At 31.6% G+C, this 72,089-nt stretch overlaps 1 protein-coding gene across 1 annotated transcript; it reads right to left on the bottom strand.

The window, feature by feature from the left end:
• Positions 1-21,871: 21,871 nt before the first annotated feature.
• Positions 21,872-71,398, bottom strand: LOC124354279 (slit homolog 2 protein-like). The gene is made up of 9 exons (XM_046804615.1): positions 71,341-71,398; positions 68,979-69,147; positions 53,456-53,644; positions 36,297-36,485; positions 30,479-30,667; positions 28,686-28,859; positions 26,085-26,164; positions 25,553-25,661; positions 21,872-22,183 (listed from the first exon to the last, which is right to left on the bottom strand). The coding sequence occupies exons 2-9, from the start codon at positions 69,067-69,069 to the stop codon at positions 21,951-21,953; spliced, it is 1,254 nt and encodes a 417-aa protein (XP_046660571.1). The 5' UTR covers positions 69,070-69,147; positions 71,341-71,398; the 3' UTR covers positions 21,872-21,950.
• Positions 71,399-72,089: the final 691 nt, after the last annotated feature.

Below are 72,089 nucleotides of genomic sequence, written 5' to 3'. Positions count from 1 at the left end.
ATCCATAAAATCAATGTGGGTGTAATTCCTAACTACATTCAGGTACAGGCAATCGACATAAACTGTGATTCTAAACCAAAGGCAGGATTCCAAGACATAGGTGTTGAGTATTGAATCAAATCTAATTCAATAACTCAATCAGTATAGTAATAATAATTCAAGTTTACAATTGTAAATCGATGTATAATTTTAATTATTGATAGTTTTCAAAGTTGACAGTGACAGATTTTCACTAATATAACTTATAGTTGTCAAAATGTAGGCCCCAGTCATCCTAGTTTCTTCTATACACAAGAGAGTTTTGAGGTAGAAATAACAAATGTTTTTCGCCGTGTGCATTATTACTATTATTTGTGAATCATAAATATTTGGTAGCGTGAGTGTTTCCATGCGGTCTACACCTATACACCTTTGTCCAGAATACACCTGAAATGTGCAGCTTTTCTCACAGGTAGTTTATTGCTGAAGGCAGAGGAAGCAAGATAAATGATAACGCTTCCCTGTGCATCACCGTACCAGTTATGTGCAACTAGAAAGCTTTAATTTTTTCACTCAACTCTTAAACTGTGTCAAAACAATATGTATAAGAAAACTTTTTTTTAATTAGCATATCCTTTTGGTTAATATTGCACTTATTTCAATTTTAGAGTAACTTGCATTGACTAAGCTAAAAAGCGTAATTATTAATTAGAAAAACGATATCCAGTTTGTTTTGTAAATACTACAACCATTATTTGCACATTTGTTCAATTCCTTGTGCGCTACAAAAGTTTTGTTTTTAAATGAAAACCGGATCATTGAAGCAATTTTTTGATAATTTTTTTTCTGTTTTGTTTAGTTAAGAATTGGTTTGATTTGCAGTTAGCACAGTTGAAAAAGTAAGTTGTAAGTTAGCAAAGTAATCAAATAGTTCTGATGAGTGATCTGAAAGAGTATATATACCTGTATATATACTTGCAGTATATATTACATTACATTTCTGCTATTTTCTTAGTCCAAGAGACCTTGCTTATGCTGCTGAGGTTCCCATTTTGCCCACTGATTTGTGTCTCATTCTGTGGTTAATACTGAAAGTGAATAATTAGTTAGGTTTAATTAAGGTTTGTTTAATTCTTTCACTTTTAAAATGTTGGAATGGTATACGACAGGGATAAAACTTCCTCTTTAATGTATACTAAGGTCCAAGATCCTATCATATGAATTATTTTTTATTTCCTACATATTCTTATCGTTAGTTTGACCTTCATTACCGCGAACACGATGTCCTTTGCCTCTGTCAGCTTTCTTACCCTTTCTTATTACTTCTGTAAACTTGTAAAATATTTGTGTGTTGAAGCATTTGTGTGTTTGAACTTATTGTGAGCAATTAATGGTGAAGTTACCATCTTTACCGGTCTTGGCTTACACTTACTTATCATGGAAGACTTTCATTCAACTTTTACTTCATTATTTTTCGGAGGCATTCTGATACCACTAAAGGAATATACTTAGATAGAGATGTTTAGTACTGACCAGTATATTTCATAGAAGTTGTACATTAATCATTACTACGTATCCTAGTATACAAATTGAAACATCATTTTAGTTCCGTGAAGGCTTTTATTTGTTTCCGCGGTTTAACAGTTAAGGAAAAAGCAATTTTTGAATCAAACAGACTCAACTTCGTATTAAACCAAGTACCAAATTATGAACTTCACAGGCGAGCTTGACTTGAGAGGTGTGTCTAAGACAAATATTATGTTTGAGTGCCTTTACGGTTGTTAATATGCTCTATTTTCTCGTATACTTAATAACATTATCTTCAGTACTGCTTGATTCCAGGAACAAACCGGGTTTACTTTTAGTTTCGTGTGTAATCTGTAAATTACTGTTATACATTGTATATTTACAGCAGATAAATGAAAACAGATGCAAGCTAATTACTCTCTTTAATTACTTTTTAAAGATAAAGTTTTATTTAAATTTATTTACATGTCACAATTTATTTAGAAAATTTAAATACTAAATGTAATGTAAAAATAAAATTTGTAAGTTGTGTTGAAATATAAATTTCTAATTATTTTTTAAAAGTATTTTTTATTTCATTCTTGTACAATTTTTTGGACTTTTTTAGCGTAAAATTGGAAATCATCCGGTGCAGTATCCTCCACGTTACATTCGATGCTAAGTGAGTATGAAAAAATAACAGTGATAGAACAGGTAACAAGGGTAATTCTAAGCATGAAATATCAAAGAGATGAAACAAGGGGTTTTAATGATGTGTAACATTGTCAACATTTTGAAAGTTTTTAAATAAAGTATTTGTCTCCCCTACATACGAGGGATATTTAGGAAGGTTTCTTGATAATACGAGATAATTCTCCTCCTTCTGGAATTATGAGTGAAGGGATTCACTCGGTGATAAAATTTATTTAAAGGAATGGGGATGCAAATTGCTGATGTTCGTGTACAAGCCTTAGTTGCCAACACAATTTATTATCATCCTATCTTACCCCTTTTTTATGGGACAAACGTCTCGGGCGGCTGCACACGTTTTGACCAATAAAAATGAAGAATTTATATAAAGCGTATCTACTGTGAGTGTCACAGATAAAATTATTTCATAGATCACTAAAATAAAACTGTATATGAGAAGTATACATTACATGTAATTAATGGATCTCTGTGTGTAAAGCAGCTTTAGCTTTGCTTTTATTAATTTTTCCTGATATCTACATTGCAGGTGAGTTTCAATCATATTTTGTGTAACACACTGCGAAAAGTCAAACTGTCCATACTAGACCACCGTAACTGTAGCATTGATACACTTACAGAAACTTTAAGTTCAAAGAAAAACATTGCACTAAAAAGAATTAGAGTTTGAAATTAAATTATCATATTTTTAAACAAATTTATATTGAAACTGTCATAGAAAACTAGCAATCCTTGAAAGTTATTACTTTCCATTACTACTAGTAAAAACTCATTATTATAATTATAAAATCAATATAAATTTTATAAAATTTCATATTCTACACTGACTTTTAAAGAACACGCAAAGCTAGCATAGAAATATCCGGCTGTGATGGCGGCCATATTGATTTTAACATCATTAGTATTATGCCTCAAACACTAACTATATGCCCTTATTGTAATAACGTCATTATAGGAGATGTCACATTTAAAGGTCTATTTAAAAGACATCTATCCACTTTTTATTTATTAAAAAAATTTCCTTATTAGTTCTTCGATTACCATCACAGCTTGGATCACCCCAGCCAACCTTCTCCTTCACGTCATTGATTGTTTTAATATATATAGTGAATTTAATTTGAATTTTAAAAGAGTTTTATTTTTTAAATCATTAAAATTCCTTTCAGCATTTTGCATTCCTAGTTGACTTTCTTCGACAAACATGATTATGTTTTCATACAAGTAATATTCTAATTGGATTAATATCTCAAAGAAAAATGGAGATTAATACCATAAGTAATGGTTTTAAACGAGACAAGTCGTTTTAAATACACAGCAAGAGCAAATAAATAACAAAAAATATTACTGCTCATTCTCGCTAGTCGTAAGTCGGTGCAAATTAATCCATGTACGACAACAATAAACTTATTACGTAATATTTAAGGACTGTTCTTTTTAAATCTTTGATAAAATCTTCCTCCTTTTCCTTAGAGCAAAGCGGCTATGTTAAGCAGAGCGCTGTGTCCGCAAACAAAAGGTTTTTGTTTGCAGGAAGCCATCGACGAAACTGTGAGCCAAACTTTGACCGTTAATTACCCCCGCCGACGCCCCCCCCTCATACCATCTCTCACTCTATCCCGCCGATATCCTCTCCACCATCTAACGTGTTACAACTATACGCATTGTATCCTCACTGCGTCTGCGGTTCGTATCCGCAATACATTCTATCCAGTAATTGTAATATGTTTATTTATTTTATGTAGATTTAATTTACTGTGGTAGAATTATAATAATTATTTATTCTTAAATTGTATACTACTTATATTCCAGTACAATTACATGCGTTTTAAGGACTGAATTTTGACTGAATTAATATTGTTTTTAAGGACGTCTTTATAGTTATACATTGTTAATATATCCTCACTACTTACACTCTTATATCTTCGGATTTATGTGGCTAAAACACAAATTTAAGCCTAAATCCTCGTAAAATAGTCACAGTACAACAGATCAAGCTGTATTAGTGATAGGAACAATATATGTTAAATATCATGCGGACATAAAGACAGGCCGAAATAAATATGTTCCTACCTTTATAATATATTAATGAACAATGCAAACTTGTTTCTCTTATAACAAGATATAGAGTGGGAACTTCACTACCCATACCAACCACCACAATTTATTTAGATTATGAAGCATAAAGCTTAACAAATATAAAACTACGTGATACTTCAATATGCTTACGATAAAATATGAAATGGTATGTTAGTGTACCTTTCCAGATAATAATATAAATATTTTAAAATGTTATATTATTATATGCGGTACTTCCAAGGAGTATGAGATGTTATGTATAAGATTCATTCCTCATTATTATAAAAATATTAAAATTAACATAAATAATGTTTACATAATGCTTTAATACGTGTAATTAATGGACTAATAGCTGATGAAGCCAACAACTAAGAATCTTATCTTAATCACTTGTTTAAATAGTTTTGGTAACTTACAAGGTAATGGATATATTGATGAAACAATTTTTATGTATGTAATTTTAGATTATTTTTTTTAGTTACAAATCTAGAATGATACTAATAAATTGGACTTTGTCTTTCCTCAAATGTTTGAGATTTGAAAGTATGACTTGTTTATCAACCTAAGGTATGAAACAAACTTCTAGAGGTTGAGAACACAACGAGTTAATATTGTGAACTAGCAATGGTTTAATTCATAATTACTTAATATTTATGGTTCCGAACAAATAAATATACTGTGGATAACTGACAATGGTTCATCACCATGAGGTATACAGTAATATCTCAATCCAGACGAATAAAATTATTATATATGTGTGTGTGTGTGTGTGTATATATATATATATATATAAAAATATATGAATATGAAACCTTCTAAATGCAGTAAAAGTATAATCATGTATATATCGTTTAGGTATTGTGTATCAAAACTCGTGCGTGTAAAAAGTCAATATCAATCTATCGAAATTTACCTTACTTATTGGATTTTAAGGTAATTTGTTCAGCTTCATAGAAAATCTAATTAATATTATACATGTAGAGCATTCATTTTTATTGTTTTTATTACATATTCCACATTATATTTTATCTTATACGGTGTGATCAGATACCAATGAAGACGAGTGAAATATGGGAGAATGGTAAAAAATGCACGTTATCAAAAACATTTCTATCTCCAGTATTTGGACTTTATGGATCCTTAAACCGTAAATAATTCCTAAGCAAATAACTATAGTGAATAATTACATTTGAAATCTTTTTACTGCGTGTTAATACTTTTAACGACCTGCAATCGATTATTTATTGGTTCTACCATGTGGACTACAAGAGTTTTGCTGCTAGACGTACAAGTATTTTAGTATTCACCATGGACATCACTGTACGTCAGCCCCACGTCTGTCACTGACAGGTAGTTAGTTATAAGCGCCTGTTTGTCCAGTCGGCACATATAAATATTACCTCTGCTTAGCTGCTTCTACACTCTGGTAAATATGTAATGGTCTTTTAATTTTATAATTTTACAAGCCTACTTATGCGGATATTGAGTCTGTTATAAGGCAACAATGGTTGTAGATGATACCTCAACCAGCCATGAAAATATCTAGATTTAACAAATTAAGTTTGTTAAACTACCAAATACATAATCGTCTTGGATTATATATTTGGTGTGTGTTGCCTTTTATTATGTAACTTGCTTTTTTTTCCGACGGCTTGGCACATTTTTCGTAAGCTTTACCCGTGCATGAGCACTTCTGGTTCTAGTGCATTATATTTCCAACGCCGATGTACAGTTTGCCCTGTTGCCACGATCAAGAAAATCTGTCAACAATGTACATTTGTAGCCATTGTATACGTACATGTATTTTATTCTAAAGTGGTCTAACACTCAAGCTTTAAATTAAAGTTCAACCAGAAATGTATTTTAAAGACAAATATACATCTAACTTAGCGCCTTCAAACTGTCTTTGGCTATTTAATAAACGTAACTGTCTCGTAATTGCGGTGTATAATGTGCAGGCGCTTTGAAAACTTTCATCTTTTGCAGCGCCACCTAGTGGCTAGTTACATCAATGGACATAGCATATAAATAAACCTTCTGTGTGTAAAAATACATATACAAACAAATTTTCATAATGACCGGTTAAATAGTTTATGATTATATAAAGAAAATACAGATAAACATTCATTTATATACAACAATATATAAATGATATATAGACAGTTTATACAATGTATGATATATATATATATATATATATATATATATATATATATATATATATATATATATATATGATATGATATAAAATACAGACAATTCATAAGATTTGTCATCTACACTTAGAAACGTTCCAGCATCGCGCAATTTGGGGAAAATAACAGACTCAGTAATTGGTTAAGAGTTATGCTTAAATTACCAGAATTCCATCATTACAAGAAGAGTAAAATGCATTACAGCTCTAAGGAAAAGATTTAGTTCGTTCTAACTACGTCAGAGTCCTCAGAACTAGCTAATACACATTTATATTTCTGGCTTATCATTATGCATATGTCGTCTATTTACTACTCTATAAAGTCAAGACCAAAATACCTTAGTATGTTGACTAAAGTTTCAGGAAAAAGAGTTCTAGCTGCTCACACACCACAAATCCCCATCTTTCTTATTTTTCTGCTAAACAGCGTAGTTGTCATGAACCCATACGAATATGTTATTTGAGTCTTTCATTCGTCACATCTTCTACAATTGTTTTTACTTTTCGCTTATAATGCCGATCGGTAATGTAACTACTATTCTATGCAGACTTATCTGCTATCATGTAATCCTTAAGCACTAGTTCCCAGTTAGAAACAACAGCTATTGTAGAGGAATGACTTTTTATAAGCATTTTCTATGCTGTCATTCTACGTTTTGGCGTTTTCAGAGCAAGCCAAAAGATGTTCTGTTTAATCTGAATGTAGATAATGCAAAAGACAACGGAAATTTCCTTGCAGTAATGTTATTATTAAGAATAAAAAACACAATCATGCATTGTTCTAAAGTCACTGACAAAGAATTTTTATTTAAATCTGGAAATGGCATTAGAAAATACTTCGCAAGGTGTAATGTGTTTTTTAAATAAATTATCTAATATTAATAATTAGTACTTATTGCATGAAATATCATGAAATTTAGTGTTCAAATCGTCTTGGAAAATGTGTATTTCTAGAGCTTGTCTTTCTATAGTGCTCGATCAATGAGGAAACACCACATTTTCCCCACTAGTTGTAAAATATAATATTTCTATCGAATTTCAAACCATTGTTCCAGTTACGTAAAGAAACAAAGTGAGGGAGCACACGAGTGTCAATTATGTCTCATTGGGTTACAATATGTTGATCATTTCTTCGAATCAAATCAATAATTCTGAGGTAGAATACGAATTTTCTCGATATTTTATTTCTTGTGGTGAAGTAAATATATTACGAGATGTTGCGACAAATCAGTATAAATATGATCATTTTTGTAGTTGATTTTCATATAAATAAGTGTACTCTCATTCTTACCAGAGTGTACTGTACCAAATTAAATATCAGCCAGAATACCATTGCCTGAAAAACGGTGTCGAGGTTAAATGCTTCAAGGCCAATACATATTTTAGGAAAAGAAAGTGGCAGTTATCGGACTTATCTACTTACCTTACCCCGTAGCAATAAACGATGAAAAATCGTCTCAATCTATCTCTTTCCATAAATCTCAACACCTTTTCTGCCAAACCTGGAATATCTGATTATATAATTGCTTATTATTTCAAATACTAATTACAGTTATCAATTAATTGCCTGAGTAAGAATATTATCAAACAGAATCTTATATAATATATAATATAATTTTATTTTAAATTAATAATGTATGAATCGTTTATTTATGCATGCAAATAAATAATCCTTTAATAATTACTATATTGAACATGTTTAGTATTTTAACTAGTGTATCTAAGTTATTTTAGCTGTTTTATATTAAATATTTAACACGATAAAAAAAACTGCTGTAAAATTAGGTATTATTACAAACATTCCAAAATGTGATTTTTAGGTGCCATTAAAATTTTGTTGAAAGATTTGAGACGTTAGTAATAGATTGTAACTTAAACTGAAAGTTTAATAGATTTCTATATGGGTTATAAGACTAATATGTCAATATCATCATAATTATGGTAAAAAGTTTAATAAACAGTATGGTCGTTGGGAAATTATATATTTGTAGAAGTGTAAAATATCATATTATAACTCCGAATGTAATTAGCTCTATTCCATATAATTAGCAATCAAATTTTATTTAATCGATTTTAGCTTTCTTCGATAATTACAATCCATTCATAATTGTCTCGTTGGGGTTTTTTTTGTTTTGATTTTTTATATAACGGGTGCTTAAAAAAATTTATACGCACTTTAAAACTATCGTAGTTTTCCCGCTCTACAAGGCTAATGTTATATTTCTTCGCCAGGTGGCAGCATAATCGTCCCTTTATGTTATATTGTTAGTTGGAATTTGTAATATCAACATGGCGGACGTACGTTTGAGTTTTGAAGAACGTAAGCATGTTATTAAGTGGCACTGGAAGTTTGAGAATGTAAATGAAGTTCAAAGACAGTGGAGAAGGGATTATGATACAGAACCACCTTCAAGATTAACAATTACACGCATACGAGGCAAATTCGAAGTTCATGGAACAGTGTGTGATGTGCATAAAGGTCATTCAGGTCGACCTCGAACAGCTACAAGTGATGAGTCTTCAACGGCAGTCTTGGAACTGTTTCAACGCTCTCCTAACAAATCTTCAAGACAAGGGGCACGTGAAAGTGATGTACTCGTAAGTGCTAGCAGCGTGCTACGCATTCTGAAGAGAGGCAAGTATCGTGTTTACATTCCAAGGCTGGTGCAACAGCTAAGTGACGACGATCCAGATTGAATGTTACAATTTTGTGAATGGGTTCAGGAGATGGTGATACGTGAACCGGAATTTATGGGTAGCATCATTTGGTCGGATGAAGCCCAATTCAAACTTAATGGAACTGTCAATAGGCACAATTGTGTTTACTGGGCTGAAGACAATCCTCACATTACAATTTAAAAAGCTGTAAATTTGCCTGGTGTAAATGTGTGGTGCGGTTTGTCTTCAAGGGGACTCATTGGACCTTTTCGATTTGAAGGTACTGTAACTGGTATTAATTACCTAACAATGCTTGCTGATTCCATATTTCCTGCCATTCGTGCATTATACGGTAATGATAATTTTTATTTTCAACAAGATGGTGCCCCGCCGCACTATCACAGGGACGTACGAGTTTACCTGGATCAAAATTTGCCGGGCCATTGGATAGGACGCAGGGGGCCAATCAAGTTTCCAGCACGCTCTCCAGACCTTACACCACTGGATTTCTTCTTATGGGGCACAATAAAAGATGAAGTGTACAAACGTAAACCACGTAACCTAGACATTCTTTGGAATGAGATTCAAGCTGTGTGTAGAGAAATCTCATTGGACGTTTTGATACGATGTACAGAATCAGTGGTGACTCGTACTCGGAATTGTGTTGATGCTGCAGGTCACCAATTTGAACAGTATTAACATTTGTTATTTACGTTTCATTTACATTGGACTTTAAGCTTTCTAATTTCCTGAAATTTTACTTTGTAGAAGGGTTAATAAATTTTCTATGGAAGTTCAAAGTGTGTATACATTTTTTGAAGCACCCAGTAGTATATAGCACAGTCTAAATTAACTTTGTAGATAGGTGATAATGTTCGAGTCTCAATTAACTATCTACCATCTACCTATCTACCATCTGTAGTTAATGTACCATCTGTATGAACCCCCATTAGCAGTTCGGAACAGTAATATACCTCCTGCTTCGTGTTTTTTACCGGCATTAGCTTTATTTTTCTCCTATCGTTTTTTAATATTTTGTTACAACATATCAGCAAAATTTGAATATGTTAAACTTAGGATTGTTGTTTATAGAAAGCCTGATAAATTTATTGTTTCAACAAATAATTATTTTCCCGCAACTCTCTAACCTGAACGTTGACGCCTGATAAGTTGTTCTCGGTATAGTTCACTTATCAATTTTAAAATCTCTTGTGAATCAGATGTAAACCGATGTAAGAAGATTACGTTGCTGTGTAAACTGCACGGGTATTAGATAAATGTATTCGTGAATATAGGCTCCTAGTTATATCAATACACACATTACTAAACGTACAAATTTTCGAAAATATCTAGTAATAATTCAGGCGTTTTGCAGCAATACTGATATATGAGTTAACTTAAGTTAGGTAAAAATAAAACTGATTACAAATGTTGAAATTTAAAAATAAACTGTATTGAGTGTATAATATATGGAATGAGTATTTAAAAGTGAACATTCTCTACTGAATGTGTTTCATGGAAATAAGTCGATAAACGCGGCGTCCGCATGAAAAGAAATGCAATTTGTTACAGAGACCCATTTGAGTGATTTCTTTCTACGTGAGTTATTTCATTGAAAAGAAATTCAGGGGAGATAGTTGATTGATAAAGTTTGAAGTGTTTGATGGTTGGTCGAGGCGAATAGGGAATTTATTTTAACAGCAACACGTCGACCAATCCTGTTTTATATTTGGTTCTGTTTGTGTAGTTTACCTAAATGATACTTCTTAGCGCTGCTTGGGTGTCTTCATCTGGCACTGCTTTGGCAGAGTCTGTATCTAGTATGTGACAGAGGAGTTAGGCGCTGCTTGGGTGTCTTCATCTGGAACAGCTTTGGCAGATTCTGAATCATTTAGGTGATAGAGGATTTATGCGCTACTTGGGTGTTTTTTTTTTCTTTCACTGCTTCATCAGAAACTGATCAGTCGCCTATCAGAGGGATCGTTCATTGGATACGGGGAAGCTTGATCTCTTAGTGAGATTATCATAACCTTCGTTTCTATAACGACTTGGATTGTAGATATTAATATTCCAGAGTATTAATATTTAAATTATCAATGAGACATCCAAGACGATATAAAATATTTTTTTTATTAGTAAGCTCCTAGTGAATATTCAGTACAATTTATTACTAAATTGGTTAAATATTAAATATTATCTGGTTTGTCTAAAATAAAAACCACAGTTCTAAATAAAACAATGGATTTATTTTAAACTGGCAAATAAATAAGTTCAACGTTTCAGAGTTTTTATCACTCTTATTTTCCACAAAGAATTGACAAACCTTTTAGTAAATTTAAAAGTTCCTTTGGCAAGAAATAAAAAATATTAATCAAATATATCAAACTAAAAATCAGAGCTCTCTTCTAAAATAAAATAATAAAGTTTTAAAATAAAAATCAAATACCACTGGGAAATAACTAAAATAAAAATGTTCACTCTATAAGTTCACTCAAAATTCAAAATAAAAATTTAAAATTCTCTGTCCACTAGTTGAACCTTAACTTTCAAGTCTCTGCAATTCAGATTACAACTCTCTCAAAACAATTATTAATGTTCAATTAATTTCCAATTGATAATTCACAATAAAACAGTTCCAGTTAAATATTAATAAATTACTACTTTTCCAAATCTCAATTAAAGTTATTAACAAAGTTCAATTTTAATTCACTTCTCTTGCAAACATGAACCAAATGTAACTTGTATGATTCTATTATGCTCTATTGTTCCTCGAGAATAAATTATTCAGATTGCTCTGTAGTTTCTACGAATTTAATTTTTTTCCTATAAAAAAGACAACAAAATTAATTTATTACCAGATCTGGTAGACTATTTGAATAAAACGTACAATACATTTGGTGCTTACCTCAAAATCCCTCGCGGAAAAAGATGTAAGAAACACGGCGCACTGTAATTAACTTAATCACGAAAATAACCAAAAGAAGGGTGAAAATTATGAGCGGGCGCTTAAATACTTCCCTTTCCAATTAACTTTGTAGGATATCCGCGGTGTTCTCTCATTGGTTCAGCTGTATCAAACCAGGAGAACAATACTCGCAACAAGACAAGTTCTAATCAATTCAAGGCAGTCAACCTGCCTTCCTAACAATTTAAAACTACCAGTACTAACTTGCCAAAGGATTACATGTTCGTTTTTACCCTGACTTTTCACAATCTAAGCTAATATTAAATCCCAATATTTCGATCCGAAAGTTTTAATTACAAAAATAAATCAATGTAGCTTTAAAAACGCTACAGTTTCCTTCCTTGGCAATAACGATAAACGACGAGTAACCTCTTCGGCGGCGGAGTTGGCGTTATTCGGAATCTGAGCCTATCTACCTCAACCCTGGTATAACCTCAATGATCGTTCCGTGGTTATTGTGAAAGCAAATTTTTAACTAGTTAAGGATTTATTTCATCCTACCAAAAATGTCATTACAATAAATTTATACTTGTATACATGTAGGAACATCAGCGGGCGCTTTGGTAAAATAATAATGTATTATTTAATACGACCATTGCATAACTTCAGATAATAATATACTCATTCGTACTTTTAATCGAAACTTTAATTCTCTTTGAACTTTTGTAGAACTATCTTCAAAATATATTCATATACATTTACTTTTATAATTTTATATCTTATTTTAAGCTGGTTTTTCATAAATATTTCAATTCTTGGTAAAGTTAAAATTAGGAAGTACATAAGTATATCTTGCACATACTTCCGGGCTCTGAGTATAAGTAGACTTTGTAGTCTCATTAATAAAACTCTCTCAAGAATAGAGTCCTCGCTTTGGTATATACAAATTAGATCAAGCGCTGATACAAAAAGTAGAAACAAATTGTATAGCAGGAAGTACAAGAGGATACTAGTAATCAACAATACAGTAAAAGTTTGTGAACTCATCAAAGCACAGCGTTGATTGTTTGATCTCCCGCGGTGATGTTCGCTGACCTGGAAACTCTGCGTTAATTAAATGTAATTTAGTCCCTACTAACTTACTTATGTCAACTAATCCTTGTTTATAAAAATAGTATACTGTCCTTATCGGCCACGGAAATATGATCTTTTTATTGTGGTAGCTTGTCCACAGTCTACAATTGTCTTTAGATACATGTAATTACATGTTTCGAGACAAGAACTCATGATACCTCATCATGATAATTTTAAAAGTCGGTCAAAAGAATTGAATGTGGCAAATAGTTTTTAAATTTTCCTGGAAGCCGAAGCTTGTTTTACATTTTACAGTAATTTATCATCACATTTGATGAATTTGCTTGCTATGATAGATTGGTTAAGCGAGAACATTTTGTATACTTTTGGGTTATTTTTACTTTAAGTCTTCATATTGCATAACTCACATAAACTTTTGTTCCTTTACATATTTGTGAAATCGAACACAATATTGAAGTAACCAACACTGTGTGTGTACACATAAACACACATATACACAAACACAGTTGTGTGCTGGCAGCCGAGCGTTCAAGACGTGTTGTCAGTGTCTCCTCTACATAACATCGAAACCCCGCCGCGATGGGTGATTGTCCTACGTGGCCCAAATGAGTGTGCCATGTGTTCTGTATGTGGTTTACATTGTCATTTTGAATGTGCTGACATTATAGAATCAACATGGAACCGAATGTAGTAGGCAAGTGTAAGAGTTTTAACATAAAAGGTAAAATACCTAAAGACCTAATAAATCAAATACATGCCCAGTTTTTGAAGAAAAAAAACTAGAAGAACAATCGAAAAACAATTTTCAATTTATGAAATTTCAGTGGAAGATGTCTCAATTTTCTGAATCCCTGAATCTGTTCCCAGAATCTGTTATTGACGACTATGAAGTAGTGAATTCGCAGCTACCGTAAAAACTCTGGAAAAATCATACAGTAAACTTTTAACTGAAAATTAATCCCTAAAAAAATAAATCTCTGAGTTTAAGGTTCAATTGGTGCTAATTGAGCAATACAACCTGAATATAAATGTCCAAATTTATTGTGTTCCTGAACAACCCAACGAGAAATTGTGTGACATTGTGCAAACACTAGCTAAGTCAGTGGGTGTACCCATGGACTGTGAAAGGGAAATGCAAGCTATTGACATAATTCCAAGAAAACTTAAAAGGTCTAAAACTTATAATTATTCCGTTCTCAAATCCGCAAGACCCTGATCTGCTCCTAAAGACTTTCAAAAAAGCTAGAATTGAATCGACTGCATTTGTGAGGGGTATGCGGACAACTAGAGTGTACGTAAATAAACATCTCACTGCAGTCATCAAAGGTATGTTATATCATGATTAAAAGGGATAAGAATTACAAATCTTTTTGGGATATAGAGGAAAAATATTTGTTAGGAAGTCCGAACAGGATAAAAAATCGTATATCTTCTCTTGAAGATCTAATCAGCCTTGGGTAATGGAAGACTAAGTAAAGTGAATTGTTAGCACTTTCTCCGAGCCATTGAATGGAAAGCAGAAATTTCTGTAATCTCGGTAGTTTAGGGATATTTATTTTAAATATTCGTAGCTTTTGATGTAATTTAGATGCACTTGTGATTTATTTAATAGTTTGTTAAGTGTAGAAGAGGTGAAGTGTATTTTTTCAGGCTACAACTCATAAAATATACATAAAGCTATTATATTTTAGATGAGACAAACATTTACGTCTACATCTAGCCAAAGTTTATGGAGAAAGAAATAAATATAGTATGACAAAAATATATAATGGGTTTCGCAATGATATTCCAAATATTCCTAATGGCTTTCAAAGTGTAGCAAGAATGTGTTTCCATTACTAATACGAGATTGACAAAAATAAAGTAATTAGCAGTTATGTAAACAAAAATACTTGTTTGGAAATAAACAGAAAAGATCTAAGAGAGAATTGTGTTAGTGCTTAAAGGGTAGGAGAATGTTATGCCAGTTACGTGAACCATTTATTACTAGCTAGCTATTTTTGTTACGAGTTATACTGGGCTAACATAAGTACATATAATATAAACATTGTTGCAGTGAAAGTTTCATAACTGAGGGTTATGCGGGCACTCAATATTGACATGGAGACAGTCACGACGACGTGAATATTGGAGAAGTTGGCGCTGATCTATCACAAGTTTGTTACAGTTATGAACACGCAAAAGCAAACAATTTCCAGACCTTTGGCTAGATTTATTCATCATTTTCACTCTTAAAATAAAGTTTTCTCTGTATAATACATTATTTTCCAAGCTTTAGCAAAGTAAATCAGTCGATAAGCTAGCAAAATTTCATTTCTGTCTTTCTACCTGTATATCTGCACGATATTTTAGAAATAACAAAAACTACCGGTTGCCTAAAGTAAACAGATCAATCTTTCGCCACTCTTTCCAGTACTTAGGTCCTAAGTTGTACAACAAGTTACCCTTGATCTTAAAATATTATAAATTTTAAAATTTTCTGCAAAGAAGTAATAATTTGGCTTCTTTCAAAACAGGATATTGGTTACCTAACCTCAACAATGTACTAGAAGTTTCTTACCTGTGAGGATATATATATTTTGTTTTCATCAATTATTTCATAATTTTGTTGCAAGAAAAGAAAAGAGAAGAAAAAAAAATTCTTTTTTTGTTAAAAATGGTTCAAAAAGGCTGTTTTAAACATATGGTTCTACAAGTGATTGTTAAGTTTTGTTAAGTTGTTAAGTTTTTGTTAATCTTGTATTAAGTACTTTATGTATTGTCAAATTTTTCAAATGATAATAAAATACTTATAAACTGTTTTATTTTTCTAACTTTTTAGATTCCATAGATTAAGTAAAAAGTTTTTTTTTATTAAAATACGTGCTTACTAGTAACTGTTGTTTTCCACTATTTTTTGTACTGTTGTTTTCTTTGTAGGTATTCCTTCCAGGGTTTGTATCTGTTTATTTTGTTAGATTGATTGAAACAAGCAATAATTTTGATCAATTATTTTGTCATGTACAGATATCGCAGATGGCGACTTTGTGTTTTTATTTTGTTTTAAAGTGCTAGACTCATAAGTTTAAATGTTTTTGTAGGTAATGTATTTTTGTTCAAAACTGGTCACACTATTTATAAAAGTGACCAGTATATTTCCAAAACAATGAAAGAATTGTAAATGTTTGTTAAAATTGGAAATAAATCATTTATTCATTATTCATTTATTCATCATTTATTCATTATTCATTATTTATTCAATAAATTGACCGAAATTTTGTATGAAGCTTTGTGTCAATATACACTACACTGATGTTTATGGTAGTGATCATCACTCCATGGGATTGCACTGACCGTTAGCGAGTATATGCCGATGGCGTTCACCAAGAGGTCTATAACGTTAGACTTAGGGTCTATGTTAGAGATAGCGCAGTACTGAATGAACTCCCCCCCCCCCTTATTCTGCTGGACAATATCCTCACAGAGGCCAGTAGCCCATGAGGGCGGGCAAACTACGACTTAAAAGGGGAGAGGCCTCTTATGGGTAACCATTATTGCAACGAAAAATAGCAAAATAAATACATTGTTAAGCAAAGTGAGAACAATTGTACAAGTTATTGTGATATTTTTATTCATAAAGCAGAATAAAATAATAATAGAGTATTAATTCAATGCTAAAAGTCCTGTAACATGATTTTATTTAGTGCACTCTTGCGAGGAAAGTAACTTATATATAATTCACCAGAACTATTATTATTTAAACACTGCTATAAAACGTAACTTAATAAAATAAAATGTGAATGAATCATGTGGCAATATATCTCGAGAAAGGCTACATCATTTTTTCATTAAACTTTATTTCTTACAAATAATACCACATGTCTAACATGGAAACAGCTAGTACTAAAATGACAAAATACCAGGTCCTGGAACTAATGAAACCTGGACTTACTGAAGTTTAACCAGTTTAATTTAATCCTTTCGCTCACTACGCTAATGTTTGACTGATTGTATGTCCATCTGTTCACATGACATCTTGAGAATAAAATTAAGTACATTTTTGAAATTATGCACCATTGAAGCCTGTTACGCGACAAGTGGTGTGCCGTACTCCTACCTAAATGTTGGTATGAAAGATTCTTAAAGATTCTAAGAAATAAAAAAAGTAATTTTATTCCTGACCTACCAGAAACATTCTTTTAAAACACGTATTTAGAATTTCCCCATTTCCCCCTGAAAGGCCTTCTGAGTTATGCCTTCCCATAACGTAATATCTATAATATATACATGTAGTGGATTTGCCATTTCTGTTGGTTACTGAGGTCACTTGATAAAATTTATCTTGTTACACATTTTCATATAAACATCTTGCTATCGAAATAATGACATGGAATAATGTAAATACTAAAAAGTGCTGTTACGGTGCTTTTGAAATATGCCACCAATTAGTTGAATACACAGCTTTCGTTTACTCAGAAATGTTCACACGTTGGTCATTTCATATTGATGCAATCCGTACATATCTAGTTATTTATATTTTATAACTTCTTCAAGACTTCAACACTGTCTTAACACTGTTAGCTCTCCGGCCCTTACCCTCCCCACCCGTTAATAGTCTCTACTTGAAATGCAAATATTGGAATTTTACAAATAAAAAATAACTAACCTTGGACATATCAAGTAATATCTATCTGTTTATAATAGCCTCCAAATGATTCTCCTCTGATAGTCCTTAGAAACATAACAAGGAGCAGCAAACTTACTGATGTATAGTATTTTAGCTAGATGAGGTTACTACTATTTCACTTTTTATGATAGTGTTGGGAGTGGTATCTCAATTAGTATACAAATTTGAGTTATTTATAGAAGAGAGAGAAAGGATAGAGTACATTGATTGTGATCTAAACCATTCAAACTCAAGGTAAAACATTGCTGAGAAATTTGATTACATGAACTGCGTTTGAATATAGTACTACTAGATAATAATTTATTTTTCTAAATTCTTCAATGATACCTTATCAAGTAAATTTTTAATGTACGCATTTAACTGAGAAAAGGGACCTGTAAACATTTTAATAGTATTTCTAATAGACCACACATCTTATATATGGTATGGGAAGTTTAGATGCCAATTATATACTGTGTTTATCATAAAATGGAACAAAAGTACGATTTATTTTCTCTCGTTATTTGATAGAGCAAAGAGCTTATGTCAGATAATGATGGATAAAAGAGAAATTTCAGAAAGTTTAATCGGATCTCAGACGCATGAATACTCTTAATCAATAGTAAAGAAGTGTAAACAAACCAGAAGTACCATTCCTGTATCAGTCAACTAAAATAGTGATCAATTTAGGTTTATGTAAATCCCTTACGTGCCAGGATTTTTGGAGAAAATTACAACATTAAAACCAAGTTTTAAACGCACAAGACTCTTAGACAAAAAACTAAACTAAACTATTGCACACAGGATACCAAAAACGATGTTTAGATTATAAAATGTACTGGCAATAGGGAATACATAGGTGAAACAAAAAGGCCATTAAAGGTAAGGAAAAAATAACAAACAGAAAACACGAGAAAAGGGGTAACACAAAAGTAAAAAATTGCACATCGTTGTTGCTCCGACCATCGTATGAATTGGGATGAAGATAGCATAGTACATCGAGAACCTCCTTTTTACCATAGTAAATTAATTGAGTCTTCATACATTAAACCGGCAAACCAACCGATTAGTCGACATTAAGTGGAAATCAGGCCGCTCTAGTTGATAATTCTGAAAATTTAACCAACTAATAAAACCTAAAGTACAAAATAGATTACAAATTAGGAATAAACCAATAAGGAGTCACAGAATGGTTTTAAAAAGTTCATCTACAATGAACCAATGATCAAAAGGTCACTCTCCCCGCGCCGTCTAGGTTCTGCTGTGACAATCGAAATTTACTATTGGCCTCTCTTCAGTTCTATTTGGTGGTTGTTTCAGTGCAGACCAATCGTGACCTATTCTGTAGTTCGGTTTTGATAATCTGTGGTTAGTTGTTATTAAGGGCATGTTTTAAAGTTAGTGTGCATGTAATAGATACACAACATGACTGTTACGAGTCCTGGCTCATGCTTGTCAAAACGCTCTGGTATATTTTTTATTTACAATATTAAATACACTGTAAATAAAACTATTATTTTTATCAGAGATGTTCCCTTTCTAATCATCTTTGTAATTTTAAACATTAATAGTATATTTGTAGAACAAAATAACAAAATAAATAATGTGCCAAACAATTAAATGTATACTTTTAAAACATCCTGCCATACAAACAGTTACGTGCACGACCTTTATATTAAAAACTAATCCTTCGCAGATAAATTTTAAATTTGTCACTATCCAGTATAGTAAATTAAAGTTAACCTAAATAAAAAAGTAATTTGCAGGAACTTTTGGTTTGTATTTACGTGTCTAGCAGTACACCCCACACTTGATCGCCAATATTATTAACAAGTAGTGTTCGTAGGGGGAGGGGTGTTAAAACGTATTTACGAAAGATAAAAATTAAATTTATTACACACTTAACATATTGTAGCTAAAATAGATATTTTAGAAAATATAAATACAATTTTAAGTTTGTAAAACATGTTGTGGGCTCTATGATCTTGCAACTGTGCGCTCTTTTTCTTAGGAAAGTGGTCTTTATGTAATAAACACTATGGGTAGCATAATTTAAAACATATACTAGGCTACTTTTCTTGTAAAAAAGAATATACCTACGCTTGCGCCACATCTAACCTGTTAAGCAAGATTTCATCATCAGATTTCTTCAACACTTAAATATTTAAATAATATTTTCTAGTTAAACGTTTTATATACGTAATTATGCTTTCTTTCTGTTTTTCTTTCAACAATTTGTGCACCAAAAATTGGGAACACATTATTTTATTCCACGGAGAGAATAACATTTCATTTAAGTCTTGTCATATTTTTTCCTGACCTATTTTTCCGTTCTCGTCCACTATAGAGACAATTGCGATCTTATGCTACCTAGAATTTCCAAGAGAAACATATTTTTCTGATAATATACTTCACACATAAATTGAATTTTATTATTAATTTTTCCTGTGATCAATCAAGTTTTGCAAAATCTAAATCAAGCATGTTTTGTTATCTTTACCCAACATTACATATTAAAAGATTACCCCACCATTTATACCTACTTGTATACATATTCTGGTATTCACCAGTCATAATATTCATGAGTTTAATCTTAGTAAATATCATTTTTATCTTTTAATTTGGGTAAATTTAAAGAATTTTTATTTTTATAAATTAAAGAAAAATGCAAAATGCCTTCATGCTCTTTTTAAAGCCTTATTCTGTTTAAAAGCTTTGGAAAAATATTTTAGTGTTTTATGATAACTCTTGTATGTACCTTTTTTCTAAGCACAAATCCGCAATTATCAATCCGATTATGGAATAAAATAATTTATACCAATATAACGGAGCTTTTCTGTAGCTGTCAGTTTAATTTCTCTAAACACCTGACAGAACGCAACGAAAGACTTATTGCAGAGATGATCAGATGCAGATGAATTGCAATTTGAAACTGTGACCACCAAAACTAACACCTTTCCTCCTTGCACCAAAATAAACTTGTGTACCAAGTTTAAAGTTTCTAGAACCAAGGCCAGAATATGATAAAGGCTGCAGTTCTGATATGTAACGTCACAAGATCCGTCCGACCGCTCTGATTCATGAAATAGACTCATAACTGTTAATATTTTATATTTTTTGTTTCGTCATCGAAAATAATATGCTACTATACTTACTAGACAACATTGCAACTGGTGGCCCTTGAGGCCAGGAATATCCAGAGGTTGGAAGCCGGCAGAAGCTGGGAGCTAGATAAGTCATGTCAGATGTCGATATCTGTCTGAATCGAGTAGCTGTTAATGACTAAGATGCTTAAGACCTTCCTGGCCCCAGGAGCGTCCGATGTCCTGAAAATACTGTAGAAGAGACCTTCAAAAAATACCACGTGCTAGGACCTTCCAGAGATTGAGATCTATAAAGGGCCGGGAACTTGATAATGCCGAGTACTGCAAGACACCAGTACCTCGTTGAAGCCGGGAATTCCTATAGACTAGGCGCTGCACCAGATAGCTGCAATAGTTTTAATGCTGCTAGAGGACGGCTTCTAGCCAGAGTCCTGGAGCTGTTAGTTCCTGACGGATCCTAGAGTCTGAGATGTACTAAGTACCGAAAAGACCCATAGTTGAAATACTCCTAAATATTGGTAGCTGTCAGTGGTCAGAGGCTCCTAGTGCACGAGAGATTTCACTCCAGTCATGAAGCTTCAAAAAACTGGGAGCTTTCAGAAAGTTCACAGACGAATTTAATTCAAATCATTTTGAGTTTTAAGGAAGAATGTGGTTTAGTAGTGTAAGTTTGAATGGACTGGTGTTCATGAACTGTAACGAAAACCTACCTGAATCTTGTGGCCAGTGAACCTACACGTATTTACATATTTGCTATTGTATTATTGGTGTTGTTGTAAAAAATATGTATAGTGAATTTAGATATTATATAGTTGAATGTATTGTTAGTAATTAGAAAAAAATGTATGTTGAAGATGGCGCAACTTATGTTTAAAGTAGTGTTATACTGTGACGCTCTTTCTGTTATAACATTTTACTTACTTAAAAATAACTCCTTTCTCTTCTATTTTTTAATTCTGAATAAAGCTGCTCTATTTGGAATTAAAAATTAGCATATCATATACTGTTGGAACGTTTATTTCTGAATTATAACTATAGTCGCCGTTTTAATTAAATGTGTGAAAAATATATAGTAACATTCTATTCAAAATATTCGCATATCGGGTAAACCTCCTGATCGCAGCTTTTGTCATTCCACCCGTACCCGTTGCTATCCATCTCATAAAACTCCAAGCAGTGCTCGTTTCCTCCCAGGTTGTTAGGCTCTCGAATATTCCAGTCCTTGAACTCTGGCAGTTTATCTCCAGAAGACATCCAGAGCCAGTCTCCCCCTAAGTTTGTCCCGGACGTCCAGAATTCGTAATTGCGTATCCCTGGAAAAATATTAAGAATGGTGTTGGTGAAAACAACTTTAAATTTAACCGATAAAGTAACAAATAACTCAATAACCTAAATAATAAAATCATTACAACGGAGAACAGAAATAACCGACAGAATGCAACAAAGTCTTACCACCCAATTCAACTAAGTAACATAATCACATGTGTTATCATATTACTTTATAGACTCTCATATTATTGTGCTTAGGTTGTTTGCAAATGCTATAATCCTGCGATTAACTCGTTACCATCACGGTTACCCATAATACCAATGTAGAAAGTTATATTTCAAGTACGACTTTTACTTTTACCATTACTTTTGACCTCTTAACTCCAAATAATTACAATTGGTGCAAAACGATCCTATATACCAATGTTCAAGGACCTTTATTTCAAGAGTTACCTCGTAAACGGATTGACAGACATAAAGGTAGACAGACAAACGAAGGAAAAGACAACAACTCGATTTTAAGTAGGATCTATTAGGTCAGGAATAATGGTGATGATAACAATAGATAAATTGATCCTTGTTACAATGTGTCGCATTAAGTAATTATTAGTTACTAGCGCAATAACCAATGACTAATAAAGCAGTTCTTAGTTTTACATACAGTCACATACGGTGCATGACAAGTCTAGTTTTAACACATGGGTGCGATCCTGAAGTCCAGTTTTGAAGTATAAATTATATTTCAATACTTAAACATTTAATAAAGTACTGGACTCATTCAGATTCTAGATAATTTATGAGTAAGGAGTCAATGGATTTCTGCAAGATAGAAAATTCGATTCCCACCTTCAAAATTTCACATAACTTATGGATAATACTATATATAGTCTGCTGTAAATAATCTTTCAATTTTACGTTTTAAGTCTTTTAATGTTTTGTTTAAGGATATAACTTTAATGCAATAATAACATATTCCATTATTACATCTTACAGTATTTTATACAACTTCAATTTTACAAAATAAAAATTATTAAGCTTATCCCATAAATTACGCATTTGCTTAAACGGACACATTTAAAACATTTATAATTTCTATCTCATTAGTAATATAAAAGTTTCCCTTTAAATATAAAATCGTATTTTATAGTTAATTAATTTTTCTTTGATCGTACAAAATTTGAGCAAATATACATATATTTACGAAAATAAATACCTATTACCAGCAGCTGTGCATTTCTATAAATCGAATTCATTAGCCTGCTTTGATAAAGTTTATGATGTAATATGATGGTGCTTCATAATATTTTTAAGCGTTTTTTTTTTTTTTTTTTACGATAGGAAAATGCATTATGCACCGTCAGGGACAGATGTTCGCCCTGGTGTGTGGGACTCTCACCCACTAAAGACCTACCGGTCCAGGCATTGGAAACCCTCTCGGGAACGCATCTCTGCAACTACTTCAAGAGGGTGCCATCGTTCGCCCAATGGGCATTACTTCATTCTAAAATCCACCAGCATGAGCTATTCTAAGCGTTAGTAAGCTTACATCAGGTAATACTTATTACAGTGGTCTTGGTTAAAGGACAGACCCTTATATCAGATTTGTATGTCCTAATTAAGAAAATATAAGCATATGTCTTACAAACACGCTTTGTTAAAAAATATTTACTTTCCTCCTGGTTATCTACTTCTGGTCTAAGATATTTCCAGTGCCATAGTTGAGACTGCTTTATCGTGCCGATGAAGAAAATATTGTCCCGTATTGTATTGTCTTATTGTCCCGAACTGAGAAGCCTAATAGAGCCAAAAACATTACTCCCCATATAAGGGAAACATTATTACTAAGTTCATGCAACATTTCGAAATAATCGTATATAATAGAGTTTGCCTTATGGAAGACTTTTTTGTTTTGTGGTCCTACATTTATGTTAAAGAATGAATCATTGAAGCATGTTATTGTTCATTCCTCTGTTTTTCTTTTAGCCACTGTAAAAATGCAATATCACAATGTCAAGGAAGACATCAAGTTTTTATTATCCTATGTGCAAAGATTCACAGCTTTTTTTTCATTAAAGTGAGTTTTTGTAATAGTATTTACAAATACAAACTTTAAGCAAAGTATTTCCAATGCATTATATGTTTTTTATTCGCCACTAGCGCACGAGAATAAAAGTTATATCGTAACTTTCTCTCTATTATCTGAATTACAATACTGATCAAGCACTGCGTGCTTAAGATGATATGGAATTAATACGATAACACATGTTTCAACCTCTTCGACAAACTTCAAGCTGAAACTTCAAAGAAGGCTTAATAGCCACAAGAGCTGTGTAATGCCAGTTACATTTGAATAGTAAAACGTAAATATTATTATTTTTCCAAGTTGTAAAGTGTTTCGAAAAAGACTTTTCCAATCTTTTCATCATATAAAGCTTTTTTAGACTTAAGAAAATATTTTTTTAATTAGCTAAATTGGCCCAGCAGTTCTTTAGGTTAGCGCGTAGCAATACGTTTAGTGGTTCATGTGTATATATAACATGAATGATATATGGTAATGACTGTTTCATATATTTCAATAATTTTTATAAAATACCATAGTAATTCCAGAAAAACAGACCTGCAAATAAAATTATTATATTTATTAATCCAATTGGTTCATGTTGGATTAAATAAAACTGTAGGCAAAGTTAGCAAAATCTCATATTTTAATACTAGATAGGCAAAGTCAAAGATGAGTAGTTAAAATAAATATTTATTTTCATCTTTTGAAGATAAAATTTCTGCTAAACTTAAAATGAACAATCTCTGCAGCAAGTAAAGTTCATAACACAAAATAATACATAAATTAAACTAATATTTATATTGCAAGGAAAAGAATCAAGCACGATTTATTAGACATTAGAATATAAATTGGACTTAATAATGATATCAAAACTGTTCTCTCACAATTGGAATAGCATATACTGAGTGCAAAATGGTGAGGGAAAGGTGTGTTAAGAGGGGAAATTTGGGTTAGAGGGCAATGAAAATAAGTAGGACAAAAAGAGAAGAAGGAGTAAGAGACAAAGTAGGGGTAAAAAGAAAGTAAGGGAATGGGAAGACGGTGTCGGAGGGAGAGTAGCAGTAGGAATGTAGAGTTCGAAGATAAACAGAAGAAAGAGGGGAGAGTAATTGATTTTGAAAAATATATATTTGACAGAACACCAATACGTTACAATACAATGATACCAATATAGAGAAAATCCATTACCCTTTCTTTATAATACTTATCATAGACGAATAACTAAGTTTTATATTTATATTTAAGTCGTTTAGTTTATATTTATAAACTGTTTTTATTTAAAAAGCATAATTCACTTGTTTTACTTTTAATCATGTTATTTATTTGTTATTTAACGGACACCAGGTCTTACCTGTCTTTCTGATCTCTTCTTTGATCAGTGCATTTTCATCTTTAGATTCGACAGTAGCCAATCTTCCACCGTGGGATATACAGTGAGAAAATGCTGCATAAAAGTTAACCTGCACAGGCAACAAGATTTTTAGCCTTGTATTTACATTTCCACTATTTTAGATGTTAATACTTTTTGAAAACTTATTTTAGCTCAATAAATTAAAGTTAATAAATATTTGTTTTTTATTGATACATACAAATATAATACACTCCTTTCATATATTTTCCATAGCTGCCAATCACGCGGCATCAGCGAATAGTACGAATAGTTTCTACACTTTTTACACTGAATAAAATATAAAAGTTTGGAAAATACGCAAGAAAGTTAACTCCCATCACACATCTCTCATACAACACATCATGTGCAATGCAATACTGTACATTTAATGGAATATTATAAACAAGCAATTATTTTTCTTATCAGTGTTTTTCGCAGCTATTATATATGCTAAGTTCATTAAGACTATTAATATTACTAAATTGTGCTATACCTTGACGAGTCTCTCCACTCTGTAGACCTTTTTGCCCGGAGGTCTGCTGCCTATTATTAAACACCTATGAGAATAACGTGCTGCAACAAAATTCGTTTCTAAATATTTATTATGTTACTGTTAATTTATTAAAAGAATTACAATGTTAGTATAATAATATTTTACCAGTCATATACAAATGTACATCTATGATACGTGGTCTCTTAAAATTAATTTTTATACTTAGTTAAACCTGGTAATAACTATGTGTTATATTATAACTGTGTTATAACTATAATATTAAACACTACAGATCTCGCATTTTGGTTTTGCATGGATTTATTATCTTATTAAATACTTTTTTTCTAATAACCATTACCAATTTCTGTTGAAGAGTGAAAGATGAGTGTAGCGTTTTTAAAGCTACATTGATTTATTTTTTAATTAAAACGAACCCAATATAAAAATTTTGGGATCGAAATATTGGGACTTAATTTTAGATTAGATTGTGAAATGTCAGGGTAAAATCGAACATGTAATCCTTTGGCAAGTTAGCACTGGTAGTTTTAAATTGTTAGGAAGGCAGGTTGACTGCCTTGAATTGATTAGAACTTGTCTTATTGTGAGTATTGTTCTCCTGGTTTGATACAGCTGGACCAATGAGAGAGCTCCACGGATGTCCTGCAAAGGTGATTGAAAAGGGAAGTATTTAAGCGCCCGCTCATAATTTTCGCCCTTCTTTTGGTTATTTTCGTGAGTAAAGTTAATTGCAGTGCGCCGTATTTCTTAAATTTTTTTTCCGCGAGTGATTTTGAGGTAAGCACCAAATTTATTGTACGTTTTATTGAAAAAGTCATCTTGATCTGATATTAAATTAATTTTGTTGTCTTTTTTTATAGGAAAAAATTAAATTCATAGAAACTACATAGCAATCTGAATAACTTATTCTCGAAGAACAATAGAGCATAATAAAATTATACAAGTTACATTTGGTTCATGCTTGCAAGAGAAGTGAATTAAAATTGAACTTTGTTAATAACTTTAATTGAAATTTGAAAAAGTAGTAATTTATTAATATTTAACTGGAACTGTTTATTGTGAATTATTAATTGAAAATTAATTGAACTTTATAATTGTTAGAGAGAGAGTTGTAATCTGAATTGCAGAGACTTGAAAGTTAAGGTTCAAATAGTGTAAAGAGAAGTTGAAATTTTATTTTGTATTTTGAGTGAACTTAGAAGTGAACATTTTTATTTTAATTATTTCCAAGTGGTATTTCATTTTATTTTAAAACTTTATTATTTTATTTTAGAAGAGAGCTCTGATTTTTAGTTTGATAATTTGATTAATATTTTTATTTCTTGCCAAAGGAATTTTTAAATTTACAAAAAGTTTTGTCAATTCTTTGTGGAAAATAGAGTGATAAAAATTCTGAAACGTTGAACTTATTAATTTGCCAGTTTAAAAATAAATCCATTGTTTTCATTTAGAACTGTGATTTTTATTTTAGACAAACCAGATAATATTTAATAGTTAACAATTTTAGTAATACATTGTACTTAATATTCACTAGGATCTTTACTAATCAAAAAAATATTTTATATCGTCTTGGATGTATTATTGATGATTTATATATTAATACTCTGGAATATTAAGATCAACAATCCAAGTCGTTATAATGAGCTATTGACATTAACACATTCGCTGCGGCAAAAAGCATATTTAGGGTTACCGGATACTGTAACATTTTTATGTAGAAAAAACTTTCCTTGTACGGTAGAAAGGCAGGATTGAAGGTCTAAATGACGTTTCCGGCTGATTTTCCTGAAACTGTGACGTCACAATTTTCGGACCCTACTGGGGCCGGCCACATGTTGTGCTGATCCCGTAACTGTCGAAAGTTATTACGAGCACTCTGCTACTGATATCACTTACTTGTTTCATTGAAAGTCCATATACACTGAATGGCCTTGCCCCAAATAATCCTTCAAAAGGTGTAGGACAACCTACGGTAGTATATGATTTGCTCGTGTACACGAGGGATCTAAGAATAAATCCCTGATACTCTGTCAAAGTGTACAATTGTGTGATCTTCCTCTCGACAGTACCATAGCTTCATCGAGAGATAATTCTTTTTGAGGGTAGTACACATTTCTCATTTTGTCCTTGAAGTAACCAACAACAAACTGAATTTGTTCTATGGAGTTTGCAGTACCGAGGTCAAAAGCATTGTCGTTTGTTTTGCAAAAATGCAAACAACGCATAATGGACAAGATCCTGTCCCTCGACATAAAATTACTAAAACACTTGAAATTTAATAAATAAACCGTTTTCCAATAGTCTTGGATTCGATTTATTTGTATTTTGCCTGTGTGCAATAAAACGCCTAAAAATGTCTTCAGCTCGGGTAATGTCTTTCCACGCATTTATTCTTGATTTCGGTATCTAGGTTGGTTTACTGTATACACATTACACAATTGAATGCATAAACATTTGGAAATTTGCAAATATTTCCTAGGAAAACATCATCAAGTAGGAGTGTGAAAAAATCTATTGGGGAACCAACCCCCGGGACTGATGCTAACAAAGATTCGGTTCTGACGAATTCAATAGGCCTCATACCTGTTGTAATACTCCGAGTTGGAACCTCAATAACAGTAGCCTCTTCGTCACTTTCAGATGAATTGTCTGAGGAAGAGTCGTCTACAACTCTTTCTATGATATCCACAGAACCATCACTGTCGTAGTTTTGTTCATTGCTGGAGTGAAATTTAGTCTGACCAGAGGCACCTGGCACTGCAGGATCCATTTTTATAAAAAAAAAAACACAAATTATGTAGAGAAAGAATTACACAGTTGATATACACGGAAACAACACACTGAACACTCACAGATTAGAACGGACTCCTATTGAAAAAGAAATGTAACGGGATAAAACAAACGGAACCGATCACAATAAGGTGTTGGTCATAAACTAATATGCGGCAGAGATTCAATAGTTTACAACGAATGTCGGAATTACATTGAGGCTTTGTGTGTAGAGCAGCCAGGTGGCCTCATTTAGGGACGTCCGTGCTACGCGCGTGAATTTGTTGTCTTCATGTGGGGCCGGCCGCACTGAATGTGTTAACTAGCTAATTTATAATAGTACGTTTTATTACTAGTCTCGAAAGTTATGTACTGCGGGATGAGATTGTATTTAAGAAATAGCTATCGATCCCCGCAACAGAATGGTTTACACAAATATTGAAAGATACGTTGTATCATATGCAAAAAAAGCATATGAAATCGTTTAAAAAATTAACTTATATTTCAGAGTATAGTAGTTTTTTTTTTTTTTTTCATAATGAAAAGTAACACTATTTTTTATTTAACTTTGGCGTTAAAACCAACCGATTGAACATACGACTATAAAAACAAATAACGGAATCACACTGATTGTTTATACAGAGAAATAGATGCTAAAATAGCTAAAGGTTGTTTACATCGAGAAAGCAATATTTATAAAAGTGAAAATCAAAGGACTAAGCTATAAAATATGATTTTTGTAGGTCTCAGAGGTAATGTAAAGTAGCACATTACCACACATAGTGGTAAAAAACACTATAAGTTAAAAAGCTAATAACCAATGATTTGTCTAATAAAAAGTTGTTTTTGATGCCTATAATCACTACAGTATAGAGTCCATGATTTCAATAGCATATATCCGCAAATTACATATGACACAGAGTCCAAAAACTATGGTACATGGAGAACAAAACTTAAAATTTCAATTTCATCAAAAATATATACAACCTGGAACGCTTTAAGAGTGTAAACTTAATCCTACAATTTGGATATACTTTTTCCGAAATCAACAACTCCTACTTCAATTTCTCTGCTCAGCATTATTCAGATAACTCAGGATATATGATATATGCTAAGTGTAAATAAACCTTGGTAACAAATGTAGCCTATGCGTAACATGCGAACATCCAAAACAACCTTTCTGGCAATTACATTTATGAGGTTTATATAAATCTTTATGTGGAACAATATCGATTTCACATGTCTAGACAAAAGTCATTATTTTGTTTTTTTATCCAGGTTACTTAACTTGGGTAGGTAAGTACTTAATTCTGAGTATAAAAGTTACGTGTTAAACGATTCCAGAAATATACTTACTATATCATTATTATATGCTTGGTTGGTTTTTGCTACAAATTTACTCGTAACGTTATTACAGAAAGAAAAACATTAAGAAACCTGTACTATTCACAAATGTTTCACTCTTACAACAGTGGCTTTCTTTACAGTACATTTAACTACAGTATAAAACCGGAAAAATTCCCTTTGTTTAGTTTGAATTGCAATACTTGGATTGTCTAAAAGGGTTTTTTTTTTTTTTTTTTGTAAATTAATGTGATTAGAGATACCTATATCTTTACAGCCAATGATGGGGTTGCCAGAGAACCCAGGCATGCAGGTACAGTACGGTACATGATCGTGGACCTCGCAGGTAGCATTGTCGCTGCAAAGACCAGAACATGGGTCCTTACATTTTCCGTTGACACATGCCATCAGTTTGTCACAGTTATTGTTGTTAATACACTGATCAACTGACCCTGAAACAGATTAAATAACTGTTATTTACGTTATACACTGCATTCCCAGTAGGGTTCACTTCGCCGTTTTGATACCTGCCCGTAGAATCTACAGGGTGGAAAAAAAGTATGGAAACGCTTTCACTAATTTTGTATGGCTTCACTTATACAAATTAAATTTTGTACATCACCAACTTGTATTAAGAACCTAGTTTTTGAGACCAGTGGGGACATTTTATCTTTTCAGGGGGACGGCCCGTGAGGAGTCGGACGAAAATCTTAAATGTAAGCATAGGCCGAGTTTGGTATCAAATTAAAGGTCTAGTAGTAAAGAGAAACTCATTGCCGCAAACCGTACTTAAAAAGGTTGACCCTATCCAGAGTACGGACCGTTTGAATGTCATAAGTAACGTTTGATTAATTATTATTTCTCCGCAATTTCACAGTCTCAGGTAAACTGTTCTGACTGAAAATGACACTTTATGGAACACAATTATCCAAAAGAATTAAATTAAACATTATCTATGTATTACAAAAAATAAACCATACTTTTTAAATGAGGTGCTCAAAACTGCTCTCCGAGCACTCGTTGGCAATGAGCTAGTCTATTATAAAAAACCTACTGCAGTCACATTTTGAAGCATCTCGGGTGTCATTCTTCTTGCTTCTTCTAATAAACGATTTGTCAGCCCCTCAATGTTGGCTGGTTTAGTTTTATACACATTATCTTTTAAGAAGCCCCACAAAAAGAAATCTAGTGGATTAAGATCCGGTACCCCTGCGACCAATCCAACGGTTAGGAAACACTTCATCTAACGGTTTGCGCACCCGCAAATAGTAATGGGGCGGTGCTCCATCTTGCTGAAACTATACTGCATTAAAATTTGCCCCAAGAAAGAGCACGCACTGCTGGCAAAATGTTATTTGTCAACATATTGAAATAAATTTCGCCTGTTAGATTTCCATCTATCACAAACAGTCCTACAATGTTATTGTTTATTATTCCAGCCAACATATTCACTTTCTGAGGCCTTTGTGTGTGGCCTTCTATCATCCGTGTGGATTATGGTCGGCCCAATAACGGCAATTATGCCTATTAACTTGTCCATTAACAAAGAATGTAGCTTCATCTGAAAACAATATCGAACTTAAAAAATTGTGAATTTCGTCACACTTTCTCATCATTATTTCGCAAAATTTAGTCCTTCGATCAAAAATCATCCTCTGCAAGTTCTTGGTGTTAGCGTTACTTTAAAAGGGTGATACTTGTTTTTGTGTAAAAAACATTCAACACTGAGGTATGGCTCATATCAAGATCTTCTGCAGCCTCTCTGGCCGAGGTGCTGGGATTTTCAGCAAATGTTTGGAGTACATCCAAAGATTTTTGTTCATTTGTTGCCGATTTTGGGCCTGCCACTTCTTTCGCGATCTTTGACTGTTCTAGTTTCTTTCAAATCTGTTTACTGTCTTACACACTGTTTGACTTACTAATTGGGGGTCTATCAAGAAAAGTGTCACTAAACAAATGCACTGTTTCTTCATAGGGACGAACTAGATATCCATACTCCACGCATCATAAGCAGCGTGATTCTCTCAAACTCACTAAGTGACATTGCTTTTAAAACTAGTAGAATAAAATGTAAACACTTAAGTAAAAAAAATGTATAACTATCGCAGTACCTTCTAGTGAAGACTTTCAACTTTATCTTACGTGGACGAAATTATAACGTAGACTAAAAACCAAGCTGATATTACAAATACAAAACTGTGGAGTTTTGCTTTGACAGTACTGTTTGTATTGCTTAAACCAGTTTATGTTTGCCTGAGATAAAAGGGCTGGAGGGACTGGACCTTGACCTCATGTTGATAAGGAGTTACAGTGGTATTATTGAATACTCTCAGTTTTCTTGAAGACAAGACAGGAAAAACCCCTATTTACTGCTATCCAACAAATGTAGAGGTAAAAAAAATAATTTTTTGTTGGAAATTGTTTTTCAAATTTACATAACCGACATAAAACATACTACTGAAAGTAAATTAGTTACTTCACAAGACAAAATTACTAAATTTCTTTGTCATGAAATTCATACGGCCGTACTCTGGATAGGGTCAACCTTTTTAAGTGCGGTTTGCGGTAATGAGTTTCTCTTTACTAGACCTTTAATTTGATACCAAACTCGGCCTATGCTTACATTTAAGATTTTCGTCCGACTCCTCACGGGCCGTCCCCCTGAAAAGATAAAATGTCCCCACTGGTCTCAAAAACTAGGTTCTTAATACAAGTGGTGATGTACAAAATTTAATTTGTATAAGTGAAGCCATACAAAATTTAGTGAAAGCGTTTCCATACTTTTTTTCCACCCTGTATATTGAAAACAGCGCGAAAATGTGTTACTTAAATCTGCCGCTACTCCATTGATATCCGGGAGCGATACATCACTAACACGAAACGTCGAAATATTGATCGATGTGTCTATGTTATTGAGGAGGAAGTCTATTGAAGTGCATGGTTGATGATCATCGTCCACCGCCAGCACGATCAGCTAGCTACTCCAGATAAACTGCTATACCCTAAACCAATTAACGTTTAAAAATTCAAATGATCCATGTTTTAACATATGTTAATTTGGTCAATTGACATATTTACTTCATTTTTTTGGCCTTCACCTAGAAGTACGAATTAAGATGGATCTGAAATGTACATTGTTCAATTAAAAAATGCACAAGTGTTCACAGGTTTTCTTGTTTGTTTAATGGATCCCCTTTTGTGACCGAACTCTTACAGGTTTTAGTATAAAATTCTCGTTAATTTTAATATTATTTGATAGTCTATTATTGCCTTTCATCAATAACTATTCAATTCAATAATTTGTAATATTAGCCAACGAGGGTTTTTTTCCATTTAAACAATAACAATTATTAATAATCAGAAAAAAGTTATCCCACTAATATTATAAATGCAAAAGTTTGAATGTTTGGATATTTGGATGTTTAGATGTTTGGAGGTTTGTCCTTGAATCACGCTGACACTGCTATACTGCTATTTGGAACAGGTATAGCTTTTGGTCTGCATTAACATTTAGAGTGCTTTTTACCACCCACAACACACTCATTTCACCAAATAAAGTCGAATTCAAATTTAAAAATTTGTTTGTTTACATTCGAATGTTATAGACGATTCATTCTTTCCCTGTCTACAGTCCAAAAAGCAAGGTAACGCAAAACCTTAATAACGATTATTTTGGAATGTTGCATATCCTTAGTTTAACCTTAAGGATTCCCCCCTTATACCGGAAGTACATAAGAAGTAGGTAGGACTTCCCCCTAGGTCGTAATAGGCTTTTCAGTCCTAGCAAACTCAACTATGCCAACACGATTTTGACCAAAATAGATTTCCGAGAACTATATAATCGAATTTATATAGTATTTTAATCGAGGAAATATGGCAAGCTAACCTGTGACATAGTAGGTAAGTGAATCTAAACGGTCTTAAGTAGGCACTAGGTTCCTAGACCTAGCATCTCGGTCCTATGTAAGTATATATATTTTTCTTCGTCATAACAACAAGGCAAACTCTATTATGGAACTGGAAATATCTTAGACCTGAAATATATGACAAGGACTGGAAATATACGCTTTTTGACCAAAGTAAGTTAACAAGTAAACTTACGTTTTAAAATGTTTGTAGGACGCCCATTACATGACATCATAATTGCTTTTTATAAGGACTTGGGTTCTAAAAATAGCGTACAAAGCCGCGGGTAAGAGCAAGTATGTTTGGATTAAATACACTTCCCGATATAAATTTATTCAGTGTTCCACAAAGATCATTACTTGAGGCCATGTTGGTTCTTTTTTGTATGAAGTGTTATTAATTATTAATGTAAAATTAAGGGTCAAAACAATTATTATATTTATTTTTAAGGAAAAATAAATTAAAGTCAATAAAATATTGCCACATAAAGAATTATATCCTCACAACTTGATAAGATACTATTTTGACGCGCATTCGGTCACCCGGTTTGTTAGAACGGTTGAATGTATCTTTGCTTTGTAATTTTTATTATATACAAAAGTTTTTCTTACATCTGTTCTGGTATGTATATATATATATATATGTGTGTGTGTGTGTGTGTGTGTGTGTGTGTGTGTGTGTGTGTGTGTGTGTGTGTGTGTGTGTGTGTGTGTGTGTGTTCTTTCAAATATATATAATTACCGATTTAGGTTTATACTTGACCGTGCCTGATATGAGGTGAGTGGTAGAGAAGATTTCAGTCTCAATCCCTTTTCATACTGCAAACCACCGGCCGTAATTGATAGTGATCTTTTGGATGATATTTATCACATTCATAAGAAAAACTGAAGTGAAATAATCAAATTAACAACTCTTTGCCTTGCACATATTTGTAATCTAGTGTAGATTTGACCTTACCAAGGTGTTTTGACAGAATATTTGACCCAATATATCCTCACAAAACCAGTTTGAAAGTTTCTACATGTTTTTATGGGACTTGAATTGCTGAATTTATCTGGTATATATTACCTTGATAAATCCCACAAACTTCCACCAATATTTGGGCAATATCAAGGAATATTGTACGATTAATACGGGAGGATCCTAAGGGCTACAGGAGAGAGAAAGAGTATCGCACCAACATTGGCAGGTATGCAGTTCTAGCATTACAAATTGGAGTGATAGTGGGAGTAGCCCATATAACTGCAAATGTAATTTATATCTTAGATTGATATCTCATCACATAGTCTACTGAATATACAAAGTAAAGTAAAGTAAATAAGTAAGTAAGTAATATATCTTGGTATTATTTCGTCAGACATTAATGCCTACGATAAAATACCGATTCATTGTATTTAAATATATTAAATGTCAACAGTTCTAATAACAATGCTTTCCAATTTCATGTTGTCTGGTAAAATAACACAAAAATGGTTTTCTATAATGACTCAAAAATACTGTTTCTTCTATGTTTTAATAGCATCGTGTCTCTCCAAGTTTCATTTGCTTTGTAACGTATTCGTGAGAATCACTTAAATTATAGTACATATTATAAAGACCATATTATATGAAAGCTAAATTCTGAAAATTGAATATATCATGATGCAGCACCGATTAAACACATTTGCTGTTGTTAGATCGTACTGTTATAAGAGTAATTGTGGTTCAGCTAGTGCTTGTTCATCTCAGGATATTACACGATCTTCTTGTAATAATACAAGATATTCTCCCTATCTTTTTAATTAATATTCCTCTCGTATACTCTGTACAACTGATAGACATACTAATATAAATGTGATTTGGTACATACGTTGTCCTTTGTCTTATATTTATTTTGAATAAGAAAGAAACACCTGACTTGTTAGAAGTTGCATCAGAAATTATGTTGTCAGAGAAACCTATTTATACACATATCAAAAAGCGTTTAACATGTGTTTTAATTTCTAACAAGGTAGCTCTTTTTTATTTCCAATTGTTTAAGCTTGTATTTGAGTAATTATTTGCTTCCATTATACAGGCTATTTATGTAGGTTAAGCCGTCTATAAAGACTTATTTCTTAGTATTAAAGTCACACATACAATTATTAGTATTAGAAAATATTTACTTAATTAATAAATAATCTCTTCTTCAGTTACCTTGTCCTTGACAGCCAGTAAAAGGGTTGCCAGAGAAGCCAGGCTTGCAGTCACAGTGCGGTACATGGTCCCGGACCTCGCAGGTTGTATTGCCCTGGCAGGGACCAGGACATGGATCCTGACATTTTCCATCGATACATGCCAGTAGATTATCACAAGGAGTGTTATTATTACATTGATTAACGGGGACTGCAAACAGTATAAAAATAACTAGATGTTTCTTAGAGGAGACAACGGATTATCCAGCGATATATACAGGTATAATACTATATTATATAAGATATCATTTTAATTTTCAAGAATGGCTCATTTATTTATTTCATAAATTTATATTGGTTATTATATATATATATATATATATATATATATATATAAGAATATATACATTTTAGTTGAAAACTTCATGTACACGTCTAATCTTATAATGGAACAATGGTGTACTTCGTTTATTTTTTTTTAAAGTTTCATATTAAGTTATATCAGTAGATATGAATATGCCGGTTCTGGACCACTTTAGGAGCCGACCGAAAAGCAATGTCAAATACTGTTCAATGTACCATAAACAAATCTGTGAAATCAAAACAGTAAATTACGAATGTAAAATAACCGAATCTATAGCTGTTTTACTGTTCAATGTTTGCTTCTACATTTATAAGCTGTTTTAATGAAAAAATCCAGAAATCTTAATGAAAAATCTATAAACGGAAAAAATGAAATTTGCTAACAATCACTCGAGAAGTCGGGGAGAATGTGAGTAAAACCGCATTCTTTTCACGAGGTTCTTCATTTACTTTCTCCAAATGTACTATAAAATCATCAAAGATTTCAGGTCAATCGTAGTCAAATTCAATGTCCAAATAGTGAAAGATTATAGGTCAAATCTTCTCATAATAAACGCGTGTATTTAAACCTACAAACCTAATGTATTCTTTGAAAAGGAAAATAATTTTTTCAACGGTTCCAAGAGATAAGTAAAAATTTTTATTCTGTTTTCTAAATTCTGTAACAAATTGTGTTTGTTTTTTACCTCCATATTGCAATTTTGTAAGCAGATTATTCAAATGTGTTAGTTTATTTCGAAATTTCTTAGGTTTAGGTCTTTCATACAAAATTAAATTACAATCTCTACAAACTAATCTTTTATCAACAATTTCTCCTCTATTATAACACTTGTAACAGTTGGCATTATACTCTTCCATTTTTACAAAAAGAATAAATGGAAGGTATGGAACTAACTCTGCCGAGAAACAAATTTTTTAGCACAAACGTTTGTGTTTACATTTCTACAACAGAGATAAATAGAAATAATTTCATTCTATTGTACAACTATTTAGGATATTATGTGTATGATTATAAAGTTTATTACGGAAGAAATCGGGATTTTTCAGTGGCGAAAGAGTATATATTTGAAGTATTAGAAGGAATGAAAGAAAATAATATGAACATCATTAACTACTGAATTTCTCTAATATCGTTCTTAATCACATCATAGGCTAAAAATTTCTCAGAAACCACAACCACATAACAAATCGCGTTTGTAACAGCTTTTTGAAAATCCATATTGATAATTATATCGTTCTTTGAACCAGAAATATTTGTCATACTCTTTGTTGTATCAATGACATAAATAGGTCTATTCGCTAAAAATTCTTTAGGATTGTAATACATTTCCTTATTATTACAGTAAACTTTCTTAAAATCTTGATACATCTGATACATGATTCTGAAAAGACCTCCTGAAATGTTTAAATTTTGTAATTCATCTGGATAATAAGAAACCGTTCAATTTTACTCTGATATTTTTTACATCCAAACTATCAAACTTTGAAGGATTTTTTTCTTGATTATTCTGTCTACCTGTTTGAAAACCAATGATAACGAACTTGGGATTGAAGATATTTCTATAAATATTTGTAATATCGAACGAATAAGTTGTTCCGGAAATACCTTTTTGTTCAATACATTGCCAATCTAGAAAATTAAACATAATGTTTTGACTTTTTGTAATTTCATCAATCAACCTAATTTTACTCGTGGTTTTATAATCAATCATTGGAACTCTAATAAAAAAATCTGTAATTGTTATTTTTTCCATCAACAGGCATAACATTTCCAGTTGCAGTCTTCAGAATCACATCATCGTCTTCTGCTCTTATAAAACTTAGATAAAATCCTCCTTTATAGATCGGAATAGTAACATTTTCAAAAAATCCTAATCCAAAATGAGATAAATTTCCAGCTGCTTCAAAAACACCAAATTTAAAATCTGATTCAAAGCCATTAGAAGTTTGAGAAATAACATCACTTTTTGAATACGAAATAGTTCCTTTAATCGTGCTTAATTGGCCACAGTTTTCGACTTCTTCTATCAATTTATTGTGTTTTCTTACTTCAATCTTAGAAAATAAAAACGGTATAAAATTATCGATTAATCTAACATTATCAGTTCCAAGATATGCTTGACCATCTTGTTTTGTTAAAGTTCCAGAAATATAAAACTGGAAGTTAGACGAGCAAAAGTTATCTCCAAAATCAATATTAAACTCAGTTCTTTTATTCGGTTCATTCAAATGTTGTTTACTAATTGGATAGAAATTTTTAAACTCCGCCCTTTCAATATCACTAGCATATTTTCTGTAGTCCGCCATTTAATAAGAGAAAATTTAGAAATTTTAAACATCATGTATAAGAAAGATATCATTTTTCATCGATCTAATGTACGTTTTTATAAGAAAAGATATAAATTTTAGTCATTTTTAATGATCTACTTCGTCATATTCAGGATTATCTTCCTTAAATTTTGCAATTTCGGCCACATATTTCAATAAAATCTGCACAGGATAGTAACCGCTATCTATAATATTGTTCCAATCAACTGTATCTTTATTTTCATCCAAAAATTTTATACTCAAGTGTTGATAGAGACAAAGAACAGACATATGATCTTTTAATTGATAATGTATATTTTCTTGAATGAACTCTGGGGACAGATTTTGATATTTAGCAATGTTATACCAATTCAATTTGTTTACGTATAATCTCATCATATCTTCGGATAATTCATATTTTTGAGAAATATCATCCCAATGTTCTTTTTTCAAATCTCTTTCGTGTTGCATTATAAAAAGATCGAAAGCACTGTAATGTCCCGCCATCTCTATTTATTAAGAAAAAATTTCAATTTTTTATAAATTGGCTCTTTTTAGCGTTACATTCAGCACATTTTCCAGAAACTCTTTTAACTCCATTGATATTTGCATAGTATTTTATATCACTTGTTGCAGTTTTTTCTTTACATCTCACACAGTATATGAGCGCCATTTATATAAGGAAATTTTATCATGCATAAAACCCTGCGAGAATACCTATTTCAGTAAGATCTTCCTCGAACTTATTAATTTTTTCTTCTAATTTTTGAAATTTGACAGCATAAGAATCATTGTATTCAACAAATTTATGACCAATATTCTCAAAAGTTTTCGTAGCATCTAAACTAAACTTATCAAAAGACTCTTTAAATCTAGTAAGTTTTTCATTAATTTCACCAACATCGTCTACTGATCTTTTACTTCTTTCATCAAGTTTTTCATAGACTTCTGTTGTAAAATCTTTAACATGCTGTTTATGATTCTCATAATTTTGTTTTATTTCATTAAACATTTTAATAGGATCTTCTAATTGAATCATTACAACAACATCAAATGGATTAATTCCTTTACTAACACTGCTAATTCTTTTTCCTTTAAAATCTAAGGCATTTTTAACATTCGGATCATGTAAATCAACAATATCGATGTTTTCTGATAATTTTAGAGGTTTTAAAATTTGTTCTTTAACAACAACATCATGTTTGTCAATACCAGGTCGAACACCGACAATTCTTTTTTTATTAGCCAAACTAACATAATTCTTTTCAACTTTGATCGCTTCAGTAATTTTATCAGCTTTTTCGATATGAGACATTAAATTGGTAAATATTTTTTTTGCACCATCTTCAAATTCTTTTTTCAATGTTTTTATTTTATCAGCAACTTCATTTGAACTCATGAAATTTGCAAGTTTGTTATCATATTCTGCTTTAAAATCTTCAATCTCGACAGCAAACATATCTGAATCTGGAAGGTTTTGTAATAAATTTTCTAACTTGTTATCAAACTCATTTCTCAAACTATCAAAATTCAAACTATTATTTACATTTTGAATAATTTGTGTTCCAAATACGTCAAAAATATTTTTGTGAATCCATATTTATTAAGTAATAATTTGTTAACAACTTCTTTAAAATCTTTACCATCACTCAGTTCATTCAACACAAAAACACATAAATGACCACAAATTGGGGGATCTTTATAGTCTTGAATCTGAGAATCATTGTAGTAGACGCTTGATTTTTTCAAATATTTAATCAATTCTATAGGTTGTTTGTCCTCAATTCTTCCATACGAATCAAAATAACATGCATTCTTATCATTTTTATAATAACAAATCCAATGCGTTCCACTTCCCATAATCGAGTCTAAATTCACAATTCCACATTCAAATTTCTTAACTTTTTCAGGTAATGTATCTCTCATGAAGATTCCTCTAAAATGTTTAATATTTTTGCAGATTTCTTCCAATTCCCCGAATGTTAAAGGTTTAAGTTTTTTTTTCAATGTTTGATTTCACGTAATTCAAAGTTTTTTCATCTAATCCAGATCCTGTAACATCTTCCAACTCTTTATCTAACCAATTTAAAATGTTTCGAACAATAGGAATCACATCCTTTTTAACGATTGGAGCAGCTTTACGAACATAAGGAACAACATTTTTAACAACTGGAATATTTTCTCCAAAATCTAATAAATCTTTCAAAAGTCCACCATTTTTAAGTTCTTTCAACTGATTATAAGAAAATTCTATTCTGGTTCCTTTATTGTTTTTCTTATGTTTTTCGAGTTTATTGTATTGTCTATTTGTTAAAAATATCTTATCTTCGCCATTTTTTAGTTGATCTATTTTAAATTGAATACTAACGGGTATTTTCTTCTTAAAAGCGGATTTTATTTTTTCTTTCTGATTTTTGCTGAAGTTTACGTTCACCTCCATTTATATAGTTAAAATTTCAAGTTCTCTTCGATTCCCATTCCTAGTTTTCTCTTCAAAAACATTGCTCCAGCTGTTGGAAGCGCAACAAATCTTTCACCTAAACTAGCATCTTTTGATAAAAATCTATCCATTGCTTTATCTTGCAAAACTTTATCTGCTATATGTCTGGAATTTGTGTCTCTATGTTTTGCATAAAAAATATCGTGTTCCATAGCAGCTTGATCTAATTTATTTATACCAGGATCTCCTCTTTTTAGTCTTTTTTCGAGTTTTGTGCCAGGCCCCAGATACTGATAAGTTGGTACGTGTAATTCAAAAGGTAAATTGTTGATAAAATCATTCAAAAGTCCACTACCCTCAATCATAGATGAACTTATTGTCGGCAAAATTCGTTTTAAATATTTAATTCCATCAGGTTTTTCAATCATTTCGTCAAGTTTGTTCGAAATAAAATCTTTAATTGCTTTCTTTTCATTAAAAAAATTGTTATTTCCAGCCTTCTCTTGAGCATAAATATAATTAATAATTCCATCGAGTTTTGTCAAATCGTCGATATATCTGTATTCAATCTTATTATCATTGTATTTTCTCACACCTGATCCTTCGATTCTTTTTTCCCAAATTGGTTTAATTAAGTTAATATATGTTTTACCTCTACTTGACTTAGGCTTCTTAGTAGATGGATCATTATTTTTGTAAATTGAGTCAGATTCCCATAAAATTTCTGTATACTTTTTCAAATCTTCTTCAGAATATAAATTATCTTTTGGAGCGTCATAGTCTGTTAATAATCTCCATAAACCTTGAGTTCCTTCATATGTTTTCTCATTAATAATGATATCATTATGCTCAAAATTAACGGGTAAATTTCCAATCATAAAACTTTTCTTTTTTTATCCCAATACAAACCAAATTTATCATCTTTTACTCTAGGAAGGAATTTTTTACCAATTTCACCAATTATTATATCCGTTGTTCCAGGACTTATTGGTTCAACTATGGTAGAGTCTTCAATGATTCGAGGTCTAAATGGTGTTGAAGATGGTAATTTTGGCAATTCAAACTCTTCAGATTCTGGAATTGAAATATCAGCAAATTGTCGTACAACTGGAACCAAATTCATCAAATTTTGATTATCACTTAAAACATTTTCAATTTTGCCCTCAACGTTTTTTATTGCAGAAGTTACAGGTTGATTGATTTTTTGAATAAATTCTTGTTCTTTTTCATCAATTCGAATCTGTTCTTTAAATTCTTTGATTAATTTCTTTTCGATTTGATCAAGTTTTTTTTTCGCTTCTTCAGAAGTTACGTTCACCATTTAATTAGAAAAATTTTGAAACGTGAACGTGGAACGTAAAACGTGAACGTGGAACGTAAAACGTGAACGTGGAACGTAAAACGTGAACGTGGAACGTAAAAACGTGAACGTGGAACGTAAAACGTGAACGTGGAACGTAAAACGTGAACGTGGAACGTAAAAACGTGAACACGAAACGTAAAACGTGAACGTGGAACGTAAAACGTGAACACGAAACGTAAAACATGAACGTGAAACACGAACGTGAAACGTAAACACGAACGTGAAACATGAACGTGAACGTGGAACGTGAACAGATTTACCGTTTTTTCTGTTATTTTCATAATGTAAATAAAAAGTAAAGATAATGTAAAAATAATTGTAACAAATATTTTATCAAGTAGATTTGTCAGACCACTGAGCAGCATTTATATTAGAAAATTTATTCAAATATTTACCATTTTTAGGCTTCAAAGTTAGATTAATAGTTAAAAATCCATAGTCTTCTTTCCAAATTTTATCACACAATTCATTAAAGTGGTTAAAACTCATATCAGATCCCACATAATTGTTGTAAATCTTTCTCGAATAGTGATCGTCTTGCTTAAAAACACACAACATATTCAAATTATTTCTAATAACTTGTTTATCAACCTTTGAAAAGCATTGGGAAAGATAGATACAAGATATGTTTTTGTGACGAGACATTACGAAATATTCCTTAATAACGTCCTGATTTTCCAAAATACAATCATCAAAAACGATTAACGAATTGGGTTTACATTTGCTTAACGGAACTATGTCCTCAGAAGCATTATAAAAATGTGATATTTCTTTGCTTAAGTTCTTCTCAATATTTTTGAATCTTTGTTGTAATTTTTTGTATACGTCTTGTTCTAAAGATTTACTAAAAACATACAAATTGGAATAAGGAATCAACCTATTGTAGATAAAATTCAATAATAAAGTTGTTTTTCCACATCCACTTGAACCAACAATTAACAATCTGATCGGTTGATCTTTCTTATTTTCTTCAAACGTTTGAAGTTTTATCTGATCTTTTTGCTTTAAAAATTTCTCCATTTAAATAGAAGATTTTCATCTTGAAGCAACGCTTGCGAAAATGAAGCTGTTCAAGTTGACTTCAGAAAGCTCTCAATTATTTTTAAACTTGGAACATCCTATACACTTAGAGGAAGAATCAAATTATTTTATCGGTTTAAGCGGTTTTTATTCTGACAATTTTGTAATAAATATTAGTGAAAGTTCTCCTTATTGTATAGGATTTAGTGAGAAGAACATTACCAAATATTATGGCTTCAATAAAGGATATTACACTTTCGACCAAATAAAAAATTCCTTTAAAAATTATCTGAAAACATTTAAACAATCAGATAAATCTCTTACGTTTAACGAAAATTACCTCCGAATCCAAACAACCTTTAACAAAATTCAAATAAAATCACCAGTAAGAATTATTCTTTCGGGAATTATAGTAGATTTATTAGGGGTCAAACAAACAACAATCGAACCAAATCAGATCTATGTAGGCAATCCAAAATTTAGACCGTTCGATGTAATTGAAGTACATTGTAATCTCGTTGAACCTAGTTTTGAAAATCATACCGAACATCTTCACAAAGAATCGGAAATTTTGTACACTTTCTTTCCAAATGTTGCTTATGGATCAAAAATTAGTGAAAAACCGAATGAAATAGACTATATTCCAATTAGAAAAAATATGAAAAGAATTCAAAAAAACGTCTTAACTGTTCAAGACTCTGAAGGTAATTTATTGAAAAATGAGAGTAAAACTACAATTTACTTAAGATTGTTGAAGCAACGGACATGAATCATGGGGAGCTATTGAATAGCTTACCTTCAAACTTTCAAGAAAACACTGTTTTCAACCTTTACACTCAAATAATAGCTTGTTAAATTTTTTCTATCTAAATGGAGTCTGTTGTGGATCTACTCAATAATCAACTTACATTCAATAATAAAGACATTTGCACGATTGTTGACGAAAATAATGAAATTTGGTTTAAGGCTAAAGATGTTGCAGAAATATTGGAATTTAAAAATACGAGACAAGCTATCATAGATCATGTTAAAGAAAAATACAAAAAAAAGCTTTGAAAACATAGATTCTGACAAGGGTATCGAATCGCGACTCTTACAAAAATTACATCCAGACACTATTTTCATCAATGAACCAGGCATATATTCTTTAATACTGAAATCTAAAATGAAGATTGCAGAAACGTTTCAAAATTGGGTTTTAGAAGAAGTTTTAACGAGTATTAGAAAATATGGCGAGTACAAACTTGAAAACGAAAATAAGCAGTTAAAAGATGAAATAAAACAGTTACAAATTAAAGATGAAATGAAATCATTGTAAATAGAGAATCAAGAATTGTGAATGGAATTAATGAAGAGAGATATGGTATGTAAAGATTTTGATAAGAAAAAACACCATGTTTTTGTGTTAATTAAGAAGAATCACATGTGGGAATGGCCTTATTACGTTATCAGAGCTCAGAAACGAGAAATACCAAACCGATTAAAACATCTAAAAATAAATTATCCTGAATTAGAGATTTTGTTCATTGATGACGAACCAAATTCTATCAATCTGTATAACCAAATGAAAGAATCTTTGAATATTTTATACAACGGAAATCATTTTACTACAAATATGACTGAATCTCGACTGATTTATAAAATATCTAAATTACACGATGAAAATGTTACTAAATTTTATTAAACTCTCTAATTATGATATTTTGTTTGTAAATGTTTAGCGTAACTAGGCAGCCATTGAAGAATTCTTCCACATTCACAATGAGTCTCTTTCTTCTGACTTTCTCGGTGAATTCTTCTAGCACAATCCTTACAAAAAGCCTGTTTTTTATCTTTACTATAATGCCAGTTGTGAAATTCTGAAATATTCTTATTTTCTTTACAAATGTAACATTTTTTCTCTTCTAAAGTTAATTTTTCCATTTTATCGTACAATTCTTTTTTATATATTTTTTCACAAGCCTTACAATAACAGTATAATCTGTCTTTTCTATTCTTATCTTGAAAAAAATCCTCTATATTTTTTATTTCTTGACACATGGGACATTACTTTTGAGACTCCATTTATATAGAAAAAATTAAAGCTTTGACTTTCTCAATTCATATTCATAAAACTTTCCGGTTATTTCTTCATTATTTAAATCTTTTATACTATAAGTTACAGGATCTGTGTTATTAACTTGATAAATCACAAAGATTTCTCTTGACCAATTGTTCTTATATTTCTTCGAAAATGTTTGTTTTTTACTAACAATTCTTACATGATCATCGACTTTAAATTTAGTTTTCGTGTGAATTTCAGGTGGAACATACTTGAAAACGGTCTCTAAAAACTCCTTTTCTGCATCTTTATCTACGACTTTGGGCTTCATTTTGATTGTGCTGTGAACCGTATCATTGTAATTTGTGACTATTTTTTGAAGAATATCGATCCATTTAAAGTTTTTATTAATCTCAAAAATTACTTTCATTCTCTCATTTTGAGTTCTGTTATATCTCTCTACGATACTGGATTTCTCTTCGTTTTCAGTATGATAAATCTTAATGTTGTATTTCCTCAAAACTTCGTTAAATTCTTTATTTTTAAACTCTAAACCCTTATCTGTATGAAGTAAATTTGGAGGTTTATGCCTGATTTTTATCGCGTCTTTTACTATATCTTCGAAAGCTTTTGAAACATCCTTGCCGTTTTTTCTTTTGATAGCTCTTGACCAAGCATATTTTGAGAAAGTATCAATAACATTTAACATATACTTAAATCCATCATTTTGATCCGAATAATTAGACATTATAACTAAATCTGCTGCCTATAAATCGTAAATTCCTAAAGTTATAATTTTTCTCTTTTTAAAACTTTTTTCGTACTGGTGCATGAATTTCTCTAGCTTCAATCTCTATCTCATCTTTATTCTTCAATTCTTTCTTTACTTGTTTTTTCATTTGGATTCTTTATAAATTTACTCTTATTTGTCTTACATTTGGAACATTTTGCAGCAATTCTATACAACCCGTTTTGAGTTTGAACGATTTTTGAATCTATACTTTTCGTTTTTTTCTTGCATTTGTGGCAGTGAATCAAATCATCTTCCATTTACATGTCAAAGTTTCCAAGTTTATTTAACTCATCTAATATATTAGATTTTGCTTCATAGTCATTCGGTACTGTATCAATCTTATTTTCTAGGACAATTCTCTTATCATCTTTCGCTTTATAGCCATACGGTACTGTATCAATCTTATTTTCTAGGACAATTCTCTTATCATCTTTAGCGTTCAGTGCCAGTTTGTTTATGGTGATGGTATACAATTCATGTTTATAGCTTTTTATTACAGTCATCTCCCTAAATTCTTCTTTATCTTCGAACAAACATCTCTTCAAGTTTTCGATATTTATTGTTTTATTTACAACGCTTCTCTTAATTCCTTTACACCTCACTGGATTTTTGTCTAGATATTTGTACGAGTACATTTTCGACCTCAAACCACAAAATTCTTCTAAAACTTCGCTATTTAGTTCGTCTTTGAATTTTCCTATGACTTTCTTATTTTTAGTAACGAAACATTCATGATCTTTTGGATAATCGCTCGTATCAAAGTCATTCAAATTTTCTTTAATAATTTTGTAAGGATCACGTTTTAATTCTAGAAAATAACTGTCTGTATCCATGTAACACAGATTCAAATCTGGATCATAGTTCTTTAATTTGTTGTAATAAAACTCGTACATTAGCAATTTTGAGAGGTCGAGAACTGAAAATCCTATGTAGATTGGCTTGTTAAATTTTACTTTCTGTTTGTACATGTGACTCGCTATACAGTTGTCGTCAAAGATACTAAAGCATTTGAAATTTGTTTTCTTAGCTTGTTTCATTGAAAATTCTTCATTTCCTAGTCTAATATCACATCTGTTTCTCACATTTTCCATAGATTTTCCAAAAACTGAGTTGTTCATCAGCTTATAAAAGTCCTTTTCGAAGTCGCTTGTAGCTTTGGTTCTCATGTTTGTGTTAAAATCAATGTAATCTTTCATAAAAGGCTTCTGATCGAATGCGATAACTCTATTCACATGTTTTAACACCATTCCTTGTTCCAGATAGAATTTCAAATTTCTCGAATGAACAACGTATTCAGTTTTATCTAATAGAGTGGTGCACAACTTATTTTTATAATGTTCAGGAGCAAGAGGCAAATCCTTGTGATGTTCGTGTAAATTTGTTGGATATCCAAGATCGACTTCAAGAATATAGCCATAATCTTCGTCGCCGGTGAGTTCCAAAATTGTTTCTTTCCATTCTGCAGTTGTGTAAGTTTTTGGATCCATCCACTTGATATCACTAAACGGCAGTTTTTGCATTAGGCCCATACCCATAAAGGTTATTAGCATCGACGTATAACAAATAGTTTTCGGGCTTTGTCTTATCAAAATCTTTCAAATATTTGTTATTTGCTTTCACATATCGTTTAATACATTGAGAAATGCCTCCGCGCATACCTTTTTCAATCATCAAATACATATTATAATCGTTAATTAGCTGAAGCTCAATTTTCGTTAATTTTAACATTGCGTCCCATGCGAGACTGGGAGCTGTTAGATAGTGTGCCGGATCGAGTTTATAGCAATTTAGGCAAATGTTTCTGAAATTTTCGAATATATCGGCAAGCAATAAAACATCTTGGATGTTATAGAGATCAGAGTAATTTCCTAGATTTTTCTCTTTTAATTTGTTCCATACATTTAAGTAGTGTTGAAAATCTTTCTCGGATATGCTCTCATCTGTCAAGAGTGTATAGAAATCTTTAATTTTCAGCACTTCTGTGTAATCAAGTTTTTCAATACTATCGATAAATTCATAGGGAAATATTCCTTTTCCTGACAATATTTTAAAAATCTCGTCTTCATCATTTGGCCGCCTTTCTATAATTTCATTCAATATTCTTCCATCCTGTATAAAATGATTTGTATGTTTGAAGTCTTCTTTCTTTAAATTTTTCGCTAATTTTTCAATAGACGAGGCCATGAATCTAAATGTGTCTACGAAAGAGAATTTTATGAACTTTCTAGGTTTGTCACCATCAAACTCATACCCGTATCCAGAATTTACAGAGTCATTTATATATTTTTCTTCTGAGTTTGCGATCAAATCAACGTTTCCATATTTCTTAGCTAATTCTTTTATGTACAAATGTGTGTCATAGTTACTCATATTGTGACAGAAAACTGGAATGTTTTGTGGAAATTTCAAATTCAGATTGCAACATGCATGAGCTGCGCCTCGAAACTTGCCGGTTAAATGACAATGATCTCTCACTTTATTATAACTCTTATCTTTCCAACTATCAGGAGTAAAACCATACTGAACTGACCCAACATCATAAGCAGACCATTCACAGATATGACAAACGTTTGAATTTTGATATGAAATTTCTTCTTCTTCTGTCAATTTCATTGGTTTCATGTTCTTAGAATTATACTTTTTCGCTATGTATTTCGATAATTTTACTGAGTTCTTCAAACAATTTTGTTGGGACGTTTTTAAAATCTTCTTCATTTTTGGCACGATAACATATCGGTTTATACATGCGATTGGTCACATTAGACACTAAATATAGAGTAAAACCATAAGGAATGTGCTTCTGAATCTTGGTTGTAGTCGATCTTTGTGGATTGTTCTTGCATGTCGGAATTTTTTCTAATATGCTCTCAAAATCCATATAAATAACGTACGGATGGCTAAACTTCTTTTGATAATTAGTAAATGATGTTGTTTGACCTGGAAATGGCATAATTGGTTTACAAACTTCGTGTTGCTTGCAAATTTCTAAATGATCTGTTAAATCTCCAGATTTGTAGAAATGGCTTAAACATCTTCGACACAAGAACGTCTTGTGAGCATTTTTTGATAATTGAGAACTCGCTAATCTACTTAAATCTGTTATCAAAACATAATGGGATTTATCTTCTTGTTTAAAATACAATAAATCAATGTTTAATTCAGCATCATATTTTTTCAGAAATTTGTAACGGAACAACCTTAATATTTTCATCAAAACTGTAGACATTGATAGACATTTTTGGATATTTGTACTTGGAATTGTAGCTTCGTTTCTCGAATAATTGTATATCTTTTAAGGACATTGGATAGTCAAATCCAGAAAATATCTCGTCATTTACAAATTTTTCATATTGCTTTGGTCTGTCAACATGTGTCTTGGGTTTTTCAATAGCGCATCGGATAGAGTAAATAAAGCAAAAATCATCTTTATTTTTGATATTTACACAAGCTTTCTTTACCTTTATTTCTTGTGGTAAATCGATATATGATCCTGCGTTCAGCATTTCGTGTTTATTAATGCTCAAAACTAGTTGTTTACAGCTTTTAAATGTCCATCCGGAACCCCTATTTGGATGATTTGTCTGTTCTCGATGTGTTAATTTATTAAATTGCTTAGTAATAAAGTCGTTTACGTCGAAGATTTCGTCTGCTTTTATAGTAAAGTACATTGGGCAAGTTTGTCGTTCACCGTTTACTAAAGTTCGTTCGTATTCGCATTCCAAAGAGAGATATCCTTTCATATTTTTAACATTCTCTTGAAAATTTTTCTATTAAACTTTTAATTTCTGGCCTCATAATTGATAGATATTTGTAAATTGACATGGAATTGTCGTTCAAGTTTGTTAAAATGTATTGCTTGAAAAGACCGTGTATTGAGGATAAAACTTCTACATCAATGATATCTTCGGATTTTACTTTAAGAGTTTTATCAATTTCTTCGATCATTTCAGACTTAGTTTTATCGTTTGTTTCTATGGACAATTTTTCAGCGATTGATTGAATTTTTTCATCTTTAAATAGATTGAGATCTTTTTTATCTGCCTTAAAGTTTTTCTTTAATTCTCCTAATTTTTCTATATTGTACATCTTTTCATGATCTACAATTTGATTTTCTTTAGCCCAATTCCTCAAATAATTTAGTTCATTATCGTAAATTTCTTTGTTCTTCAAATGAATCTTTGAGTTGTAATGTCGATCGTAGTTATGTTTTAGGATTTCTTTCTTACAAAATGGACATGTTATTTTTTCACCCGCCATTTATTAGGAAAAAATTTGACTCTGCCAAATTTCACTATTTAGTAAAGAATCTTTTTAATTAAGAAAAATTATTAACTTTTATGCTGAAAATTGGCAATAATTTGAGATAATTCGGTAGATTTTCAGGATTTTTTCAAAAAACTCTAATGCTAGTGTGTAGGGACCTTAAAAACCCAGGGTTTTGACCCTAAAAACTGTGATTTTGACTCCACAAAATCACAGTTTAGGGTCAAAATCCCGGTTTTTTGTGTATTTTGGAAGTATAGTGTTGATTTTTCACCTTAAAAGTGTAGAAGTATTAATTTTTTTTCTATGTAAATGGCACTGTTACAAGAGTTGAATAAGGTTGGTGATTTAAAGTTCAAAGAATACAAGAAATTAATAGAATTAGAAGAAAATAAGAAATACAAAATTGTGAATTTGGAGAAAATTAAAGATAAATTCGGGTTTACAATAATTGCCGAGTTGGAAGATTGTAAAGTACACTTGCCGAACAGATTTTTGACTGTTTTGGATGAAAAAAAAGATTAAAGAATTGAACAAAAATGAAAAATTACACTTGGTTGTTACTGGAAAGAAGACTATTAAAGATAAAGACTGTGTTACAATTAACTTTGTAGAATAAAGATTTCGAAGATTTTTCGTTTATTCGTAGCAGATTTGACAACATTTGACAAAGCAGATAGAGAGCTCAAGAAAGCAGAAGCAAACAGCTATAGATTCGGTTATTTTTCATTCGTGATTTACTGTTTAATTTCCCAGATTTGTTTATGGTACATTGAACAGTATTTTACATTGCTTTTCGGTCGGCTCCTAAAGTGGTCCAGAACCGGCATATTCATATCTACTTATATCAATTAACTTTTTATTTCGAAATAATTTTTTTAAATTTATTTACATATAAAATGATCTTTTACTTTTAAAATTAGAGCTGATTTCAGTTTAAAATTTAATTAGCTACACGCGGTATTTTTGAATTTGGAGACACAAGGCTGTGAAAGCATTGGTTTTGCATTAAATGAAAGATGACTAATATTAATTTAATTTTTAAATGTGATAAAATTTATTATTTATGAATTCTGGTTTGGAATTTAAATTTATTTTGTTTTAATACCCAGTTCTAAACTACTATCCTACTATTGCACTAATTTCAAAATAATTTCCCGTGAGTTACATTGGGATTAGATTTATTTCATCTTCAGTTACCTTGCCAGTACATGCCAGTTACATGCGAGTAGATTATCACAATAATTGTTATTATTACACTGATTAACCGACACTATAACAGGATAATATTATTATCCGGTGTTTCGTAGGACAAACAACTGATTTGCAAATGATATATACTCAGTTTAATTTAATTAACATGACTATTGCAATACAATGATTACTTTATAATTTTGAAATAAAGAGATTTATTATTATTAATTTTTCTTTTACTCTATTTATTTATTAACGCGTTCTTTGCCCTTGCTTAACTAGCTATTGATATAAATAAATAAACGTTTGATTTACAATTATTATTGAGTTTATTTGTCACATGTATGATACAGGGTTTCGTGAATTATACTGCCATGGGCAGATCAAAACATTAAATCCAACATAGAAAAGGTTTTAGTACATGTTAGGTTTGACTTTATACAAACAAAATTTTGAAAGATTTGGAATCGTAAATTGGGTAAATATTACTTGAATTAAAATCCAGTTTTACTTTACCAGTGTGTTCCATTGACACTTATTCATCTTCCAATCATTCTTGTCGGTTTAGTGTGGATTTAATCCTGGCAATTATAATCCTTTAAGATCTCATAGTTCTGGTTGCCATCCATTTCCATTGAATATGAGTGGTCACCATCAAGCAAATATGTCTATGCTGTTCTTTTACAAAAATCTAGATTCACCAATTTAACACAAATAATAATATGTATGACTGTATTTAATAACTCAAATGTTGATTAACTTTGTGTATTTTTAACTGTGCATTAACAAATTTCTTGGCGAAAAAATTTTCTTCTCAGTCTCATGTTAAGTCATGATTCTAAACAATAAATTAACTTTATAACTCAAGGTGTTGTATACTTACTTTGCATAACAATCTCCTTGTTCTTGATATTACCATTTAATGTATTCTGTGGTATTTGGTCTAAATAAATTACTTTATTTTGTCTGATGATACCATTTTACAATAGTGTATATATTTCTATCTTATATGTATGATAATTTGTTTTATGTTAATTTTAATTCTAAAATAGGTTGCTAGTTTATCTTAGTTATAAAATCTATTGACTTATATATTTTTATTGTAAGTTATAAAAATTGTACGTATGGGTGTGTGTGTGTGTGTGTGTGTGTGTGTGTGTGTGTGTGTGTGTGTGTGTGTGTGTGTGTGTGTTATAAACTCTTTTAGTTAGGACTAACTATTAACTTTTCAAAATAAAACTGTAATATTATATTTGTCAGCAACTGTCTCCATTCTTTAAATTCAAAAGCATTATCCTTTTGAAAACCTAATTCTAGTTTAAAACTATACTATCGTTTGTTATAAATTGCTAATAAAAAAATAATATTGGGAGTAGATTTATTTCATCTTCAGTTACCTTTCTCTTCACAGCCAGTGACAGGGTTGCCAGAGAAGCCAGGCTTGCAGCTACAGGACGGTACATGTTCGAGTACCTCGCAGATCGTATTTCCGTAGCAGGGACCAGGACACGGATTCAGACATATTCCTTCGATACATGCCAGTTGCTTTTTACAACCATCGTTATCAGCACAAACTTCATCTGCAACTGCAACACAGAAAACAAGGATTACTTTATATTCCTTTACTAGCTGTTACCCGTGGTTTTAGCGCGCAATTTTTAAAACTGAAGTCCGTAGCGTAATTAGTTAGTAAAGCACTTACGATATAATATGATGATACTCTGTGATATGTTTTTCAAACGAAAGTAAACACACATTATGTATATATTATATCAATGTTCATGGTAAAGAGGATCATGGTAAACACATAAGACTGAGACACCTACTCCGGTCAAACAGCGTCTATTTCAGGCCGTTCATATTCACTTCCGCTTAAATGTATTTACGGTGTCAAATTTGTTTTTGCTTTATTGTCACTATCAAGAAAATATTTACATATAACGATCTCAGAAACCTAAATCGATTAAAAAGAGTTTACTTATAACTCTTCAAGTTTTTTCCGCGCATTTCTAGGTAGCCTACTCTTCTATTTATGAATTACAAATGTGTTCATGAATGGTTTTCTTAAGGAAGTTTTGCAACCTTTGAGACCAGGATCCTTTCTTTTTTTCAGATTTACCAAGTGATCGGCTATGCCTAGTATCAATAGTTATATATGTACTATAAAGACACACACATAAAATTCAAAGTTTATACCCATTTATTCAGATAAATACATGTCACAACTATATACCACCCCAAGGCACTTTGCACGGTGCATGTGGGAATCAATGGGAATATGCAGATATTGAATTCTAAATAGTGTATGGAACATTATGGGTCGCATTTTAACGATTTAAATTGTGAAAATCTTCACAAATTTATGTATACTATGTTCATTTGTTCATTGGATACCAGAAGAGGTAGTACATATAGCTCTTTATTTTTAAACTGAAGTGTGCTAAATAAAGCATCTGATTCAGATCATAGATATAAAGCACTGGAAACCTTCGCAGAGCATATAATACTTATAAACGTGCTGGGAAATGGGATAGATACTCTGTTGCTAAAATTGTATAATAAAGACGTGAGAATGGCTAAGGAAAACTCATAAAAAGAATTCTGTAAGAGTATTGTTAAGGGGCTTGACTATGCAAAACTTCAAAAGGTCCTAGCTGAAAGCTTAACAAATGTGGTGGGTGGGGGATCTTACTTAGTGAAGAGGGAACTCACACCAAAGATCCTGAGGAAATCCTTCAGTGTTTACTGTATACACTTCCCAGGATTTTTCCAGCCCAGTGAAACAATTTCACTGGTTTATTTGTATTCCGGAGCCAGGTAAATCCTCCCATGACGTTGCAAAGGCTTATAGACCCACTAGCTGTTACCCGCGGCTTCGCACGCAGTTTTTAGAACCGAAGTCCTTATAAAAAGCAATTATGGTGTAATATGATGGGAGTCCTAAAAAAACATTTTCAAACGTATGTAGGCATATATCAGGTAGGTATTATTAAGTTCTTAGTAAATAGTTATAGAGTTTAACTTAATTATTATATCGTTTTTGGCACGTGTAGGAGCATTTCTGGTTCTAAATAATTATATACATTGTGAGGTACTAAAATGTACAGTGTATTTTTTTTATTATCTTGGGTCGTCCATTCAAGATTTATTGTGGGATTAGTTTTCCCATCAACAATGATTAACGGGATCGAGATGAAACAAGTTCGCCTCATCTATCGTGCCACGACATGTTCGCCGCTGGACGGGTTGCGGCATGAACGATAAGTCGCGCATGAGCTACAACGCAAACTCGTCAGACGGACCGGCCAGCAGAGGAGCGAGAGGTCAGTCTACACAATGCTATCACGACGATAAGACGTACTGCGCACCGAGATCTTAACCTCACTTCCTGCCGACTTGTTCGTGAGATACGGACGTATCGATTTCTTCTTGCTATTGGTAATATATTACTTCAATTACTATACTATACATAATTAACCTTTCATTAATATTCTGTATCGTTTTTATATGTTGTGCCACACGAAATTTACTTATAACGTATTATTCTTGGTATTCTTTTCCTCTACTTACTTTCTTACTTAATCTATGTTCGTGAAATACGGACCTAACCTTTAAATTTAAGATTAGTGGTTCTTTACTTTACTTACTATCTTACTTAATCTATGTTCGTGCAATACGGACCTAACATTTAAATTGGTTATTGGTTATTGGTATTATTGGCTCTTTACTTTACTTACTATCTTATTTAATCTATGTTCGTGTAATACGGACCTAACCTTTAAATTGTTTATTGGTATTATTGGTTCTTTACTTTACTTACTATCTTACTTAATCTTTGTTCGTGCAATACGGACCTAACCTTTAAATTGGTTATTGGTTATTGGTATTATTGGCTCTTTACTTTACTTACTATCTTACTTAATCTATGTTCGTGTAATACGGACATAACCTTTAAATTTTGTATTAGTGGTTCTTTACTTTATTTACTATCTTACTTAATCTATGTTCGTGCGATACGGACCTAACCTTTAAATTGTTTATTGGTATTATTGGTTCTTTACTTTACTTGCTATCTTACTAATCTATGTTCGTGCAATACGGACCTAACCTTTAAATTGGTTATTGGTTATTGGTATTATTGGCTCTTTACTTTACTTTCTTACTTAATCTATGTTCGTGCAATACGGACCTAACCTTTAAATTGGTTTATTGGTTATTGGTATTATTGGCTCTTTACTTTACTTACTATCTTACTTAATCTATGTTCGTGTAATACGGACCTAACCTTTAAATTTGGTATTATTAGTTCTTTTACTTTACTCTTACTATCTTACTTACTCTATGTTCGTGCAATACGGACCTAACCTTTAAATTGGTTATTGGTTCTTTACTTTACTTACTATCTTACTTAATCTATGTTCGTGCAATACGGACCTAACCTTTAAATTGTGTATCGGTATTATTGGTTCTTTACTTTACTTTTAATCTATGTTCGTGCAATACGGACCTAACAAATAGATTATTGCTCTGGGTCTATTATTATTTCTCTTACATTTTTCTTACTTAATATTTGTAAATACGATACTGACTAAACATTATATATTGTTCTTAGTGTTGATATTACTTTTGCTCATACTATTTTACATAGCATACAGTGTGTTGCGATTTGAGGAAGCTTTGATTTAGATAGAGATCTAGGTAGTTACACTTTTGTGTTTTCTTTAATTGATGATAGTAAATATCTTATTTATCGACATCATTTTATTTCAAATTCTTAACTTGTTCAAGGCCAGTTGGGTAATGATGATTTACTAAATGCTTGAACGTTACCACCCACCTTAGGTGATAGCAATATATCTAAACCGAACTGCCATACATAATCCAAAAGAATAAAATTTAGACCCCTGGATCGAATCCCCGCTTGATTGGGCTCATCTAGGGTATGCGATACGTGTCATTCTTAAACAGTAAATGGTTGTGTTGAGAAAAGATACGTCACAACATAACGTCACAGCTGAATCTGCTTTGTAATCCCGATCAACAAAACACAAATCTCGGATCACACAGATCGCGGAAACTTACTTTGGTCAAAAAGCGTATATTTCCAGTTCCTTGTCATATATTTCAGGTCTAAGTTATTTCCAGTACCATAGTAGAGTTTGCCTTGTTGTTCTGACGAAGAAAAAAATAGATATACTTACATAGGACCGAGATGCCTAATTCGGTTAAAAAGTGCCTACTTAAGACCGTTTAAATTCACTTACCTACTATGTCACAGGTTAGCTTGCCATATTTCCTCGATTAAAATACTATATACATTTGATTATATAGTTCTCGAAAATCTATTTTGGTCAAAATCGTGTTGGCATAGTTGAGTTGCTAGGACTGAAAAGCCTATTACGACCTAGGGCGAAGTCCTACCTACTTCTTATGTACTTCCGGTATAAGGGGAAAATCCTTCAGGTTAAATTAAGGATATGCAACATTCCAAAATAATCGTTAATAAAGTTTTGCGTTACACTTTTTTTGGACTGTAGCCAGGGAAAGAATGAATCGTTAAGGTATGTTAGTATTCAATTCTCTGTTTTTCCGTAAGCCATTGTTAAAATGTAATATCATAATGTCAAGGAACCCCACCAGTCTAAAGTAACTTATGTGAAAAACATTTATAACTTTGTTCATTAAGGTTAGTTTTAAGATTAGTATTTAATGTATTAGATGATTTTAATTCGTCACTGGTGCAATCTGGAGTAAAATTTATATATTAATGTTTTATTTACTATCTTCATTACACTACTCTTCATTTCAGAAAGTTTGTCGAATAATAGCTGTCAACAGCTGTTTTTGTGCCAGTTTAATTTGAATTATGAAGCGTTATTACGTTTCGTTCTTATCATAAACATTCGAGTGATGAGTGAGCGCTCAAAGAGTAAACATCGTATCGGTGCGTGCTCCTGTTACTGTGCATTTCAAGTGTGTGTTTGAACATAACCTATAAACTAGATTCAACCCGTTACTTTTACGACTTTAGTGTATTTCCATACAGTTTAAGTGTTTATTTAGAGAGCTAATTAATCATGTCTAGCTGTGAAATTTGCGTAAAAGCTATTGCAAAACTAAAATTGCAGTGCAAACGATTGTAATCGTGAGTTTCATGCTTCGTGTCTGAAGTACAGCAAGGCTGATGTGGAGTGTGTGACCGCAGACCAGCAGGTGTGGTGGTGCACGGACTGTACGGCTACACGACGCAGAAGTATGCGGTTCGAATCTGAAGTTGCTGATAGTAAGCTTTCTGTGGAGGATATGATGAAGGTTGTATCAGAAATAAGGGAAGCACAAAAAAGTTCTGAAAAAGGTTACAATGACGCGTTTGACTGCCTGGAATCACAGTTAGTGGAAAATACAGAAGCTCTTAAATCCCAGAAATTAGACAATAATGAGAGATTAAATAAACTAATAGAAACTCTGGTGACAGAAAATAATCGGCTAAAAAAGAAGGTGAACGAGTTGGAAATGCGAGTGGAGGACATGGAGCAATACTCCAGAAATAATTGTCTGGAGATCCAAGGCATCCCTGTAACTCCTGCGGAAGATGTCCTAGGGATTGTCAAGGAAGTCGGCAAGGCTCTGGACGTGTTGATCTCGGATGCTATGGTGGGACGCTTGCCACAGCTTGGAAGGCAAACCGGAGACAACCCACCGGGAATCATTGTAAAATTTGTGCGGAGGTTTGACAGGGAGGAACTACTAAAGAAGAGGCGCGTGAAGAGGACATGTGCAAGTTCACTTTTGTTACTTTTGTTTTTTTTTTTAAGATTTAAAATGGTTATGAAGACGTATAATTTAAATTCTGTATATTAGGTAATATTGAAAATTGGCTACTAAATTATATTTCAACAATACAAGTATTAATCATTTAGGCAATATACATATATATATATATATATATATATATATAATTTCTTTTCAAAATTTGAATATTGACTAACGAGGATAAAATATTCAATTTAGTAATACTACATCAAAATACGTAGTATGAGATCAAACTTTGATTTTTTTTATTGCTGAATTAAACAGTAGGGATTTATATCCTGAAATAATTATACTGTCAGGAATTTGGATAAATGACAAAAACGAGATTAATTATTACTATATACAAAACTACATAAACTTTACAAAATTCAAGGACGATCAAAGGGCAGGCGGGGTTGCAATATTCGTAAAGTCGAATATAGAAATAATTTCCTGTGAACCAATTAACCTTCAATCAGCCGATATATTAGCATTGGATTTTAAGTTTAAATCTTTGACGATTTGTTTGCATGCCATTTACAGCTTACATAGTTTTAGTAAACAATTTTTCTTGAACGAATTAAATACTCATTTTTACAGTAATAATAATTGTAATGCAAAAAAGAATATCATTTTTATCGAAGACGCCAACTTGAATTTGCTTGAAGTTAATACTGCTGTAGATCAATATAATTCAATTCTTTCCTCAAACGGATTCGAGTGTTTTGTTAAACGAGCCAACTAGAGCAACAGCTGACTCTTCGACTTGTATAGATCATGTTTATGCAAGGCTAGCAAACACAAGACAGAACGCTACCTCACGTTGAGGTTATAGACGCCAACATAACGGATCACAGGTTAATTATTGTGAACATGCGTGTGCGTGTGGGAGCAGAGGACAGTCATGGAACAGCTGATTCTGCCAACCCCTCCCCACCGGCATACCGCTTAGCCTACGACAATCTGCTAGCGCGGCTCGATTCACTCGACTGGGCGGAGTTTTATAATGACCAAAAACCCATTGACCGCTTTTGAGACGTTTCATAATATTATTCAAAGATCAATTTCAGAAAGTAAAATCCAAACGTCCGAAAATCGTAAAATTTATTTTAAAATTAAACCATAGATGAACGACTACATTTGCAGAAAAATCATACATAAAAACAAACTGTATCAATTAGTAAGGAATCATCCAAATAATAAAAAGCTGAAATTGTATTAAAAAAAAATACAGAAATAAATTACAAATGGAAATTAGAATTATAAAAAACTATTATTACGAAAATATTTTCAGGAAATACAGTGGTAATTCCAAAGCTACATGGAAAGCTTTAAATGAGGTGACAGGACAGAAGGCTAAAAGAACTCCCATACAAACTCTAAATATAAATGGTAATTTGGTAAATGATTCTAAAGTTATTTGTAATGAGTTTAATACATTCTTTCTATCTATAGTAAATCAATTAAATATACAGAGAGTAAAACCTGCAAATTTCGACTCTTTATGCTATAGAATGAATGAATGAATAATATTTATTTCCCAAATACAAATTAATAACACGTACAATGTATCTATATTACTATAAATCCTACATCCATTATTAACATAATATATAATCATCTAAATATGGTAAAAAACGGCTGCAAAAATATTCAATAATACTATTCCATCAGGGAAAAATAGGGTCTACATGGACAAGTAGCCTGTGCGTAGACCCGAGCCATTATAGCAACGATATAGGAACGGATTTTTAGAAAAAAAAATTAATTATATGTGATAGAATATTTTGTAATTAAGAAAAAATAAATAGTAAAAACAATAAAAGAAATACAATACATTAATGTTTATAGTTTTGGAGCAATCAGCTAACGATGACAAGAAACCCACCTCTTTAAGCTAAAAATAAAGAATAAAAAAATAAATAAAAATATATCAAACCATAACAATCTAATATCTGTCGGATACAACTATTTCCTTCCAGGGGCAGCCGGACGCAACAATACATGACGCAATGACTGAGGGGTAGGTGAGGGGGGTCAAGGTCAGGTCCGCCCTGTTGTACCCGGTCACAATGAGGGCCTCGACTTCCTCGTCACTGAGACTGATAAGCAGCTCCGACACTTTCCTTTTAAAAGTCGATAATGCAGTTGTTTGAAAAAGTTCTACGCCTTCATATTTTAAGCACAAATTTCGGTAGAGTAGTTGAGAAATGTAATAACAATTAGTAGTTGAAAAAGATTTAATAAGATTGGAGGTAGTAATTCCTATGTTTCTAGAGTATCTAGTGCTGTAATTATGAGTAATTGGAATAAATATTTCGGTAAAAATTATTGAACGTGTGAATTAATACAGTTTTAATGAAAATTTGTCTGACCGTAAAAACTCTAGTCTCTTGGAATAGGGTACTGGTCGGGCAAGCAACGCTTACTCTTCCTAAAAGCAGCTTTTAATATTGATTTTTGAATTATACTAAGGTTATGAATTAAAGTTTTATTTGCTCCACCCCACGCAATAATACCAAAAGACAGAATCAACTGTACAAATGCAAAATAAGCTACTCTAATTTCGTTTACGTTCAGAATATTTGTTAACTCTTTAAAAGCAAAAATATATTTCCTTAATCTGTTTTTCAAATACTCAACATGTTCCGTCCATTTCATACGATTATCAAATATGATTCCCAGATATTTGTAGCTGCTAACACGCTGTATATTTCCACAGTTACAATTAGTGTTTGTGTAATTTCCACAAGAGTGAATGGTCAAGTCAGAGAGTACATAATCTGATTGTGTAGACAACGAAATTGGCATAAATTTAGTTTTTGAAATGTTTAGTGTTAAAATATTTTGATCGAGCCATGTTTTCACTATTGCCAAATCACTTAGAGCATTTAAGCGTACTTCATTCCAGGTCTTTCCCCGCGTTAAAATAAGAGTGTCATTGGCAAAAAGAACTAATTTACTTGTTATATTCAACTTAGATATATTATTGATATATAATAGAAATAAAATGGGCCCAAGTGTGCTTCCTTGGATCACTCCGTAATTAATGGGCATTTGATCGCTGTTGACACCACAGATCGTTGTTATCTGTCGCCTATCTGTGAGGTAGGACTGGAACCACGAAAGAGCGCCGCCCCGAACACCCACAGCCTTGAGCTTATCTAAGAGCTTATTCCTGTTTACAGAATCAAATGCCTTTTTTAGATCTAAAAAAAATTAACATTAGACGCTCTTGACTTGCTATTGCTTGATTTATTTCTCTGCAGACATCGAATAGAGCATTTGAAATGTTTTTGTCTGACCGGAATCCATACTGATTCTTCGACATAATATCATGAGTAAAGAGATATTCGACCAGCTGTTCTTTTATTATTTTTTCCAATATTTTAGACAAAACACTTAGCAGAGATATCGGTCGGAAATTACTTTTATCGGTATATTCGTCGGCTTTATGAATCGGTATAACTTTAGCTATTTTAAAAAATATTTGGGAAAGTACCAGAACTAATGCTCAAATTGATTAAGTGTAGTAAAGGTTTGCAAGAATATTTAAATTAAATTTAAGAACTTCAGCTGAAATGCCATCGCAACCGGGGCAGACCCTCCCCGCAGACCGGATACATGACGTAAGATGTGTTCCTCTGTGACAGTATGCAGTGTGAAAACAACTGTTCTGTCGGTAGTCCTCGTCAGTCACAACTGGGTCGCCGCTAGGGTTAATGTTGTTTGCTAATATTTCGCCTACATTCATATATGTGGACAATATTTTTGGATTTTAAAAACGTCTTTTTGTACATCCCTCCCTGCCAATTCTTTAATAATTCCCCAGAGAATTTTTGGATCTTTTCCTGATTGATCAATCTTTGATCTATAATAATTCCTTTTTGTTTGCTTGATCAAGTTACTGACATTTGCGCGTTGTGCTCGAAAGACTTCTCTGACAATTGGGTTAAATGGTTGTTTTTTTACCACTTTACTTAATTTATCCCGCTCACGTATTGCTCGGATTAGCTCATATGTGATCCATGGTTTCAATTTTTTTCTTCTCGTCTGTTCGTTTTTTTACTACTTTTTTAGAACTTTCTATTGAGTTTTTGATATTTTCGCATAAGATATTAGCACAACTATCGACTTCCAGACAGTTTCAGCACTGCCTCCCAGTCGGACTTGGCGAGGTTGTCAGTGAGTAGGGCATGGTCTACGTAAGTGCGAGGGGGGAGTTGAGTGTCAGTGTCCGTAGCAGTTTCTGTTATCGTAAGGGCAGTACTGTAATGGTCCGTGAAAGCCGTCTGGAAAATGGCGGCTTTCACCTTGGTCATGAAATTGTTTTGAAACAAAATACTCTTTCAACTCTATGTTTATGGGCATGGTATTTGCTGAAGACTTAAGTGCAGTAATAAAAGATTTAAAAAACAGTACTTCACCAGGAATAGATAAAATCAATTCTTTTTAAATTAAGTTAATATATCCAAAATTTGTAAACGTTTTATTGTACTTAGTAAATTTAAGTTATGAAAAAGGCATTTTTCCAGAAATTTTAGAAACAGATGTAGTGATTCCTTTACATAAGAGTGGCCCAATTACTGACTGTAATAACTACAGACCAATCTTCTTACTTTCTACTTTTGCTAAAGTGTTTGAAATGTTAATGAACAAAAAGCTAATTAAATTTCTAGAAAAAACTAATTTTTTCAGCAACAATCAATTTGGTTTTAGGAAAGGTTTAAATACTGAAGCAGCATTAAAACGCTTCATGGATAATGTGTATACAGGAATAAATTCAGGGCAGAAAGAAAGTTAGTGGTTTATTTTTAGATATGAAAAAGCGTTTGATACTGTAGATCACACAATTCTTTTACAAAAGTTATACGGATGTGGTATTCGGGGAAATATTTATTCTTGGTTTGTTAGCTATTTAACAAAGAGAAAACAATGTGTCAAAATTAATAATTCTTTTAGTGACTTTGGGTTATACAATGTGGCGTAGCTCAAGGGTCAGTTTTAGGCGCAATACTTTTTATAATCTACATAAATGATCTTTGTGATTCAAATTTAAATGGAAATATTACATCTTTTGCAGGCGATACAGCTTTATCGTATGTAAAAAATAATTGGGATGGCTGTAGAGCAAGAGATGAATTCAGACCTTAAAGCACTGCAGTGGTGGTTTTCAAAAAATAACATGTTATTAAGCCCAGAGAAAACTAAGTACATCAATTTTAATTTAAAAAGAGATCAGCAAATTTTTAGTAATTCAATTTTGTATCGATGTGTCAATTTTTGTGTAGTAACATTCAGTGCCAACAGAACTGTGCTGTAGTATCCCAGTGCGAAAATTTAAAATATTTAGGTGTCATGCTAGATAGAGAAATCAACTGGAAGACACATATTTAAATTTTAAAACGCAAACTAAACAATATTTTAAGATTTTTTTTATTTTTTACAATACATTTGCACCGAAGAAGTGTTAAGAATGCTGTACTTCTCTTTGGTCAATAGTAGGCTTGACTATGGAATATTTTGTTGGGGTGGAGCCTATGAAACAAATCTAAAGCCACTTCTAACTCAACAAAAGAAATTCATAAGGTTGATTAAACGAAAACGAAGAATGGAGAAATCTTTTCCTCTTTTTTTTTATTTAAATACTCTTCCCCTTAAATATATGTTTGTTTATAAAGTTTTAAAAATATTTTACGTCATAAGTGGCAATTTACCAGAATTAAAAAATAGTTACAGAAACAAATTAAGAAAGCAAGAACCAATACCACTTCCAAAGCCTAACTTAGCATTTTTTTCAAATAGTTATTGATTTTTGGGAACTAAAATGTTTAGTATAACTTCTTCAATTATTAGTTGTCAGTATATAAAATTATTTTCAAAAACATTAAAGAAGTGGTTATTGGGTTTTGATAAATTAGATTTTCTTCTCTGCATAGATTCCTAGTTAATTAAAGAAGGTAACAGTAAATTTTAGTTTGAATTTATTTAAGTGGATTTTCATTTGCTTTGTAACTGCAGCAGCACACTTTTAATCAATTTTTTTTAGGAGCTTATAAAAAAATCAAAGTTTTTTGTTGAAATTTTCTGAGTTAAAAAAGATTTTTGTTATAAAAGGAACCTCTCCACAGGCACTTGCCTCTAGAGGCCCTAGTTATTTTTTAAAATGTTTCTTTTAATTTATGAGTGTTTTTTAAAAATTTTATTTACAAGAATGTTAATTTTTATTTAAGTTTGCTCATTAGATTTGTACATTGTGTATACATTTGGTTATTTAGGTTACTTTATTGATTTATTACATTGTAATATTTTCAAAAATAAATCATATTCTATTCTATGTAAACAAACTAATTTTTCAATTTGAATTCAACTTTATTTGGTGAAATGAATGTGGTATGGGTGGTAAAAAGCACTCTTAAGTGTTAATTCAGACCAAAAGCAATACCTGTTCCAAATTTCAGCACAATCTGTATAGCAGTTTCAGCGTCATTCGAGGACAAACCTCCAAACCTCCAAACATCTAAACGTACAAGCATCCAAACATCCAAATATTCAAACTTTCGCATTTATAATATTAGTGGGATAAGTCTAACATCCTTCTTTGTCAAGATCATTAGATAGGCATGTAAGGGACATAGTTTCTCATCAATTGTCCCTCACATTAAAATCAACATGCTTATCAGAAAGGTACATCTTGTGAAACAGTCCTATATTGTTTGGTTCACAAGATTGAGCAAGCTATTGCACAGAAGGAGGTAGCTTAATCAGTATTCCAGGTTATAGAAGGAGCTTTGGATAGCACGAATACTCACTCAGTAGTGTCCGATTTACATCCAGGGGTACTGAGAAAACTTTTGTTAGATGGACAAAGAACATACTTAGCAGCAGAAGAGCACAGGCAACTCTGTGCGGAGTTACAAGAGAGGTCAACACGCAGCGAGGATGACCACGAGGTGGTGTACTATCACCAAGTCTGTGGAACATAGTACTCTGGACACTGGACTGAATGAACAGGATATGCATGTTCTGGGCTATGCAGACGATTTTTTCATAATCAGTAGGTATGCATAAGCATATAGTCACGTGCTTGAAAATAAAGCAGAGTAAACTGTCCATTATGAACCCAGTGAATATATATATTGTATAGAATTATAGAAGTGTTTAAATACTCAGAAAAATGAAGTTTTGCAAAAAGAAGTTGAACAAAGTAGGTAGAATATTTTTTATTTAGTTTACAATATATTGTAAGTCTTTAACTCTAACTTTATCGACGCCAGGAGATTTTTGAATTCTTATTATGTCGACTATCTTCACTATAGATTCAGAATCTGCCCTGAGGATATACAAATAACTCTTACCTTCCTGTGTATATGTCCCTGGATTTTTGTTTATGTTATAAGGACATTTATTTTTTATATTCAGCACTGCTTTCACCAAATAATCGGCAAATCTATATATATATATATATATATATATATATATATATATATATATATATATATATATATATAGGTAAAGATAAAAATAGGTATAATAACTAGACACTAATTGCAATTTTGCCAACAATTGAAATAATCTTTAAATATTATATCGTGGGTCTTCTAAACAAATACTATTAAAGGAAAAAAGCACTCTGAATCTCAACCAGTACGGATTTCAAATAGGTAAACAAACTTAAAGTGCATTAGAGTAGTTTTTAATTCAAATAAACGAATCTACTTGCCTTATTTATAGATTTTAACAAAGCCTTCTACAAAATCGAACATACAAATATGACCGAACTCACTTGAAAGTTGGGGATTAAAGAATAATATTTACGTTTGTTTGAATCGTATTTAGCAAACAGAAAATATCTCGTTAGATTAAATAATGAAATTAATGGTACCAAGAGCATTAACTTAGGAGTACCTCAAGGCAGTTTACTTGGACCGATAATGTTTTTAATGAAATATTTAAACACAAACAATTATACAATAATGTCATATGCTGATAATATAGTTCCTATAAGTGGCAACAGATATTTGGATGTAGCAACAAAGCATTTAAAAAATGAAGATTTTAAAAATGTATCCTAGTGGGCCCATGACAAAAAGTTAATTATTATTAGATCAAATATAGCAATGCTGGATTGCTGCTCCCAGAATATGTCAGTAAATAGTGAATTGATACTGAAACTGCATAATTGTGATTGTTTCACAGCTCTGTCACTGTTTACAATCCATTTAACGGTTGTATTTGTAATTGCATTGCATTAATTTAAATACGTTTTAATACTTAGGACTAACTCTGGACGAAAAATATTTAATGAACATGTTTATGAACTGCACAAAAAACTGGATCCATGTATAGAATGAGCAATAAAGTGAATGTGACAATTAAATTAATTGTTTAACAGGAAACTTGAATTTAATCCAGCATTAGAAATGTCATAGGCTTTTGGGATGTAACAGCAGCTTCGCATTTGAATGTTATTAAGATCTTACAGGGTAGGCATTTGAAAATATATTTTAACAAGAGAATAGAAAACCCAATTGACTTAAGAGATAATGGGATACCAAAAAACATATTGACACCAAGATAAATGTACATGTACAAAAAGGAATAAAAATTGTTAACACTCGGTCTAGCATTAAATACATAATTCCTAGGACTCTTGCCAAGTATGGAGAGAAATTGCCAGAGCATTATATCCCTTATTGTTAAAATATAATTAAAGATCAAATTAAAAATACAATTAATTGGGAATGTTTTAAAAAGCAGTGCAAGAAGGCTTACATCTCAAAACTGGATAGTTTTATAAATGACTAAAAGGAAAACTACTATTCAATTTTGATCATTTTGCAGGGCCTCAATATTTTTTTAATATCCACAAAGTGATTTTCCAGTTATCTTTTAAAATCACTTAAACAGTCAAACAGTGTAATATTAAGGGGAGCATTGCGCCCTATGCTTTGCGATGTTAACATATTTTCCTTTTTTTTCAGTATCTATTTGAGATAATAATTTGCTTCGGTTCTGAGATAATTTGAAGAAAAAGGCGTTTTATTTATATTAACGTAACGTGTTACATCCTATAGAGCATAATATTTAACTCATCTGAACCTCAACGTTAATGAAGATGTTACATATAATACAAACACACTATTAAGAAGAATAAGACAAGACTCCAAAATTTAATTGGAAACAATTAAATAGCTATTGGAGTAAAGGACATTTTACATCAGTCAAGGAAGCTAACTGTTTATTTAATATATTGAATACGTTTCTTTATTTCAAACATCAAATATCTTAGGGTATCACAAAGTAGTATATGTTAGTACTATCCTCTACTTGGTACTTTCTACCGATTATGGCATATACACAGTTTAGGATATTATAATATAATATACGTATACCATATACTCTATATACTAAACAGTAATGGATAATTGTAATGACACTTCACTGAAACACGCCCAGATTAAATGGATAGGGCTCACAAACTGTTTTTTTTATAGTAATTATAATTTCGCCATTTCTTTAGAATCACCTAGACGTTGCGTTAGTGATCGGGTCATATTTTTCAATACTGTTTTCAACCCTTTGTTTGAAGTTTGTTTTGGACGTTGGGAGGATTGTGAAGGAAACGGGTATTTTTTTTTCGAATCAGAAACACCCGTTATAAATTCTGTTTTCAACCCCTATCTTTAAAATTTAAGGGAACAAAATCATGAGAAAGTTGTATACGTTTGTATTAGAGCATTAGTTTTTCTAAAAGATTTTAAAACTACTGTTGAATTTTACTTGAAATGTATATTAGCTACAAACCTAGAATGTAATTAATTTACAAAAATATTATAAAACTTTGAAAATTCTATAACCCTGAAAATACGTTATATTGGTTTATAGTGTGTATTATTCAATGTAAGTTATACATTATGCGTGAAACTGTCCTCTCACAGATTTGTATTCCATAATAGTAATGAATAAAACATTTTTAATACGGTTCTGTCAGTGAACATGTAGTTATGTAAAATTATACTAAAGGTCTTACCAGTATGATATAAAATTGTATATTATACTTAGTTTTATTTGTATTTTATTTTATTTTATTATAACCTACCACAATAACCATCGATCAGTACTTACAAATAAAACCTGGATCCTCGAAAAGCATGTAGTCTAAGTTGACTAGTAAAACGCAGCACAGCAGTATTATCTTTTCTGTCAGAAATCCCATGGCTATTTGCGACAAGTGTTTTCCGTCCGAATGTATGCTTTCGGATTATTTCAGGTTATTCCTAACCACTATTAACATCTGCAAAACCAGATTAGAAGTCAGTTAAAATATATGTTTTTTAAATTCAAACAAACTACTGTACATTAGACTTATAATAGTCCAAACCTTAGTTTATTTGCTTTAGTCAAATTCCTCTTCTTCATTGTACCTAGACTATTCTTTATTTCGGTATTAAAGGCTTCTCATTAACCTTCATTATAGGTAAAAAGACCAATATATTTAATTGAGTTGCTTGGAAGTTTTAAGAAAAATGTGGTTACAATCGAGAGACCAACGTTTAACAAACACAAGAAAAAAAATTTGTACAGAATGATTGAATCTGCTTCCTCCAAAAATTTATTTAACATGAGGTACCAAGTTGTTTATGATCAGAGGGCAAAAATATGTTCCAATCCCATAGAATCAGAAAATTGCAGTAGTTTTTTTATGTAGCAAAAAAATGTATTTTTAGATGTGTTGGTACTTAAGTTGATATTATTTTTCATGGAAACTTTTTGTACTTTAATAAATTTAAAGGTAAGCTAGTCATAATAAAGTAAATGAATGAGGCAAATATAAATCAAACTGTAGCTTAATGTAGAAAGCTTTATTCTGTCAGAATTATTCAAATATCATATTATTTAGAAAGGAAAAAGCAGAGTAAAATATAGAATGTATTATTTTGCCGGGCCAAGTTTGGGTTAAGAGAGGGCCTAACTGAACGTGAGGCAAGCGTAAATAATTAGTCGAACATAATAATGATGTACAGGGTATGAGAAATTCTTTTTGGATACAAGAATATGAATATACGATGAATAGATTAAATTTTACTACCATAACATTTAATATTTTATATATATATATATATATATATATATATATATATATATATATATATATAAATATTTTATAAAAATATACATTATTTTAAATAATAAATCTCTAATCAACAAACAAAGTACGTGTTTTTTAATTTTAACATGTTACACAAAGATACTGCACAACCGAGGAATTTCAAAGGGTGTATTACGGTTATACTCTGTGTATTATACACTGTAATCTTGAGTATTACGGCTAATAATATTACTGTTCTTCTTTAAGACATATCGAAACTATAAGCAAGAAAGGAGTAATAAAGACCACCACGTGTAACTTAAGAAGTATCACTAATATTGAATATAAAACCTATAACCTATAAAGCCCTGCGGACAGAGAGATGATCAATGAGAAAAAGAACTTTACAACCCCCAGGCATGCAAAGAGTGATATATTAGCATATGAGTGATAGGCTACAATGGGTCAGCTAATTTTCATGGAGGGAAATAACCACCTGACTATAAATGACATCACTTCAATCGTATTAATTCATTATTGAGTGTCCAGCGGAAAAACACACACAGGGATAGAGTTATATGACAATATAGAAATGGGGTTTTGACAAAGTGCTTAGTGATAGCTAAGCAAAGTATACACAATTTAAAGTTTATAGTTCAATTTAAATTTTCAAGATATCATCCTGAATCATAGGATTTACACACACGTTTAGCTAAACCTCATGAAGGAAATGCTCCATCATTTAAATCTATCTTATCTTTAGACAAATAAGTTGTAAGCATGTGGAATATCGAAGCACCGGAAGAGAGTTAACGAAAATTTTAATTTACTTAGTCTATTTACAAATGTATTCATTCTATGATTTTTCCGTTGCCAGTCTATAGTCTATAAGTCTACAGGACAGTTTCTTATTGAAATATCGTGTGGACACACGGTCAGTCCAGTTCTTCAAGTTTCAAGGTTTACTATCATGCTTAGGTAATAATATAGAAATGTATCGCACACTTTTTCACGGAGCATACACAGGGCCAATGACTTTATATTGGCGTTTGTAAACAACATTATTATTGATTACTTTAGGTTTTTAGTTTTAAGACCCCTAATAATTCAATGTACTTTTTTAAGCATAACATTTAATTATATTTCTGACAAATCATATGAGCAAGATCAGTGAAAATATTATACCCTTAAGTGACACTAAAAACAAAGAAATAGAGTTCAGTTTATAAACAGCGTAACAGAAATAAGGTTATGTATGCAATATGCATGTTGTTACAATCCTAAATTGATAGTTGATTAAAGTTATTTCCTTAGTTAATAAATTACTTTATGTACTATTTGATAAAGGGCCTTATTTTAAAATAATATGTTGAAAGATGAATGTTAACAACCACTCACAGATGTGATGCGAATACTGCCGCTACACAGATATTCTCTGCTTGCCGACGAAAGTATATTCGAGGAATGCAGATAACTTTTGAGAACCTATTGACCTTTTATAGATTACGTTGAACGCCATCGTAAGAAACGTGAGATATTTGTATCACATTGCCTTCATGATAACATAGATGCTATTAATGAACAATGTGTAACAAATATAAAAATGTATAACACCACAAAACAAGTTATAGTGATGATCTATCATTGTCATGAGACAATGAGAACTATATCTTGTAATCTAGGTGTCTTTGATGTTGAAGCGATGTAACATTCTTTTAAGCTTCTCGTCGTCAAAATTATTTAGGTGAAACGTTGCTCCAGATTTCAGGAGTCAAGCCTGTAACATTTCAGATTCCAGGCGCTGCATTACGAAGAAGTTGGACGGAGCTAAACTCAACATTCATAATACAATCGTATTGGTAATTTTAAAATGTGGTTTAAGAAACTCATGACGAAATACGTTGTGCTCTAAAGAAGTATTAGAAATTTCTGAAATTGGCCTTAAGTATACCTCTCTTCATAAACAGGGTGAAATTATTTAAAAATTCTAATTGACATGTTTTAGATTTGTTATTTCAATTAAGTTGGGTTTAAGTTTTATTAATGCTATATTGTATTAGTATTACTTAAAAATTAAAAACACAAGCCATCTATCAATGTTCCAAAGGTTTTATTCTTAATATTTTAGTTTTGCATGATAGTTGTTT

Source organism: Homalodisca vitripennis, chromosome 2, assembly GCF_021130785.1.
Source record: "Homalodisca vitripennis isolate AUS2020 chromosome 2, UT_GWSS_2.1, whole genome shotgun sequence".
NCBI lineage: Eukaryota > Metazoa > Arthropoda > Insecta > Hemiptera > Cicadellidae > Homalodisca > Homalodisca vitripennis.
This window is presented reverse-complemented; position numbering and strand designations above follow the sequence as displayed.

Excerpts from the sequence above, each read along its gene's own strand:
- LOC124354279 (XM_046804615.1), bottom strand. The coding sequence starts at position 69,069 with ATGGGATTTCTGACAGAAAAGATAATACTGCTGTGCTGCGTTTTACTA. Across the intron at positions 36,486-53,455 it reads CACTGGCTGTGAAGAGAAAG|TCCCCGTTAATCAATGTAAT; the intron begins GTAACTGAAGAT and ends TACTGTTTGCAG. Across the intron at positions 26,165-28,685 it reads AACTCGGAGTATTACAACAG|CACGTTATTCTCATAGGTGT; the intron begins GTATGAGGCCTA and ends ATTTTGTTGCAG.